The sequence below is a fragment of the Pristiophorus japonicus genome, chromosome 4 (assembly GCF_044704955.1).
Source record: "Pristiophorus japonicus isolate sPriJap1 chromosome 4, sPriJap1.hap1, whole genome shotgun sequence".
Taxonomy (NCBI): Eukaryota; Metazoa; Chordata; class Chondrichthyes; family Pristiophoridae; genus Pristiophorus; species Pristiophorus japonicus.
This window is the reverse complement of record NC_091980.1, coordinates 187,024,451-187,089,138: the sequence shown is the minus strand read 5'-3', so window position 1 is coordinate 187,089,138 and position 64,688 is coordinate 187,024,451. Positions and strand designations below refer to the sequence as shown.

General features: G+C 50.6%; 2 protein-coding genes across 4 annotated transcripts; both read left to right on the top strand.

The window, feature by feature from the left end:
• Positions 1-21,395: 21,395 nt before the first annotated feature.
• LOC139263197 (acyl-coenzyme A thioesterase 1-like) lies at positions 21,396-49,649 on the top strand. Of its 3 annotated transcripts, XR_011593061.1 has the most exons (4): positions 21,396-22,154; positions 24,411-24,613; positions 37,686-37,847; positions 49,325-49,649. XR_011593061.1 is itself a non-coding variant. In XM_070878924.1 (3 exons), the coding sequence occupies exons 1-3, from the start codon at positions 21,593-21,595 to the stop codon at positions 37,770-37,772; spliced, it is 852 nt and encodes a 283-aa protein (XP_070735025.1). In that variant the 5' UTR covers positions 21,396-21,592; the 3' UTR covers positions 37,773-37,974. The 3 variants fall into 3 exon arrangements, 2 of the variants coding, with proteins under 2 accessions (XP_070735025.1, XP_070735024.1); XM_070878924.1 differs by lacking the exon at positions 49,325-49,649 and having other exon boundaries at positions 37,686-37,974; XM_070878923.1 differs by lacking the exons at positions 37,686-37,847; positions 49,325-49,649 and adding an exon at positions 34,498-35,356 and having other exon boundaries at positions 21,520-22,154.
• On the top strand, positions 38,058-62,475 carry LOC139262734 (acyl-coenzyme A thioesterase 2, mitochondrial-like). Its single transcript, XM_070877886.1, has 4 exons — positions 38,058-38,071; positions 51,980-52,050; positions 59,125-59,327; positions 61,621-62,475. Exons 1-4 carry the CDS (start codon positions 38,058-38,060, stop codon positions 62,209-62,211), a joined length of 879 nt encoding a protein of 292 aa, XP_070733987.1. The 3' UTR covers positions 62,212-62,475.
• Positions 62,476-64,688: the final 2,213 nt, after the last annotated feature.

Genomic DNA, 64,688 nt, shown 5'->3' with positions numbered 1-64,688 from the left:
CTCGACCGCCCGCTGCCTGGACCGGCTGATGGCACCCTTGGCTGTGCCCAGGAGCAGTCCTACGAGGAGGCCCTCGGACCTACCCGCTCCCCTCCGCACAGGGTGCCCGAAGATCTGGAGTGTGGGACTGAAGTGCAGCCAGAATTTCAGGAGCAGCCCCTTTAGATAACAAAACAGGGGCTGCAACCTCGTGCACTCAATAAAAACATGGAACACGGACTCTTCCAGACCGCAGAAATTGCAGGCGGTCCTTGTGCATGAAACTCTTTTTGGAGTTTATCTGCAAAACAAAAAACATTAAACCGTGCCACCCGACCTGGGTGACACACCAGACATTTACAAGGCCCTTTTTTTCCTTTTTTTTGTGTGTTTTTTTTTGGGCACTAAAATCACAATTTTTCCCCAGTGCCCCCTATAAAAGGGAAGGGGACACTAAAAGCACCAGCAATTAAAACAAATTAAACTTTAAAACGTAAAATCAAATTAAAATTTGGTTGCCGGGCGTGATGATGCACTCCAGTCCCTCCGGTGCCCACCTCTCGCGGAAGGCCGCGAGCGTACCGGTGGACACCGCGTGCTCCATCTCCAAGGACACCCTGGACCGGATGTAAGAGCGGAAGAGAGGCAGGCAGTCAGGTTGAACGACCCCCTCGACCGCCCGCATCCTGGACCGGCTGATGGCACCATTGGCCGTGCCCAGGAGCAGTCCTACGAGGAGGCCCTCGGACCTACCCGCTCCCCTCCGCACAGGGTGCCCAAAGATCAGGAGAGTGGGACTGAAGTGCAGCCAGAATTTCAGGAGCAGCCCCTTCAAATAATGGAACAGGGGCTGCAACCTCGTGCACTCAATAAAAACATGGAACACGGACTCCTCCAGACCGCAGAAATTGCAGGCGGCCTGGGAGTCCGTGAACCGGCTTAAAAATTTGTTGCACGGCACTGCTCCGTGCACCACCCTCCAGGCCAAGTCCCCGATGAATAGTGGGAGGACCCCTGCGTAGAGTGCCCTCCATCGGGGACCCCCGCCTCCTCCGGACGGCAAGAGGGTACGCCATGGCGTGTCCGGACGGCAGGCGAGGATGGCAAAGTTGAGAGTGTGCAGGAGCAGCCCGTACAAGAAACCCCTCCGCGCGGAACTGAAAGGCACGGAGGGGATTTCCCCGAGGCGGCTCAAGTTGTGAGGCGCCGGCCCCCGAGGGAGGTTCCGGGGTTTGGCGCCGATGAGGAATTCCATCCGGACGGGGGTCAGTTCGGGCGGGATCTCCCCACGTGCTTGAGCCTCCTCGATGCACCTAACGGAGTCAGGGCCCAGAGCTGCTTTTAGCGACTCGATGGCATCGGCCGCGTGGCGGACGTTGGCAGAATTTAGGCGCCGCGCCAGCGTGTCTGGCGCCATCCAGCCCGCTCCTCCGCCATCGAGCAGGTCCCTGACCCTGGTCACCTCACCAGCCACAGCCCTCTCTTCCGACCGCCACATAAAACCTCGGTCGTGGAGGTACGGATTCCCGAGCAGCGGCTCCTGCAGGACAGCCGCCACTCCAGCCGGCGGAGAGCTGCGCTTGGTGGAGACTTTGTTCCAGACCCTGATGAGTTCCCTGTAAAAGACAGGCAGCTCCCGGAGGGCGGTCCTGACACCCCCCAAGTTCACAAACAGGAGCTGCGTGTCGTAGTTGAGGTCGCGCTGCTGGCGGAAGAAATACGTCGCCAGAGCGCACCACCTAGGAGGGGGCTCGACGTAAAGGTATCTCTGCAGGGTCTGAGGACGGAAAGTCGCGAGCTAGGCGCTGACGCACACCAACGACTGACCGCCCTCATCAAGCGGGAGACTCAAGACCGAGGCAGAGACCCAGTGCTTCCTGTTGTTCCAGAAGAAGTCCACCAGCTTCTTCTGTATCTTGGCGACAAACGCAGGGGGAGGGGTCAAAGTGACCAGCCGGTATCACAACATTGCGGCCACCAGCTGGTTTATGACTAGCGCTCGACCCCTGTTGGACAGCACTCGGAGCAGTCCTGTCCAGCGTCCTAGGCGAGCGGCGACCTTGGCCTCCAGCTCATGCCAGTTCGCCGGCCAGGCTCCCTCGTCGGGGCTAAGGTAGACTCCCAGATAGAGGAGATGGGTCGTGCTCCAGGCAAAAGGCCTGAGCTCCTCCGGCAGGGAGTCCACCCGCCACTGACCCACCAGGAGTCCGGAACATTTCTCCCAGTTGATCCTGGCGGAGGACGCGGCCGAGTAAATCTCCTGGCACTCACGCATCCTCCGCAGGTCAGCGGGATCCTCTACCGCGAGGAGCACGTCATCGGCGTAAGCCGAGAGGACGACCTCCACGCCCGGCCCTTGCAGAGCCAGTCCCGTCAACCTCGTCCGCAAGAGGCGCAGGAAAGGCTCCACGCAAACGGCGTATAACTGGCCGGACATGGGGCATCCCTGGCGCACCCCTCTCCTAAAGCGAAGGGGCGCCGTCAAGGACCCGTTAACCTTAATCAGACACTCCGCGGCGGCGTACAAAAGTCGGATCCGAGCGACGAAATGCGTCCCGAACCCGAAAGCGCGCAGAGTTCCGAGCAGATAGTCGTGATCCACCCTGTCGAACGCCTTCTCTTGGTCGAGGGATAGGAAGGCGACCGACAGACCAGCCTCCTGGGAACAATGGATGAGGTCCCGGACCAGATGGATGTTATCGTGGATTGTCCGGCCCCGGACCGTGTAGGACTGGTCGGGGTGGATCATGTGGTCCAGCACGGCACCAAGGCGAGCAGACATCGCCCTGGCGAAGATTTTGTAGTCCGTGCTGAGGAGGGAGACCGGGCGCCAGTTTTTAAGGAGGCGGAGATCGCCCTTCTTAGGCAGCAGGACGATGACTGCCCTGCGCCAAGAGAGGGGCATCTCCCCGGTCGCCAGACTTTCCCCCAGGACCCGCGCGTAGTCGCTCCCCAGGACGTCCCAGAACGCCCTGTGGAACTCCACGGTCAGCCCGTCCAGCCCCGGGGATTTTCCCCTCGAGAGCCGGGCGAGGGCACCGGTTAGCCCCGCCAGGCTTAGCGGAGCTTCCAGATTTTCGGCGCCCTCCGGGCTGACCTTCGGCAGGTCCTCCCACAAAACTCTACGCGCTTCCTCACTGGACGGATCCGGAGAGAACAGAGCCCCGTAATATTCACGGGCCCTGTTGTTGACGCCCTCCGGATCCGAGACGAGAGAGCCGTCGTCGGCCAGCAGCGTCAAGAGCTGCTTACGGACACTCTGCCTTTTTTCCAGCGAGTAGAAGAAGGGGGAGCCGCGGTCCAGATCCCGCAGGAACTGGATCCGCGACCTCACGAACGCGCCTCGGGACCCGACGAGCTGCAGGTCCTTCAGAGCGGCCTTCTTCGCTTCGTACACCGTCCGCAGGGCCGGGTCCTGGACGACTTGACCGAGACGGGCTTCCAGGTCGAGCACCTCTTTTTCTAGGCGCCCGACTCTGGCCGCCCGCCTCTTGGTCGACCCCCTCGCGTACTCTTGACAGAAGACGCGGACGTGAGCCTTGCCCACGTCCCACCATAGCCTCAAGGAGGGGAAGCCCTCTTGCTTCCTTCTCCAGTCGGACCAGAATCGACGTAACGAGTCCTGGAACCGCACATCCTCCAGCAGCCGGTTGTTAAAGTGCCAGTACGCGGACCCCGTCCTCGCGCGGAGCGAAGCGAGCTCCGCCCACACCAGGTGGTGGTCCGAACACGGCACCGGCCGCATGGAGGCCGCCGGGACGCAGGAAACGTACGCCTGAGACACGTAAAGGCGGTCGACTCTAGACCATCCAACTCCAGGCCTCACCCAAGTAAAGGCGCTGGAGTCGGGGTGGAGATTTCGCCAGACGTCCACCAAGTCGAAGGACCCGACCAGGTCCCTCAACTTCTCCATCGCCGTCATGCACTGCGGGGCACCGGAGCGGTCCCTCGCCTCGAGGGTGCAGTTAAAATCCCCCCCGAGGACAATGCAGTCGCCGACGTCGACGGAGCCAAGAAGAGCGGACACCTCTTCAAAGAAGCGCGTCTGCTGCGGGCCGGGCTGAGGGGCGTACACGTTCACGAGATGGAGCGGCACGTCCCCCAGGCGAACCGTTACGTGCAGCAAACGGCCTGGCACTGGCTCCTCGACCCCCAAGATCTCCGGCTGAAAATGCGGGCCCAGCAAGATGGCCACCCCACTAGAAATGGTGGTGAGGTGGCTCATGCGGACCTCTCCTTGCCATTCCAGGAGCCACGTGGCTTCGTCTCCCGGAACGGTGTGGGTTTCTTGCAGGAAGCACACCGCATATTTCCCCTCCCGCAGGAGCGAAAAATTGTCAAATCTACGGCGTGCCCCTCTGCCGCCGTTGATGTTGAGGCTGGCTATGGTTATCTTCATGGCAAAAGCATAGTGCAACCTCTACCTTAACCTATTGTGGGGGAGGGAGCGGAGTCTTTTGTTGAACTCCGCTCCCTCCGCAGCCCAGCGAGGAGTCCCTCGAGCTTGCGCAGCTCAAGGTGTTGCTCCTTTGTTAAAAGCCCGCCCGCGGCCAAGGTTTTAACGGCGGCGCGGACGGACCCCTTGATCAGCTCTGGCTCGGACCATTTTTCCAGGGCCAGTCGGGCTTGGTTGCGGCGACCCCGGCACTGGACCAAAAAGTCCCGGAGTTCCTCTGCGGGAATGAGGAGGGTCTCAGTGGCGGCCGCGAGCAGATCCACCGCCTCACTGGCGATGGACTCGAGATCTTCACCCGCGTCCTCCACCGAGTCCCCGTCCCCCTCCGGGAGGTTGCCGCTAGCAGCCGGCCCGTCGACCGCATGAGGTACGATAACGGCCCGGCCGCTCCATCGAGCCCTGGCTCTGCCCCAATCCCACCCCCAGGATCGTCGGCAGAGGAGTCCCCACTGGGCTCTTTTAAAATTGGTGCTGGGTCGGGAAGCGACAGCGGAAGGGCTTTCCCCTCCGCCCCAGGAACCGGGGAACAGGGAGAGACCTGGTCAAAGTAATGTTCCAGGTCCTCCAATTCCCCCAGCTCCACAGTAGGGGGCGAGGGTTGTTGTTCTTCTCCCTCCCCGCCGCCACCCCCCAGCCCAGCGTGTACGGATTCAATAAAATTGGCATTTTCAGAGTCGGCAAATCCCGGGGGAAGTTGGGTATTGGCTGGGCGGGCTCAGGTTCGGCCTTTTCGGCCGCGCCCGCCTCAGTCCCCAGGACGCTCGACCCGGCGGCTACGCATTCTTCCGCTGGCCCCACGCCCCCCACGACAGGCAGATCTTCCACGCCCTCCCCAGGAGGCAGCGGCTGGGCAGCCTCGACTTCCTCACCCTCCCCGGGGACAGATTCCTCGCGCCTACAGCGCAATTTGGGGGCGCTGGTGGGGGACGCGGGACACGCGGCGGGCACCGCCTCCTCCGCGGAGGGATGTTGTTCCCCCTCCGCCTCATTGGGGCGGTGCCTCCTTTTGTTCCTGGGGGTGCGCGGAGGCAGGGAGACCTCCATGTCTGCCAAGGCCTCCCGCTCCGCCCCCCCCCCCCCTTTCCTTATCTTGCCCTCGCCCCTCTGCGGTATTGTTCAAGGGCTCGGGCACGGGCTCAGGGCACCCCGCGCTCGTCGGTGACTGGGTTGGGCTGAGCGCGGTGGTCAAACTTTCTGGCGCACTGAGGGGACCCGCCTCTAGATGTCTCGTCTTCTTCCGCGCCTTCTTTTCGATCGGACGCTCTCCCTCCCCCCCGCCGGAGGCCGTGAAAACAAAGGCCCCCGACGATGCCCGCGCACCTACGGCTCCCGGCACGCGGACGCAACTAGGGGGAGGGGTGGCGGCGGCGCCAGCCTTGGCCGCCTTCGGTGGTTTGGCGGCCTTGGAGGCATGGCACCGCACGCCGTCCGACGTCCAGAAGACGCGGTAGGCAGTCCCCTCGTGCACCACATTAAAATACCCCTCTGTCGTCTCCTCCCGCGCCAGCCGGACAAAGAGCTGGCGGCGGAAGGAGAACACGTGGCGCAGGCTGTTCTCCCTGAGGCCAAGCGGTATGGGGTTGATCCCCGACCTTACCTCCCCCAGTTGGTGTAGGTGAGGGAGGAGCTCAGCGGGAACAAAGGGCGGGACGTTTGAAATGATGACCCTCTGCGCGGTGGCCTCGAGAGGGTCCACCGGCAGGAACGTCCCGCCCACCGTGAGCCCCTTTTCAAGGGCCAGGAACACCGCCCGCTCCGACCCCAGGAAGAACACGGCCTTCCCAGACATCTTGGAGGCTGCGACAATGGCCGAGGGGCTGACTACCCCAGCCATCGCCCGCACGCACTCCTCGATGCTCATTGTGGGGTGAGTGTAGCTCTTGACCCCGTGTTTTTTTGTAATTAATCTGAAAGGTGGCAGGGCAGCGGGTGGCGCAGGAGGTGCCGTGGAAGCGGTTGCCACCTGCGCATATGTCTTCGCTGGCCCTGCCACCGGCGTGGATGGGGTCGCCATCACGGGGTCCGTTTAAGGGCTACACCCACCCCAAAGTCACAGGCCTTAATGGTCTTAATTGGCCTCTTATAGTAAGACTGAGCAGAGGAGCTCTTAACGAGGCACACCTCTCCCCTAGTTGACAATTGGGGAGGGGCCTTGCTCCCTCTGCTCAGTTGTCTTAATTGTTTTATCTTTTATTTTTTTTTCTAAATTAGGAGGAAGGGGTCTCAGAGAGGGGAGAAACAGAGAAAGAGAGAGGGGGGTGGGAACTGCGAGGGCAGGTCTCCCCTCGCAGCTGTGGGTGGGTGCAATCCCCAGATGGTAAAACACAAAATAGTCTTTGGGATGGTCTTCGGGTGAGGGGAGAAGATGTCTTCACCTGGGGCAGCCAGAGCCACCAGGCACACACTCCTAATGATGTTGAATAAGTGGTAAATAAAATCTTCAGCCTGGTAGCTCCAGCTCTATCCCAGGCTAGGCAATTGGGGGGGGGGGGGGTTCAATTGTGTGTGGGGCCTAGTTGTAAGCAAGGCCCCCACACACACTTCCACACACACACACCCCCCGCGATGTTCTGGCCCTCAGTGGTCTTCTTTCCTCCCCCCACCGATATAACAAAGTCTTTTTGGGAAATGCACCCACACCCACCTGTAGAACGGTAGAGTCTCCCTCCTTCCACACTGGATGTTGTTTTGGTCTTTCCCCCTCTCTCCAACTCTTTGTAGAAAAGGTAAAGATGTTAAAAGTTTTCTCTCTTCCTCCTCTCCCTCTGGGTGAAAGTTGGTGGTGAAGCCCCTTCCTTCCTTCTCTTCCTGGGCTGTTCTCAGGGCTCTCCAGGCAGGAGCAAAAGTTGGTAGCTGCTCCTCTCTCAGCAGCTCAGGTCCAACTGTGCAGGACACGCCTCCACTGCTCCACAATTGGTCCTTGTGCATGAAACTCTTTTGAGTTTACCTGCAAAAACATAAACATTAAAACCATGCCACCCGACCTGGGTGACACAGCAGACATTTTCAAGGCCCCTTTTTTTTTTTAATTTTTTTTTTTTTTGGTTTTTTTGGGGCGCTAAAATCAAATTTTTCCAGTGCCCCCTATAAAAGGGGAGGGGGACACTAAAAGCACCGGCAATGAAAACAAATTAAACTTTAAAACGTAAAATCAAATTAAAATTTGGTTGCCGGGCGTGATGATGCACTCCAGTCCCTCCGGTGCCCACCTCTCGCGGAAGGCCGCGAGCGTACCGGTGGACACCGCGTGCTCCATCTCCAAGGACACCCTGGACCGGATGTAAGAGCGGAAGAGAGGCAGGCAGTCAGGTTGAACGACCCCCTCGACCGCCCGCTGCCTGGACCGGCTGATGGCACCCTTGGCCGTGCCCAGGAGCAGTCCTACGAAGAGGCCCTCGGACCTACCCGCTCCCCTCCGCACAGGGTGCCCAAAGATCAGGAGAGTGGGACTGAAGTGCAGCCAGAATTTCAGGAGCAGCCCCTTCAAATAATGGAACAGGGGCTGCAACCTTGTGCACTCAATAAAAACATGGAACACGGACTCCTCCAGACCGCAGAAATTGCAGGTGGCCTGGGAGTCCGTGAACCGGCTTAAAAATTTGTTGCACGGCACTGCTCCGTGCACCACCCTCCAGGCCAAGTCCCCGATGAATAGTGGGAGGACCCCTCCGTAGAGTGCCCTCCATCGGGGACCCCCGCCTCCTCCGGACGGCAAGATGGTACGCCATGGCGTGTCCGGACGGCCGGCGAGGATGGCAAAGTTGAGGGTGTGCAGGAGCAGCCCGTACAGGAAACCCCTCCGCGCGGAACTGAAAGGCACGGAGGGGATTTCCCCGAGGCGGCTCAAGTTGTGAGGCGCCGGCCCCCGAGGGAGGTTCCGGGGTTTGGCGCCGATGAGGAATTCCGTCCGGACGGGGGTCAGTTCGGATGGGATCTCCCCACGTGTTTGAGCCTCCTCGATGCACCTAACGGAGTCAGGGCCCAGAGCTGTTTTTAGCGACTCGATGGCATCGGCCGCGTGGCGGACGTTGGCAGAATTTAGGCGCCGCGCCAGCGTGTCTGGCGCCATCCAGCCCGCTCCTCCGCCATCGAGCAGGTCCCTGACCCTGGTCACCTCACCAGCCACAGCCCTCTCTTCCGACCGCCACATAAAACCTCGGCCGTGGAGGTACGGATTCCCGAGCAGCGGTTCCTGCAGGACGGCCGCCACTCCAGCTGGCGGAGAGCTGCGCTTGGTGGAGACTTTGTTCCAGACCCTGATGAGGTCCCTGTAAAAGACAGGCAGCTCCCGGAGGGCGGTCCTGGCACCCCCCAAGTTCACAAACAGGAGCTGCGTGTCATAATTGAGGTCGCGCTGCTGGCGGAAGAAATACCTCGCCAGAGCACACCACCTAGGAGGGGGCTCGACGTAAAGGTATCTCTGCAGGGTCTGAAGACGGAAAGTCGCGAGCTGGGCGCTGACGCACACCAACGACTGACCGCCCTCCTCAAGCGGGAGACTCAAGACCGCGGCAGAGACCCAGTGCTTCCTGTTGTTCCAGAAGAAGTCCACCAGCTTCTTCTGTATCTTGGCGACAAACGCAGGGGGAGGGGTCAAAGTGACCAGCCGGTACCACAGCATTGCGGCCACCAGCTGGTTTATGACTAGCGCTCGACCCCTGTAGGACAGCACTCGGAGCAGTCCTGTCCAGCGCCCTAGGCGAGCGGCGACCTTGGCCTCCAGCTCCTGCCAGTTCGCCGGCCAGGCTCCCTCGTCGGGGCTAAGGTAGACTTCCAGATAGAGGAGATGGGTCGTGCTCCAGGCAAAAGGCCTGAGCTCCTCCGGCAGGGAGTCCACCCGCCACTGACCCACCAGGAGTCCGGAACATTTCTCCCAGTTGATCCTGGCGGAGGACGCGGCCGAGTAAATCTCCTGGCACTCACGCATCCTCCGCAGGTCAGCGGGATCCTCTATCGCGAGGAGCACGTCATCGGCGTAAGCCGAGAGGACGACCTCCATGCCCGGCCCTTGCAGAGCCAGTCCCGTCAACCTCGTCCGCAAGAGGCGCAGGAAAGGCTCCACGCAAACGGCGTATAACTGGCCGGACATGGGGCATCCCTGGCGCACCCCTCTCCTAAAGCGAAGGGGTGCCGTCAAGGACCCGTTAACCTTAATCAGACACTCCGCGGCGGCGTACAAAAGTCGGATCCGGGCGACGAAATGCGTCCCGAACCCGAAAGCGCGCAGAGTTCCGAGCAGATAGTCGTGATCCACCCTGTCGAACGCCTTCTCTTGGTCGAGGGATAGGAAGGCGACCGACAGACCAGCCTCCTGGGAACAATGGATGAGGTCCCGGACCAGATGGATGTTATCGTGGATTGTCCGGCCCCGGACCGTGTAGGACTGGTCGGGGTGGATCATGTGGTCCAGCACGGCACCAAGGCGAGCAGACATCGCCCTGGCGAAGATTTTGTAGTCCGTGCTGAGGAGGGAGACCGGGCGCCAGTTTTTAAGGAGGCGGAGATCGCCCTTCTTAGGCAGCAGGACGATGACTGCCCTGCGCCAAGAGAGGGGCATCTCCCCGGTCGCCAGACTTTCCCCCAGGACCCGCGCGTAGTCGCTCCCCAGGACGTCCCAGAACGCCCTGTGGAACTCCACGGTCAGCCCGTCCAGCCCCGGGGATTTTCCCCTCGAGAGCCGGGCGAGGGCACCGGTTAGCCCCGCCAGGCTTAGCGGAGCTTCCAGATTTTCGGCGCCCTCCGGGCTGACCTTCGGCAGGTCCTCCCACAAAACTCTACGCGCTTCCTCACTGGACGGATCCGGAGAGAACAGAGCCCCGTAATATTCACGGGCCCTGTTGTTGACGCCCTCCGGATCCGAGACGAGAGAGCCGTCGTCGGCCAGCAGCGTCAAGAGCTGCTTACGGACACTCTGCCTTTTTTCCAGCGAGTAGAAGAAGGGGGAGCCGCGGTCCAGATCCCGCAGGAACCGGATCCGCGACCTCACGAACGCGCCTCGGGACCCGATGAGCTGCAGGTCCTTCAGCGCGGCCTTCTTCGCTTCGTACACCGTCCGCAGGGCCGGGTCCTGGACGACTTGACCGAGACGGGCTTCCAGGTCGAGCACCTCTTTTTCTAGGCGCCCGACTCTGGCCGCCCGCCTCTTGGTCGACCCCCTCGCGTACTCTTGACAGAAGACGCGGACGTGAGCCTTGCCCACGTCCCACCATAGCCTCAAGGAGGGGAAGCCCCCCTGCTTCCTTCTCCAGTCGGACCAGAATCGACGGAACGAGTCCTGGAACCGCACGTCCTCCAGCAGCCGGTTGTTAAAGTGCCAGTACGTGGACCCCGTCCTCGCGCGGAGCGAAGCGAGCTCCGCCCACACCAGGTGGTGGTCCGAACACGGCACCGGCCGCATGGAGGCCGCCGGGACGCAGGAAACGTACGCCCGAGACACGTAAAGGCGGTCGACTCTAGACCATCCTACTCCAGGCCTCACCCAAGTAAAGGCGCTGGAGTCGGGGTGGAGATTTCGCCAGACGTCCACCAAGTCGAAGGACCCGACCAGGTCCCTCAACTTCTCCATCGCCGTCATGCACTGCGGGGCACCGGAGCGGTCCCTCGCCTCGAGGGTGCAGTTAAAATCCCCCCCGAGGACAATGCAGTTGCCGACGTCGACGGAGCCAAGAAGAGCGGACACCTCTTCAAAGAAGCGCGTCTGCTGCGGGCCGGGCTGAGGGGCGTACACGTTCACGAGATGGAGCGGCACGTCCCCCAGGCGAACCATTACGTGCAGCAAGCGGCCTGGCACGGGCTCCTCGACCCCCAAGATCTCCGGCTGAAAATGCGGGCCCAGCAAGATGGCCACCCCACTAGAAATGGCGGTGAGGTGGCTCATGCGGACCTCTCCTTGCCATTCCAGGAGCCACGTGGCTTCGTCTCCCGGAACGGTGTGGGTTTCTTGCAGGAAGCACACCGCATACTCCCCTCCCGCAGGAGCGAAAAATTGTCAAATCTACGGCGTGCCCCTCTGCCGCCGTTGATGTTGAGGCTGGCTATGGTTATCTTCATGGCAAAAGCATAGTGCAACCTCTACCTTAACCTATTGTGGGGGAGGGAGCGGAGTCTTTTGTTGAACTCCGCTCCCTCCGCAGCCCAGCGAGGAGTCCCTCGAGCTCGCGCAGCTCAAGGTGTTGCGCCTTTGTCAAGGGCCCGCCCGCGGCCAAGGTTTTGACGGCGGCGCGGACGGACCCCTTGATCAGCTCTGGCTCGGACCATTTTTCCAGGGCCAGTCGGGCTTGGTTACAGCGACCCCGGCTCTGGGCCAAAAAGTCCCGGAGTTCCTTTGCAGGAATGAGGATGGTCTCGGCGGCGGCCGCGAGCAGATCCACCGCCTCGCTGGCGGTGGTCTCTAGGTCTTCACCCGCGTCCCCCACCGAGTCCCCGTCCTCCTCCGGGAGGTGGCCGCCAGCAGCCGGCCCATCGACCGCACAAGGTACGGCAAATGAACCGGCCGCTCCAACCGGCCCTGGCTCTGCCCCGATCCCACCCCCAGGATCGTCGGCAGAGGAGTCCCCACTGGGCTCTTTTAAAAATGGTGCTGGGTCGGGAAATAACAGCGGAAGGGGTTCCCCCTCCGCCCCAGGAACCGGGGAACAAGGAGAGACCCGGCCATAGGAAATCCCCAGGCTCTCCAAGTGCTCCAGCCCCACAGCAAGAGGCGAGGGTGGGTGTTCCTCCCCCTCCCCGCTGCCACCCCCCGGCCCAGCATTTACAGTGTCATAATAAGCATTAATTTGTGTTTCTGCCGGGTCGAGCGACTCCCGGGGGAAGTTGGGTATTGGCTGGGCGGGCTCAGGTTCGGCCTCTTCGGCCCCGCCCGCCTCAGTCCCCGGGACGCCCGACCCGGCGGCAATGCATTCCTCCGCGATCCCCACGCCCCCCACGACAGGCAGATCTTCCACGCCATCCCCGGGAGGCAGAGGCTGGGCAGCCTCGACTGTCTCACCCTCCCCGGGGACAGACTCCTCTCGCCTACAGCGCAGCTTGGGGGCGCTGGTTGGGGACGCGGGACACGCGGCGGGCACCGACTCCTCCGCGGAGGGATGTTGTTCCCCCTCCGCCTCATCGGAGCCGTGCCTCCTTTTGTTCCTGGGGGCGCGCGGAGTCAGGGAGACCTCCATGTCTGCCGAGGCCTCCCGCTCCGCCCCCCCCTTTTCCTTTTCTTGCCCGCGCCCGGGCCCCTCTGTGGTGTTGTTCAAGAGCTCGGGCACGGGCTCGGGGCACCCCGCGCTCGCCGGTGACGGGGTTGGGCTGAGCGCGGTGGTCAAATTATCTGGCGCACCGAGGGGACCCGCCTCTTGATGTTTTGCCTTCTTCCGCGCCTTCTTTCCGGTCGGACGCTCTCCCTCCCCCCCCGCCGGAGGCCCTGAAAACAAAGGCCTCCGACGATGCCCGCGCACCTACGGCTCCCGGCACGCGGACGCAACTAGGGGGAGGGGTGGCGGCGGCACCAGCCTTGGCCGCCTTCGGTGGTTTGGCGGCCTTGGAGGCGGGGCAGTTCTTACGAACGTGCCCCACCTCCCTGCAGGCATGACACCGCACGCCGTCCGACGTCCAAAAGACGCGGTAGGCAGTCCCCTCGTGCACCACATTAAAGTTCCCCTCCGTCGTCTCCTCCCGCGCCAGCCGGACAAAGAGCTGGCGGCGGAAGGAGAACACGTGGCGCAGGCTGCTCTCCCTGAGGCCGAGCGGTATGGGGTTGATCCCCGACCTTACCTCCCCCAGTTGGTGTAGGTGAGGGAGGAGGAGCTCAGCGGGAACAAAGGGCGGGACGTTCGATATGATGAACCTCTGCGCGGTGGCCTCGAGAGGGTCCACCGGCAGGAACGTCCCGCCCACCGTGAGCCCCTTTTCGAGGGCCAGGGACACCGCCCGCTCCGACCCCAGGAAGAACACGGTCTTCCCAGACATCTTGGAGGCTGCGACAATGGCCGAGGGGCCGACTACCCCAGCCATCGCCCGCACGCACTCCTCAATGCTCATTGTGGGGTGAGTGTAGCTCTTGACCCCGTGTTTTTTAGTGATTAATCTGAAAGGTGGCAGGGCAGCGGGTGGCGCAGGAGGTGCCGTGGAAGCGGTTGCCACCTGCGCATATGTCCTCGCTGGCCCTGCCACCGGCGTGGATGGGGTCGCCATCACGGGGTCCCTTTAAGGGCTACACCCACCCCAAAGTCACAGGCCTTAATGGTCTTAATTGGCCTCGTTTGATTAGACTGAGCAGAGGAGCCCAAATGAGGTACCTCTCCCCTAATTGGCAATTGGGGAGGGGCCTTGCTCCCTCTGCTCAGTTATCTCAATTGTTTGTTTGTTGTTTTTTTAATTGATTTGGGAGGAAAAGGGCTCTCAGAGAGAGAGGGGAGAATCAGAGTAACAGGGAAAGAGAGAGGGGTGTGGGAAGGGGGGGGGGGAACTGCGAGGGCAGGTCTCCCCTCGCAGCTGTGGGTGGGTGCACTCCCCAGATGGCAAAACACACAAGCACAGTCTTTGGGTTGGTCTTCAGGTGGGGGGAGAAGATGTCTTCACCTGGGGTAGCTAGAGCTACCAGGCACACACTCCTAACGATGTTAATTGGGTAAATGAGAAAAATCTTCAGCCTGGTAGCTCCAGCTATCCCAGGCTAGGCAAATGTGGGGGGTGGGGGGGGTTCCAATTGTTGGGGGGGGCCTAGTTGTAAGCACGGCCCCCACGCACACTACCACACACACACACACCCCCCGCGATGTTCCGGCCCTCAGTGGTCTTCTTTCCTCCCCCCACCGATATAACAAAGTCTTTTGGGAAATGCACCCACACCCACCTGTAGAAAGTGTAGAGTCTCCCTCCTTCCACACTGGATGTTGTTGGTTTTTCCCCCTCTCTCCAACTCCTTGCAGAAATGGTAAAGTTGTTAAAAGTTTTCTGTTCTCCTCCTCTCCCTCTGGGTAAAAGTTGGTGGTGAAGCCCCTTCCTTCCTTCTCTTCCTGGGCTGTTCTCAGGGCTCTCCAGGCAGGAGCAAAAGTTGGTAGCTGCTCCTCTCTCAGCAGCTCAGCTCCAACTGTGCAGGACACGCCTCCACTGCTCCACAATTGGTCCTTGTGCATGAAACTCTTTTGAGTTTACCTGCGAAAACATAAAACATTAAACGGTGCCACCCGACCTGGGTGACACTCCAGACATTTACAAGGCCCTTTTTTTTTTTTTCCCCCCTTTTTTTGTTTTTTTTTGTGTTTTTCTTTTTTTGGTTTTTTTTTGGGCACTAAAATCACAATTTTTCCCCAGTGCCCCCTATAAAAGGGAAGGGGACACTAAAAGCACCGGCAATTAAAACAAATTAACTTTAAAACGTAAAATCAAATTAAAATTTGGTTGCCGGGCGTGATGATGCACTCCAGTCCCTCCGGTGCCCACCTCTCGCGGAAAGCTGCGAGCGTACCGGTGGACACCGCGTGCTCCATCTCCAAGGACACCCTGGACCGGATGTAAGAGCGGAAGAGAGGCAGGCAGTCAGGTTGAACGACCCCCTCGACCGCCCGCTGCCTGGACCGGCTGATGGCACCCTTGGCCGTGCCCAGGAGCAGTCCTACGAGGAGGCCTTCGGACCTACCCGCTCCCCTCCGCACAGGGTGCCCAAAGATCAGGAGAGTGGGACTGAAGTGCAGCCAGAATTTCAGGAGCAGCCCCTTCAAATAGTGGAACAGGGGCTGCAACCTTGTGCATTCAATAAAAACATGGAACACGGACTCCTCCAGACCGCAGAAATTGCAGGCGGCCTGGGAGTCCGTGAACCGGCTTAAAAATTTGTTGCACGGCACTGCTCCGTGCACCACCCTCCAGGCCAAGTCCCCGATGAATAGTGGGAGGACCCCTGCGTAGAGTGCCCTCCATCGGGGACCCCCGCCTCCTCCGGACGGCAAGATGGTACGCCATGGCGTGTCCGGACGGCCGGCGAGGATGGCAAAGTTGAGGGTGTGCAGGAGCAGCTCGTACAGGAAACCCCTCCGCGCGGAACTGAAAGGCACGGAGGGGATTTCCCCGAGGCGGCTCAAGTTGTGAGGCGCCGGCCCCCGAGGGAGGTTCCGGGGTTTGGCGCCGATGAGGAATTCCGTCCGGACGGGGGTCAGTTCGGACGGGATCTCCCCACGTGCTTGAGCCTCCTCGATGCACCTAACGGAGTCAGGGCCCAGAGCTGTTTTTAGCGACTCGATGGCATCGGCCGCGTGGCGGACGTTGGCAGAATTTAGGCGCCGCGCCAGCGTGTCTGGCGCCATCCAGCCCGCTCCTTCGCCATCGAGCAGGTCCCTGACCCTGGTCACCTCACCAGCCACAGCCCTCTCTTCCGACCGCCACATAAAACCTCGGCCGTGGAGGTACGGATTCCCGAGCAGCGGTTCCTGCAGGACGGCCGCCACTCCAGCCGGCGGAGAGCTGCGCTTGGTGGAGACTTTGTTCCAGACCCTGATGAGTTCCCTGTAAAAGACAGGCAGCTCCCGGAGGGCGGTCCTGGCACCCCCCAAGTTCACAAACAGGAGCTGCGTGTCATAATTGAGGTCGAGCTGCTGGCGGAAGAAATACCTCGCCAGAGCACACCACCTAGGAGGGGGCTCGACGTAAAGGTATCTCTGCAGGGTCTGAAGACGGAAAGTCGCGAGCTGGGCGCTGACGCACACCAACGACTGACCGCCCTCCTCAAGCGGGAGACTCAGGACCGCGGCAGAGACCCAGTGCTTCCTGTTGTTCCAGAAGAAGTCCACCAGCTTCTTCTGTATCTTGGCGACAAACGCAGGGGGAGGGGTCAAAGTGACCAGCCGGTACCACAACATTGCGGCCACCAGCTGGTTTATGACTAGCGCTCGACCCCTGTAGGACAGCACTCGGAGCAGTCCTGTCCAGCGCCCTAGGCGAGCGGCGACCTTGGCCTCCAGCTCCTGCCAGTTCGCCGGCCAGGCTCCCTCGTCGGGGCTAAGGTAGACTCCCAGATAGAGGAGATGGGTCGTGCTCCAGGCAAAAGGCCTGAGCTCCTCCGGCAGGGAGTCCACCCGCCACTGACCCACCAGGAGTCCGGAACATTTCTCCCAGTTGATCCTGGCGGAGGACGCGGCCGAGTAAATCTCTTGGCACTCACGCATCCTCCGCAGGTCAGCGGGATCCTCTACCGCGAGGAGCACGTCATCGGCGTAAGCCGAGAGGACGACCTCCACACCCGGCCCTTGCAGAGCCAGTCCCGTCAACCTCGTCCGCAAGAGGCGCAGGAAAGGCTCCACGCAAACAGCATATAACTGGCCGGACATGGGGCATCCCTGGCGCACCCCTCTCCTAAAGCGAAGGGGCGCCGTCAAGGACCCGTTAACCTTAATCAGACACTCCGCGGCGGCGTACAGAAGTCGGATCCGGGCGACGAAATGCGTCCCGAACCCGAAAGCGCGCAGAGTTCCGAGCAGATAGTCGTGATCCACCCTGTCGAACGCCTTCTCTTGGTCGAGGGATAGGAAGGCGACCGATAGACCAGCCTCCTGGGAACAATGGATGAGGTCCCGGACCAGATGGATGTTATCGTGGATTGTCCGGCCCTCCAGGGACATGAATTCAAATCCCACCACAGCAGCTGGGGAATTTAAATTCAGCTAATTAAATAAATCTGGAATAAAAAGCTAATATCAGTAATGGTCACCATGAAACTGCTGGATTGTTGTAAAAACTGACCTGGTTCACTAATGTACTCTAGGGAAGGAAATCTGCCACCCTTTACTGGTCTGGCCTATATATGTGACTCCAAACCCATAACAACGTGGTTGATTCTGAAATGGCCTTGCAAGCCACTCAGTTGTACACAACCGCTATGAAAAATAATAACAAGAAGGCAGCTCACCACCATCTTCTCAAGGGCAACTAGGAATGGGCAATAAATGCTGGCCTTGCCAGCGACACCCACATCCCAGGAACGAATATTTTTTTTAACTACTCACCGATGTTCAGTTTGGGTTCCGCCTGGACCACTCGGCTCCTGACCTCATTACAGACTTGGTTCAAACATGGATCAAACAGCTGAATTTCAGAGGTGAGGCGAGACTGACTGCCCTTGAAGTCAACACAAGAAATAGGAGCAGGAGTCGGCCAATTGACCCCTCGAGGCAGCATTTGACTGAGTGTGGCATCAAAGAGCCCTATTCAACTTGAAGTCAATGAGAATCAGGAGGAAAACTCTCCTCTGACTGGAGTCATACCTAGCACAAAGGAAGATGGTTGTGATTGTTGGAAGTCAATCATTTCAGCCCAAGGATAGCGCTCCAAGAGTTCCTCAGGGCAGTTCTTCAGCTGCTTTATCAATAACCTTCCTCCATCATAAGGTCAGAAGTGAGGATGTTCGCTGATGAATACAGAGTGTTAAGTTGCATTTGCAACTCCCCAGCTAATGAAGCAGTCCATCCCTGCATGCAGTAAGACCTGGACAAAATTCAGGCTCGGGCTGTTAAGTGGCGAGTAATGTTCTCGCCACATAAGTGCCAGGCAATGACTAACTCCAACAAGAGAGATTCTAAATGCCTTCCCATGACATTCAACAGCATTACCATCGCTGAATCCCCCATCATCAACATCCTGGGGTTAGCATTGACCAGAAACTTAACAGGACCAGCCACATAAATACAGTGGCTACAAGAGCAGGTCAGAGGCTGGATATTCTGTGATGAGTGTCTCACCTCCTGACTCCTCAAAGCCTTTCCACCATCTACAAGGCACAAGTCAAGAGTGTGATGGAATACTCTCCATTTGCCTGGATGAGTACAGCTCCAAAAACACTCAAGAAGCTCAACACCATCCAGGACAAAGCAGCCCGCTTGATTGGCAACCTATCCACCACATTAACCATTCATTCCCTCCATAAGCAGCACACCATGGCTGCAGTGAGTACCATCTACAAGATGCACTGCAGCAACTCAACAAGACTTCTTCAACAACACCTCCCAAACCCGTGACCTCTACCAAGAAGTACAAGGACAGCAAGTGCATGGGAACACCATCACCTTCAAGTTTCCCTCCAAGTTACACAACATCCTGACTTGGAAATATATCGCTGTTCCTTCATCGTCGCTGGGACAAAGTCTTGAACTCCCTCCTGAACAGCACTGTGGGAATACTGCAGTGGTTCAAGAAGGCAGTTCACCAGCACCTTCTCTAGAACAATTAGGGATGGGCAATAAACATGGAAAACATAGAAACATAGAAAGTAGGTGCAGGAGTAGGCCATTCAGCCCTTCGAGCCTGCACCACCATTCAATATGATCATGGCTAATCATGCAACTTCAGTAATCCATTCCTGCTTTCTCTCCATACCCCTTGATCCCTTTAGCCGTAAGGGCCACATCTAACTCCCTTTAAATATAGCTAACGAACTGGCCTCAACAACTTTCTGTGGTAGAGAATTCCACAGGTTCACAATTCTCTGAGTGAAGAAGTTTCTCCTCATCTCGGTCCTAAATGGTTTACCCCTTATTCTTAGACTGTGACCCCTGGTTCTGGATTTCCCCAACATCAGGAACATTCTTCCTGCATCTAACCTGTCCAATCCCGTCAGAATTTTATATGTTTCTATGAGATCCCCTATCATTCTTCTAAATTCCAGTGAATATAAGCCTAGTCGATTCAGTCTTTCTTCATATGTCAGTCCTGCCATCCCGGGAATCAATCTGGTGAACCTTCGCTGCACTCCCTCAATAGCAAGAATGTCCTTCCTCAGATTAGGGAGACCAAAACTGAACACAATACTTAAGGTGTGGTCTCACCAAGGCCCTGTACAACTGCAGTAAGACCTCCCTGCTCCTATATTCAAATCCCCTCGCTATGAAGGCCAGCATGCCATTTGCTTTCTTTACTGCCTGCTGTACCTGCATGTCTACCTTCAATGATTGATATACCATGACACCCAGGTCTCGTTGCACCTCCCCTTTTCCTAATCTGTCACCATTCAGATAATAATCTGCCTTCCTGTTTTTGCCACCAAAGTGGATAACCTCACTCTTATCCACATTATACTGCATCTGCCATGCATTTGCCCATTCAACTAACCAGTCCAAGCCCCCCTGCAGCCTCCGAGCATCCTCGTCACAGCTCGCACTGCCAGCCAGCTTAGTGTCATCTGCAAACTTGGAGATATTACACTCAATTCCTTCGTCTAAATCATTAATGTATATTGTAAATAGCTGAGGTCCCAGCACTGAACCCTGCAGCACCCCACTAGTCACTGCCTGCCATTCTGAAAAAGACCCATTTATTCCCACTCTGCCAACCAGTTCTCTATCCATGTCAATACATTACCCCCAATACCATGTGCCTTAATTTTGCACACCAATCTCTTGTGTGACCTTGTCAAAAGCCTTTTGAAAGTCCAAATACACCACTTCCATTGGTTCGCCCTTGTCCTCTCTAGTTACATCCTCAAAAAATTCCAGAAGATTTATCAAGCATGATTTCCTGTTCATAAATCCATGCTGACTTGGACCAATCCTGTCACTGCTTTCCAAATGCGCTGCTATTTCATCCTTAATAATTGATTCCAACATTTTCCCCATGACTGATGTCAGGCTAACTGGTCTATAATTACACGCTTTCTCTCTCCCTCCCTTTTTAAAAAGTGGTGTTACATTAGCTACCCTCCAGTCCATAGGAACTGATCCAGAATCGATAGACTGTTGGAAAATGATCACCAATGCATCCACTATTTCTAAGGCGACTTCTTTAAGTACTCTGGGATGCAGACTATCAAGGTTCGGGGATTTATCGGCCTTCAATCCCATCAATTTCCCGAACACAATTTCCCGCCTAATAAGGATATCCTTCAGTTCCTCCTTCTCACTAGACCCTCGGTCCCCTAGTATTTCCGGAAGGTTATTTGTGTCTTTCTTCGTGAAGACAGATCCAAAGTATTTGTTCAATTGGTCTGCCATTTCTTTGTTCCCCATTATAAATTCACCTGAATCCGACTGTAAGGGACCTATGTTTGTTTTCTCTAATCTTTTTCTCGTCACATATCTATAGAAGCTTTTGTAGTCAGTTTTTATGTTCCCGGCAAGCTTCTTCTCGTACTCTATTTCCCCCCTATAAATTAAACCTTTTGTCCTCCTCTGCTGAATGCTAAATTTTTCCCAGTCCTCAGGTTTGCTGCTTTTTCTGGCCAATTTATATGCCTCTTCCTTGGATTTAACACTATCCTTAATTTCCCTTGTTAACCACGGTTGAGCCACCTTCCCCGTTTTATTTTTTACTCCAGACAGGGATGTACAATTGTTGAAGTTCATCCATATGATCTTTAAATGTTTGTCATTGCCTATCCACCGTCAACACTTTTAATATCATTTGCCAGTCTATCCTCGCCAATTCACGCCTCAAACCATCAAAGTTACCTTTCCTTACGTTCAGGACCCTAGTTTCTGAATTAACTGTGACACTCTCCATCTTAATAAAGAATTCTACCATGTTATGGTCACTCTTCCCCAAGGAGTCTCGCACAACAAGATTGCTAATTAGTCCTTTCTCATTACACATTCAAATATTGGAAGAGGTGCTGCAACCTCGCACATTCAATAAAAACGTGGAACATGGACTCTTCCAGACCGCAGAAATTACAGGCAGCCTGGGAGTCCATGAACCGACTTAAAAACTCATTGCAAGGGACTGCTCTGTGCAACACCCTCCAGGCCAAGTCCCTAATAAATAAAGGGAGGACTCCCGAGTACAGAGCAGACATTGGGGACCCCACCTCCTCCGAACGGCAAGATGGTGCACCATGGCGAGTCCGGATGGCAGACGAGGATGGTAACCTTATCTACACGCCGCAGTCGTTGGGTGCTGTGCAACCACTCTCTCTGTTCTCTAAGACCTGGTGCCGCAGGCCCGCCTCTCCCTTGGTCTGTGTGTGTGTGGGCCGGGAATCAGTGCTTTGAAATGCTAGTCAGGCCCTGCGGGAAACCAAACCTCCGGGTTATCTTGAACCGCTTTCCTACCCGGCCGTGACCTCCATCCACCAACGCTGTGTGAGCTGCCGGCTGTTTCCAGCACTTACTGTTTATTTGTTGGGAAACGCTCGCGCCCAAGGTCGCCGCGCCTGCGCACAGCGGGCACCGACCGTTTGTTCACTCTCCCTCCATGTTGATGTGCAGCCTGCGCCGGCTGAGTGTGGCCGGGTCCCTCCTGAGACGGGGTTGGAGCGGCCGTGTCCTCCTGTGTCACCGAGCTGGGATGGCCGTGAGTGTCCAGGTTCACCCCAGCCCCGAGTGCCTCTTCGATGAGCCGGTCCAGGTGCGGGTGGGCGGCCTCTCCCCGCTCCAACAGGTCACCATGAAGGCTTCGCTCAGCGACGAGAAGGGGCAGGCTTTTCACTCCTTGGCTTTCTACAGGGCGGACGAGCAGGGGGAGCTGGACCTGAGTCAGTGCCCGTCCTTAGGTGGTCACTACACTGGCACCGAGCCCATGGGGCTTTTCTGGTCGCTCACCCCTGCCACTCCTTTCACTCGACTGGTGAAGAGAGACGTGGCCACTTCACCCCTCTGTGTCCACATTGAGGTGTTTGATGGACACGGGACCCTGGAGCGGCTCCCGGAGCAGCCTTTGGCCGCCTGTATCAATGAACGGTGGTTTATGAAAGAAGGGGTGAGGAGGATCCCAGTGAGAGAGGGCAGGGTCCGCGGGGTCCTCTTCGTCCCACCTGGTAAGAGAGCAGTCCTGTGCACACTCGAGATTTGCAGCTTATGTTCTGGGGATGTGTCTGGATCTGTCGGTCGTTATTTGCTTGCATTGATTTTTTTTGTTCTTTGCTAAAATTGTAACTTGAAGTTATTGCTTAACACAGAACAGTATTGACATTCATTTTGGTATTGATCTGTTTGCTACACTGTCTCTACTATAGATAAGGAATTTTCTGTGTGTGACTTGCAACGAAGTGCGAATGAATCCTAGAAACTTGCAGCACAGGAGGAGGCCATTGGGCCAGCTGTGTCTGCGCTGGCTCCTTGAACGAGTAGTCGTGCTTAGTGCTACATCACTGCTTTTTGTCTGTAAACCTGTAAGAAGTTTTTCCTCAAGTATCTGTTCAACTCCCCCTTTAAAATTATCTATGGAATCAGCTTCCACCACCTTTTCAGGTAGAGTGTTTCAGATCCGAACAGCTCTGAGTGAAATTATAGCCGGGTCTCTCACTTTTATCTGTTGTCCTCTCGCACTGTTTCGCCTTGAGCTCGCACTCGCCGCTCTCATAAATGAATGGCAACTAAGGCAATTTTGTGTTGTGAACCCCTGCCCGAGATGTCTACACTGCTCTAATTCTGCCCTCTTGAGCATCCCTGATTATAACTGCTCAACCATTGGTGGCCGTGCTTTCAGCTGCCTAGGCCCCGAGCTCTAGAACTCCCTCCCTAAACCTCTCCACCTCTCTTTCCTCCTTTAAGACGCTCCTTAAAACCTACCTCTTTGACCAAGCTTTTGGTCATCTGCCATCATTTCTTCTTATGTGGCTCGGTATCAAATTTATTTGTTTTGTCTTAAAACACTCCTGTGAAGCACCTTGGGATGTTTTACTACGTTAAAGGCGCTATATGAATACAAGTTGTTGTTTGAACCTGTGCTCAAGAAAAAATAGACGGAGATTGCTGAATCTCGGAACAATTGCAGCTGCACGATATGTAGAAACAGTTATCTCAACACAACTCACTCCATCTTGCCCTCCCTCACTTCTGAGCTTGCATGTATGTTTTCCCTCTATATAAACTCTCATATCCATATTCATGGCTATCTACACTCTGAGCTAATCTTATTCATGAGATGGTCATACTGCTTGCTCTCTCAACCCTATTCTCACTAAACTGATCACCCAACTTTCTTTCCTGGCTCCCATGCTAGCTGATATTGTAAACTGTTCCTTTTCCAAGTACACGATGTCAAGATCAACACGTACGAATGCTGACCACATCTACCACTATCTCACCACCACCTCTTTTGACCCATCCACTGCCTCTGTCAGACTGTTTGTCCGTCATTCAGCGCAGCATAAGCAGAAATTTCCTCCAATTAAACATTGGTAAGACCAAAACCATCGCCTTCGGCCTCTGCCACAAACTCCTTTCGGTCTCCACCCATTCTATCCTCGTCCCTGGCCACTGTCTCAGGCTGAACCAGATTGTTCATAACCTCCCCATCCAATTTAGCCCGAAGCTGAACTTCCTCTCCATCAGAAAAAAACGGCTATGTAACATCGCCATTCTCCGCTCCTGCCTCAGCTTATCTGCTGCTAAAATGCTTATCCAGGCTTTAGATACCACAAGATTCGACTATTCAATGCTCTCCTGGCCAGCCACCTGTCTTCCACCCTATGTTAACTTGAGTTCATCCAGAACTCTGTTGCCCATATTCTAACTCACATCAAACCCTATTCACCCATCACCCCCGTGCTCGCTAACTTATTTTGGATCCTGGACCCTAAACGCCTCAATTTTAAAATACTCATCCTCGTGTTCAAATCCCTCCATGGACATGCCCATCTCTATGTATGTAACCTCCTCAAGCCCTACAACCCTGGAGAACTGCATTCCTCCAACTTTGGCCTCTTGTCCAACACCCACTTCCTTCACCCACCATTGATGGCCATAAGCTCTGGAATTCCTTCCCAAAACTTAACCACCTCGCTCTCCTTTTAAGACACTCCTTAAAACCTACCTCTTTGACCAAGCTTTTAGTCACATATCTTAATATCTTTCTTTGGCTCGGTGTAAAATTCTGTCTTATTACACACCTGTGAAGCACCTTGGATCTTTTTCCTACGTTGAAGGCACTACATAAATGCAAGTTATATTATATTCTCGCTCGGCTTTCAATAATGAGAGTTTATAAGAATATTCAATTGCTTTAGAAATAATCTTAACTATATGGCACATTTCGGTAAAGAATCATTTGTAATGTTTCAATTTGACAGGTGATGGTCCATTTCCAGGGATTATTGATCTGTATGGGTCAGTTGGTGGAGTGGTTGAGCATCGAGCTAGTCTCTTGGCAAACCATGGATTTCTGACACTGACTTTAGGATATTTTGGGTATAATGACCTTCCAAAGGATTTTACTAACCTTGATCTGGAATATTTTGAAGAAGCTGTGAACCTCTTGAGACAGCATCCAAAGGTAGGATGCCTTTTGTTCCATTTAGAAAATAGTTTTACACATGAACGTATGAAAAAGTAGAGCAAAGACCACTTGGTCCATCAAGGCTATCCCATCCAGACACCTTGCAACCTTTATGCACCACTTCTCCCCTCTTTCCTCGTCCCGGTTTCCCCCCTCCCCCCCAAACAGTGAGAAGCAAAAAAAAACACCTTCAGACAATTCCCTGAAGGCAGTCAAGCAAGCTGCGGGAGATTGCAGTGATTGATATCATTAGGCTGCAGTGAACCCACCTGGCTTCTAAAACATGCAGAAACTCCTCCCTCCATTTTGAAGGCATGTTCATCACACATGCTTACAACCTACTGTAGAGGCTGTGGATGTTCTTTTTTTTAAAAAAGCAGCACTGGAGAAGATGCAGAATTGAGAGGTTATACTTATCAGAAAAGATTCAACAGGCTGACGCTCTTTTCTCTAGTAAAGAGAAGACTGAGCAATGACCCGATAGAGGTCTTCAAGATTATGAAAGGGCTTGATAGGGTAGAAGTAGAGAAGATTTTCCATTTGTGGGGGAGACCAGAACCAGGGGCAATGAATTCAGATAGTCACTGATAAATCCAATAGGGAACTCAGGAGAAACTTCTTTACCCAGAGAGTGGTTAGAATGTGGAAATTGCTACCACAAGGTGTAGTTGAGGTGACTAGCAGAGATGCATTTAAGGGGAAGCTTGATATGTACATAAGGGAGAAAGGAATAGAAGGATGTGTTGATGAGGTTTTCGGGGTACGGGTGAGAAGAGCCTCATGAGCATAAACCTGTTGGGCTGAATAACCTGTTTATATTATGCTTTAAATATTATGTAATACTATAACATAACTCGCTGCTTTGTCATTATTGTATATTTTTACCTTTTTTTTTATAAGCAATAGGTCATGATTTTCAATGTACAGATATTCTTTACTTAACAGGCAAAGGTTATCCAGTTAATACGGTTTATTGTATTTGGTAAAACTCCATAGTTGAGGCTTTTTCAAAATGGCATTGAAGCAATGGAGTAAGTTAAAGGAGGAGAGAGATAATTTAAAACTATACAGAGGCTCACAGAATTGAGTTTATTTTCATTGGAGAAAAGATGATTGAGCGGAATTTAAAATGTTTGATTAATGTAGATTTAAGCAGGTTCTTTAACTTGCATTGTGGTTGCAGACCTAGAGGGCACGAGAATAAAATTGCAACAAATCAAGCGAGACTAAAGAAAGAATTGAGGAGGAGTCCTATTTAGCATTCTTCTATCATTTTAGAAATTGTACATTTATTTTGCTTTCCTCGATTATGGCTGCGTTTGCACTACATCATCGTTGGCAGTCCCTCGGAATCAAGGAAGACTGCCTTCCACTCTAAAAATGAGTCCTTAGGTGGCTAAACAGTCCAATACGAGAACTACAGTCTCTGTCACAGGTGGGACAGATAGTCGTTGAGGGTAAGGGTGGGTGGGACAGGTTTGCCGCACGCTCTTTCCGCTGCCTGCGCTTGATTTCTGCATGCTGTCAGCGATGAGACTCGAGGTGCTCAGCGCCCTCCCAGATGTACTTCCTCCACTTAGGGTGGTCTTTGGCCAGACACTCCCAGGTGTCAGTGGGGATGTGGGGATGTTGCACTTTATCAGGGAGGCTTTGAGGGTGTCCTTGTAACGTTTCCTGTGCCTACCTTTGGCTCGATTGCCATGAAGGAGTTCCGAGTCGAACGCTTGCTTTCGGAGTCTCGTGTCTGTCATGTGGACAATGTGGCCTGCCGATCAAGTGTGGTCAGTGCTTCAATGCTGGGGATGTTGGCCTGGTGGAGGACGCTAATGTTGGTGCATCTGTCCTCCTAGGGGATTTGTATGACCTTGCGGAGACATCGTTGGTGATATTTCTCCAGCGACTTGGTGTCTACTGTACATGGTCCATGTATCTGAGCCATACAGGAGGACGGGTATTACTACAGCCCTGTTTGCACTACAGTTGTAATGTCAGAGCATTTTCTTTTATACCAGCGCTGCACTTATTATTTAAATCTGATGTCCGATGCAACTTGACAATGGAGTAAAGCAGAGGACAGGGAGTCTCGCACTTGGTTTTGGAGTTAGTTACATCGGGGCCTGAGTTGCTCCTGTTTTTTTTTTGGAGCAACCTGTTTAGAACGGAGTATCTTAGAAATTTGAATTCTCAGCATTTAGTTTGCTCCAGTTCTAGTCAGTTCGAACAGTTTCACATTGGAACAGAGTTTTTTTTTCAAAAGGGGGCATGTCTGGCCACTTACGCCTGTTTTCAAAGTTCAGGCAGTGAAAACTTACTCCAAACTAACTTAGAATGGAGTAAGTGAAGATTTTTGTACGTTCGATAAAACCTTGTCTACACTTTAGAAAATCAGGCATAGGTTACAAATTAGGCATAGGGAACGAGGGTGGGAGAGAGGGGCGGGGGGGGGAAGGGAAGTCATTAAATTCTACAATCAATCCTTAGTTATACTTATACAAATATTATACAAATAAATCCAACCTGAATAAAAATTTATAAGCAAAGAAAAGATTAAATAAACCATGTTCCTACCTGTGTGAAACAGCAGCAGCTTTCAAGCTGCTGTGCTTCAGGCAGGCCTTTCATGTTGGAGACAGGCAGGGGTGTGGCGTCAGTGTCTCGACGGCAGCCCCAACAGCGGCAGCAAGCAGCCTTCGAGCTGAGCTGCGCTGCTTCAGGCAGGCCGTCATTCTCTTAGTGGCTGGCCGCGAAGAATCAACACCGGACGGACTTGAGGCCATTCGGCCATGGGATAGCAGCGGTGTCAGTGGCTGGCCGGCAGCCGAAGAATCAACACCGGATGCACGCAGTTTTTTAAGGTGCATGAGGCCATTCGGCCACGCTTTAGGGGCGGTGTCAGTGGCTTGACGGCAGCCAAAGATACAGCAGCAGCCTTCGAGCTGTGAGGCCTGAGGCCATTTGGACAGGAAGAGGCAGCCACATAGACAGTTTTATACTTAAATTTGCAGAATGGGTGCTGCATTGTCAACACCACGTATTATGCAATGGTTTGCCATCAATTCACTGCATAGGAGAGAATTGATTAGAGCTCACTGCACTAGGAACGTCGTAGCCCGTAGATTGATGGGCAGGAGACCTTACCCTGGTCGACAATATCGAACCAGGCGCTCATACCTGGACGTGAGCGAGGCTGATTGTGTGAAAAGGCTGCGTTTTCGCAGAGAAGTTGTCACTGAGATTTGTGATGTGGTGAGAGCAGATTTGCAGCCCAGAAGCAGAACGCCAACTGCCCTGTCTGTTGCAGTGAAGGTAACAGCTGCACTTTCTTTCAATGCCTCGGGATCATTTCAGGCTACAACTGGAGATGTGTGTGCCATCTCTCAACGTGCAATACATGCGTGCATTTACCAGGTCACGGCTGCACTGTATGCGCGAAGGAATGACTTAATCAATTTCCCAATGACTGCACAAGCGATCCATGAGAGGGCTGTGGGCTTCTTCAGGATTACCGGCTTCCCAAAGGTACAGGGCTGCATTGATTGTACCCACATAGCCTTGCGAGCACCTGTGGAGGATTCTGAGCAGTACCGAAATAGGAAAGGTTTCCACTCTATCAATGTGTGACGACAAGCAGCTCATCATGTCAGTCGATGAGAGATACCCTGGCAGCACCCACGATGCGTTCATCCTACGTGACAGCGTTATATCTGACATGTTTCAGCAGCAGCCAGAAGGGCAGAGTTGGCTACTGGGAGACAAATGGTACGGCGTGACCATCTGGCTCATGGCGCCCTTACGTGTGACATGGACAGAAGCTGACCGTCAATACAACATGGCGCACATTGCGACGCGCAGCATCATTTGAGAGGACCATTGGCATATTGAAACAGCGATTCCGATGCCTGGACCATTCCGGAGGACAATTGCTATACTCTCCTCAGATTGTCGGTCACTTCACTGTTGTGTGCTGCATGCTTCATAACTTAGCCATCATGAGGCAGCAGGAGCTGGTAGTAGAACCAGAAGACCTACGTGAGGGTCCAGTGCATGATGATAGTATTACGGAAGAGCAGGATGTGGATGATAACGACGATCAGGAAAGCATGCAAGTGCCTGATGCCGGAGCACGAGGTCGGAGGGCCGTCCATTGTGCCCCTTTAACGATTGCTCAAACCTTGCGCCAGCAGCTCATCCGTGAACGCTTCAACTACTGATGCCTGAGGGCTCTGCGACCACTTTTGCGTATGGACATGTTTATTCTTTGCAGTTGTTCCTACGTTGTGTTGTGTTAATGGCACATGAAACAGTTTTAATGAAAAAATATTTTATTGAAAAGTTAATGTCACTGTAATAAAATATTTGTTGTATCAAACTATACTTTTTAATATGACTCTTGAAGATCACTTATAAACTTGTAAAGTTACAAAACAATTTCTATGTGAAAAATTTTACACTCTAAGATCACTTACACTTCAAGATCACTTTTTAGATGCAAAATTAAATAAGTTACAGAATGTGAGAGCATTTACACTAAGATCACTTGAAAACCCTGAGATCACTTGTATGTTGTAAAGTTACAAAACTTACAAACAGTTTCAATGTGAAAAATCTTACACTCTAAAGAGCACTTAAACTCCAGGATCACTTTTTCGGAGCAAAATTAAATAAGATACAAAAAAATGTGAGCATTTACACTATAAGATCACTTAAAAACCATAAGATTCCTTATAAGTTGTAAAGTTACAAAACTTACAAAACAATTTCAATTTGAAAAACGCTACTACAGCTACATCAAGAACAAGAACAAAAGCAGCAAAGAAAGGCTGCAATCATGTCTCATCCGTATCTCAGTGAATGTTCACTTCCTCATGGGGGTGACATTTGATTGGCTGGGCTGTGAGCCTTTATTGCAGCAGCTACCTCAACCAGGGCCCTCCCTGATGGCCTGTGTCGACACTTACATGCCCTCCCTGACGGCCTGTGCCGTCGATTGCACTCCCTCGGACATTCCCTCCCTAAGTTCCCGTGTCATTACTGCTATTTCTCCCGTCAGGACCGTCAACTCTTCGCCTACTGCACTGACGCCACCGATGAGATATCGGGTAAGCTCATTGGTCTCCATACCTAATGCCACAACCTGAGTCGCATCTATTGCACGCTGCATCTCAGGAGAGCGTGTCTCCAATCTCCTCCTCTGCCTGGGTCTGCCTCGTGGCACCACCACACTGGGAGGCGTGGGCACGGACGGTGGGACGCTCGGTGTTGCAAGCAGCACCACTACACAGGGAGGATCAGGCTGGGACTGTGGTACGCTCTGTGTTCCAGACGGCTGAACTGGAGGGAGAGGCTCGGGCTGGAACGGTGGGATGCTCTGTGTTGCAGACGGCAGAACTAGAGGGAGAGGCTCGGGTTGGAACGGTGGGATGCTCTGTGTTGCAGACGGCAGAACTCGAGGGAGAGGCTCGGGCTGGAACGGTAGGACGCTCGGTGTTCCAGACGACAGCACTCGAGTGCGAGCCGTGGGCTGGGATGTTGGACGAATGGGTGTAAACTGCTCCATGATATCAGCAGCAACACTGAGACCCGCAGCGTTGGAATCAAAACCATAGTAGGTGGAATCAGAACCTATGCGAGAGGGAGGCGCAGGCTCGGACGGTCGTGCACTGACTGTAGAATGCTGCATTATACCAGCAGCACCACTGGGACCCGCAACATCGGAAACGAAACCATGGAAGGTGGAACCAAGACCTATGCTAGGGGTTGAAACTCTGATGCCCCTTGATGGGGGCTCATAAACATTAATTTGGAAGCTCTCCCCTGCAGACATTTCAGTCATCACTGCCATCATCCAGTCTGGTTCGTCCGCAGCTGGTTGTACTGGTTCTTGTTCTGTACCCTCAGGATCCTCGGGGTTGGCAGCAGCATCGTCATCGTCGTCGTTGTAATCATCATCATGTTCTGCAAAATCTTCTGCAACTTGGTTCCATCGTTGTTTTCTTTTGGTGGCACTTTTATGCGACCTCTGTTGCTGGTATCTAGCTCCTGCCATCTCTGCTCAATTACGTTGACTAATATCTCTATTTCCTCATGCAAGAAATTCTTTGTTCTTGGTGGACGTTGATCCATTGCAAAGTTGAATTGGCACTCTTATTTCTCAAAACACACAGTCCTTAATTTGCATGCACCAATGCAGCACCGGTTCTGCAAGTTTAGCAGTGAAAAGCTGAACTCACTGATTTCAGCAGGTGATTTATTCAACAGTGCTGCTAAAAGCACTCCCTCACACGCAAAAATATCACAAAAATTAAATTACAAGCCTTTCCAGGGGTCCAAGAGACAAATCTTCACATTTTCTCCAGTCCTTTTAAAAATGGGCGATTGCCAATGTTTGTTTGACACTGCGCATGCGCGCACGCTCCAACGCGCAAGCGCAGGGTTGCCGGTACGACGTTGGCTCAATTAAATTAGACCCGCCCCCCACTGCTGACAGAATCGGCGCGAGTGTTTGGCTCTGTCCCCCGCTGTGAAGAGCGCGCCGCGCCAAACAGTGATCGAGCTCCGAGGAGCCAGAGAATGTCGCAGTTTCTTTTCATGCGCACTTTTAGGCGCGAAGAACAAGCGTGCAGCTCGGGGCTTTTTCGGCGCAGCCGGAAACTTGGGGCCATCGGAACAGGAGTAGGCTATTCAGCTCCTCAAGCCTGTTGCGCTATTCTTGCTAAGAACATAAGAATATAAAAATTAGGAACAGGAGTAGGCCATCTAGCCCCTCGAGCCTGCTCCGCCATTCAACAAGATCATGGCTGATCTGGCCGTGAACTCAGCTCCACTTACCTGCCCGCTCCCCGTAACCCTTAATTCCCTTTATTGGTTAAAAATCTATCTATCTGTGATTTGAATACATTCAATGAGCTAGCCTCAACTGCTTCCTTGGACAGAGAATTCCACAGATTCACAACCCTCTGGAGAAGAAATTTCTTCTCAACTCGGTTTTAAATTGGCTCCCCTGTATTTTGAGGCTGTGCCCCCTAGTTCTAGTCTCCCCGACCAGTGGAAACAACCTCTCTGCCTCGATCTTGTCTATCCCTTTCATTATTTTAAATGTTTTTATAAGATCACACCTCATCCTTCTGAACTCCAATGAGGAGAGACCCAGTCTGCTCAATCTATCATCATAATGTAACCCTCTCATCTCCGGAATCAGCCTAGTGAATCGTCTCTATATCCCCTCCAAAGCTAGTATATCCTTCCTTAAGTAAGGTGACCAAAACTGTTCGCAGTACTCCAGGTGCGGCCTCACTAATACCCGATACAGTTGCAGCAGGACCTCCCTGCTTTTGTACTCCATCCCTCTCGCAATGAAGGCCAACATTCCATTCACCTTCCTGATTACCTGCTGCACCTGCAAACTAACTTTTTGGGATTCATGCACAAGGAGCCGGCGCCTCACAACTTGAGCCGCCTCGGGGAAATCCCCTCCGTGCCTTTCAGTTCCGCGCGGAGGGGTTTCCTGTACGGGCTGCTCCTGCACACCCTCAACTTTGCCATCCTCGCCGGCCGTCCGGACACGCCATGGCGTACCCTCTTGCCGTCCGGAGGAGGCGGGGGTCCCCGATGGAGGGCACTCTACGCAGGGGTCCTCCCACTATTCATCGGGGACCTGGCCTGGAGGGTGGTGCACGGAGCAGTGCCGTGCAATAAATTTTTAAGCCGGTTCACGGACTCCCAGGCCGCCTGCAATTTCTGCGGTCTGGAGGAGTCCGTGTTCCATGTTTTTATTGAATGCACAAGGTTGCAGCCCCTGTTCCACTATTTGAAGGGGCTGCTCCTGAAATTCTGGCTGCACTTCAGTCCCACTCTCCTGATCTTTGGGCACCCTGTGCGGAGGGGAGCGGGTAGGTCCGAAGGCCTCCTCGTAGGACTGCTCCTGGGCACGGCCAAGGGTGCCATCAGCCGGTCCAGGCAGCGGGCGGTCGAGGGGGTCGTTCAACCTGACTGCCTGCCTCTCTTCCGCTCTTACATCCGGTCCAGGGTGTCCTTGGAGATGGAGCACGCGGTGTCCACCGGTACGCTCGCGGCCTTCCGCGAGAGGTGGGCACCGGAGGGACTGGAGTGCATCATCACGCCCGGCAACCAAATTTTAATTTGATTTTACGTTTTTTAAGTTTAATTTGTTTTAATTGCCGGTGCTTTTAGTGTCCCCCTTCCCTTTTATAGGGGGCACTGGAAAAATTTGATTTTAGCGCCCCAAAAAAAAACCAAAAAAAAAAAAAGGGGCCTTGAAAATGTCTGGAGTGTCACCCAGGTCGGGTGGCAGCGTTTAATGTTTTTATGTTTTGCAGGTAAACTAAAAAGAGTTTCATGCACAAGGACCCCCAGGTCCCTCTGCACCGCAGCATGTTGTAATTTCTCCCCATTCAAATAATATTCCCTTTTACTGTGTTTTTTCCAAGGTGGATGACCTCACAATTTCCGACATTGTATTCCATCTGCCAAACCTTAGCCCATTCGCTTAACCTATCTAAATCTCTTTGCAGCCTCTCTGTGTCCTCTACACAACCCGCTTTCCCACTAATCTTTGTGTCATCTGCAAATTTTGTTACACTACACTCTGTCCCCTCTTCCAGGTCATCTATGTATATTGTAAACAGTTGTGGTCCCAGCACCGATCCCTGTGGCACACCACTAACCACCGATTTCCAACCCGAAAAGGACCCATTTATCCCGACTCTCTGCTTTCTGTTCGCCAGCCAATTCTCTATCCATGCTAATACATTTCCTCTGACTCCGCGTACCTTTATCTTCTGCAGTAACCTTTTGTGTGGCACCTTATCGAATGCCTTTTGGAAATCTAAATACACCACATCCATCGGTACACCTCTATCCACCATGCTCGTTATATCCTGAAAGAATTCCAGTAAATTAGTTAAACATGATTTCCCCTTCATGAATCCATGTTGCGTCTGCTTGATTGCACTATTCCTATCTAGATGTCCCGTTATTTCTTCCTTGATGATAGCTTCAAGCATTTTCCCCACTAAGATGTTAAACTAACCGGCCTATAGTTACCTGCCTTTTGTCTGCCCCCTTTTTTAAACAGAGGCGTTACATTAGCTGCTTTTCAATCCGCTGGTACCTCCCCAGAGTCCAGAGAATTTTGGTGGATTATAACGAATGCATCTGCTATAACTTCCGCCATCTCTTTTAATACCCTGGGATGCATTTCATCAGGACCAGGGGACTTGTCTACCTTGAGTCCCATTAGCCTGTCCAGCATTACCCCCCTAGTGATAGTGATTGTCTCAAGGTCCTCCCTTCCCACATTCCTGTGACCAGCAATTTTTGGCATGGTTTTTGTGTCTTCCACTGTGAAGACCGAAGCAAAATAATTGTTTAAGGTCTCAGCCATTTCCACATTTCCCATTATTAAATCCCCCTTCTCATCTTCTAAGGGACCAACATTTACTTTAGTCACTCTTTTCCGTTTTATATATCGGTAAAAGCTTTTACTATCTGTTTTTATGTTTTGCGCAAGTTTACTTTCGTAATCTATCTTTCCTTTCTTAGTCATTCTTTGCTGTCGTTTAAAATTTTCCCAATCTTCTAGTTTCCCACTAACCTTGGCCATCTTATACGCATTGGTTTTTCATTTGATACTCTCCCTTATTTCCTTGGTTATCCACGGCTGGTTATCCGTTCTCTTACCGCCCTTCTTTTTCACTGGAATATATTTTTGTTGAGCACTATGAAAGAGCTCCTTAAAAGTCCGAGGGAATGGAAAGAAAATATTAAATGCCAACCAAACATTTATTCTTGCTTAATTTCACAGAAACATATCCAGTACAGTTGATGATTTTTACATGTGTGCATTAATTTTTTTTTTAAAGGTTATAGGTCCTGGAGTCGGAGCAATAGGAATATCAAAGGGAGCTGATCTAGTCCTATCGATGATCACATTTTTACCACATGTGATAGCAGCCGTTAGTATTGGTGGGTGCAATGCAAACACTTTAGGTAATTTGCATTACAAGAACATCACTCTTCCTGGCCTGGGATTTTCAATAGACAAAGTCAAAATTCTAGAATCAAAGTTGATTGATATCTCTGAGGTGACAGGTAACCCAATGGATGAAGCTAACAAAGATTGCATCATCCCAATTGAAAAGGCTGAGGGGCATTTTTTGTTTGTGGTTGGAGAAGACGACAAGAATTGGAATACACCACTCTATGCTCGGCAAGCTGTTCAACAACTGAAAGAAAATGGCAAAGAGAACTATGAACTTATCGTTTACCCTGAGGCTGGACATCTGCTGGAGCCCTCATATTTTCCATTCTGCTATGCCTCATTTCATCGGTTGGTGGGACACCCTGTGGTATGGGGAGGGAAAATGAAGCCACATTCATTAGCCCAGTTAGACCTTTGGCCAAAGATCCAGACATTTCTACAGAAACATCTCGCAAAACAGAGCAAGTTGTGAAACTATCCAATGTTTGTTTGGTAAAATTAAGGGATAAATTACATTATCTCAGATGTGCCTTAATCTAAGTTAATTTGTTATAATCTATCATGTAACAGTCACCCCCCCTTGTCTATAATTGTATTTTATTCAGAATATGATTGTGTAAACCTAATTTCAATGTAAAAACTTGTAATTTGTTGCTTATTCTCTTCCATATCCATGTAATTTTTACCTGCCAATTACATTTTAGCATTAAGGCTTTGCATGTACAATATTTTAATTGGGGAGGGGAAACATTTTATATTATATAAATTGTTCTACATGAATATCTTCATTTTTGATTGCTTCAGGATCAACTGAAATTTAGTTGAGAATATTTGAGAATGGAGGAGCTAAAGGATATAGATTTGGGGTTGGCTAAAGCCATGGCTTTTAGTCTATTAAAGTGAAGGAATGGAAAATCACAAGCTGGGCAACTATGATGGTGTAGCTATCCAATGGGAGCCTCAGAGGGCGTCTCTTTATCGTCCTCTTCCTCCTGAGGAGGGCATGCAATCCCCATTGGCAATGCCTGGCCCCTCATGATGGCCAAGTAGTGCAACATCCAGCACACCACAATGAATTCGGATACCTGTTGAGGGGAGTATTGAAGGCTGCCTCCAGAGTAGTCCAGGAATTTGTCTGCCTGTAGGAGATGGCATATCTCTGTCAGCACTTCTGTTCGGAAGCGCAGCCTTCTCACACACTGCTCATCAGAGAGCTGAAGGTATGTTCATTGGTGCCTGTAAACCTGTGTGGGGTAAGCCCTCCTTCCCAGACATCTTTGGCCTCTCCTCATCCGTGGGCCGACATGGCCAAGAGCCCTTCCAGCTTGACGCCGCCTGGCAATAGCTTGGAGCACGATACACTGGAGAACTAGTAATGCCTCCATTAAATTTTCTCACTCAGCTTGTAAGAGCACTGTAATGGCAGATAAAGTGAAGTTTGCAAGTCGGAACTTCACACAGCGTGCATAAGCATTGCAGTCAATGTGACCTGTGATGTAGGATCCTCATCCCTCGATTTAAAAATGCTGTCAATACTGCCTGCTGTACCCTGGCAATTCCTGTTTTTTCCAGATGGTTCATGGGACGGGCGTTAAATGAGGCGTTGGGGCCGAATTTTGCATCCAGGGCTCAAGTGGAGCATTGCACGATGGTTGGACATGATCTCAGTGAAACTGGAGGACGGGGCAATAAGTTTTTGCAGTGCTGCAAACCATGAGCCGAATTTACCAACTGGGCGCTAAAACCTGGACACCCGACGTAACGCCCAAAAGCAGCATTTACAGCCCCACCACAGGGGCACAAAAGACACAAAAATCCAGCCCTAGATTCTACGGGGAATTGACAGGGGTAGATGCTGAGGTTGTTTCCCCTGGCTGGAGAGCGTAGAACTACGGGGCGTAGTCTCGGGTTAAGGGGTCGAACTTGTAGGACTGAGATGAAGAGGAATTCCTTGTGTCAGAGAGTTGTGAATCTTTGGAATTCTCTGCCCAAAAGTGCTGTGGATGCTCAGTCGTTGAGTATATTCAAGGCTGAGATAGATAGATTTTTGGACTTGAGGAATTAAGGGATATGGGAATAGGGCAGGAAAGTGAGATCGAAGGTCAGACATGATCTTATTAAATGGCAAAGAAGGCTCGAGAGACCGCCTGGCCTACCCCTGCTCCTAATTCTTACGTTTTTATGTTCCGTCATGCCCAACAGTGTGGTTCCAAGGACATGGATCCAGTGCCAAAAAAAGTTAAATGACCTCACATGGCTGGTCAAGGTGAGTGCAGGCTGCAGCAAATTCCATATCTCATCACTTGCACCACAAGTTTCTCACACTGCTCAATATCTCTATTATCTCACACTGCTCAATATCTCCATATCTCTATTACTTATCTACCAACAATCTCTACCTATCAACACTCATACCTCACAAACATGGCTTCACTTCACCCTCATAGCCTTACCACTGCTGCAACACTCACACCCACATCTCAATCCTTGCACACACTGACAGGTATTACATTAGGGCAGACACATCACCCAAACACATTGCACTACACTCACTGACACAATTCACTTTCCCTTGCAGGCAAAGTGGCACAGAACAGGAGGGAGCAGTGGCAGACGGAAGGCAGCCAGCTGCTATACAGAACCTCATCATCCTGGAGGAATTTATCCTTGCCATAATTAGAGGGGCAGTGATGGAGGCTGTGGTAACAGGGGAAGTTAAAGCCATTTCTGATAATGACAGTATGGTCATACCTAATCCTTCTCACATCCCACTTCCCCCTCATCCGACAATCTCTTCCCACTTACAACTCTTTTGCTGAAACAAAATAAACATTAACTCAAGTGCCCCCTTATTAAAGGGGGGAGACACTCCAAATGCTTTTTAAGTGCCCTTTTTTTTCTGTTTTTCTGTTTTTTTGTGTTTTTATTTAGGGCACCGAGAGGCAAATTATACAAATGCCCCCTGACTGCTCTTCCCACTTACAAGCTGCTGATGGTGTATGCATGGATATCTTGCCTGCCCCCACGCCACCCTCACTCAACCTAACCCTTGTGCCTTTCTGCTTTCAGAAACCCAAGAACTGCCAGCAGGCCAGCCTGTCACTGAATTTGTGGAGGAGAGTGCTGGAGAAGAAGACGTACCATCACTGCTTCTGACACTGGCAGACACCAGCTGAGAAAATGGCACTGCGTGAAATTTGGAGGGTAGTATAGAGGCAGGATCTACACATGGTGAGGCACCAGGCACGAGTGGGCGGCAGTAAGGCCAGGGGGAAAGGGTAGATTGGGTGCCAGCTCCCCGGAAGGTGAGTTCATGTATGTGTTCTGCTGCACACAACTCAGATGATGAAATTGATGGGATGGCTTTCAGAAGGGTGATGGGCATGCACACAGAAATGCTAGGTAAGCTTGCCAGAGAGCCTCTTGTCAATGTCAAGAAGCATGGAGCTGTCCAGGTGAGATCTTGTGGACCCAGCCATGATGCTGCGTGTGACAGTCGATGTCGCGGCTTCCATTGTAGCACAGTTGGAAGGGACCCAGTGTCTCAGTGCTGCAGTGGAAATGCAGACTACTCTCCTCGCTCAGCTTGGGTTTATGAGTATCAAAAGGGACATGCAGTTTGGCACAGAAAGCCGGCAGTCTGTCCTCCAACTGATTGCCAGGAATGCTTAGGCACCACCCCAGGGTAGTGGCAATGGGTCTGTGGAGCAAGAACCTGCTGTCCTCTCTCAGGATGACAACAGTCATACTCCCAGTATGGCCACTCCGTCTTTGCCCTTACCGCTGTCTGTCAGCCAGTCTGCCCAGACTGCTGCCGCCCATGCCGAGGTGGTGCCGTCTACAGGCGGGCCTTCTAGGTCCACATCAGGTTAAGATCATCCTGCAAGGCCACCTGTACACTACAACTAAAATTTAGCAGCCTTCCATCAGCCATACTGCAGCCACTGGGGTTGCACTGTGTAGGAGCACTAGAGTAGGTAAAGGTACACAAACAACAGGTACTAAAGGAATACACAAGGGTGATCAGCTGATATTGTAATGTTTTTTTGTTTGGAATCTCAGTTTTATGTTTGCTCTCAATTCAGCTTTGTGTCCAGGACGCTGTGATGTTCTTTGACAGAGGGATGGTGTTATGTATTTAACCCTTGGTGCTGTATATCACCACCACCAGAGGCTCTATCCCTTGGGAGCACTGTATATAAGCAGACCACTCACGAGGTAACTGCACTCTGGAGTGTTATTAAAGGAGCTAAGGTCACATTTACTCATTGCTCACAGTACTCAGTTTCATCCTTTATGAGCATATCTATTGGCGATGAGATAACGAACAACCACGCAAAAAAGCAAAGAACAGTTGGTATCCTGTAGAAGTTCTCAGAAGGGGACGATTGGGAGGCCTTCATGGAGAGACTCGACCAATACTTCGTGGCCAATGAGCTGGAAGGGGATGAGAACGCTGTGAAACAAAGGGCGATCCTCCTTACCGTCTGTGGGGCAACGACCTATGGCCTCATGAAGAATTTTCTAGCTCCGGTAAAACCAACAACTAAATCCTGTGAAGAATTGTGTACGCTGGTCCGGGAGCACTTAGATCCTAAAGAAAGCGTTTTGATGGCAAGGTATCGCTTCTACTTACCAATCACCAGCCAATCACTTACCCCCTTGGCTGTGACGTCACCTTTCGATTTCTTTCTACTTTTTTGCCTCCCTGCTGCAGCTGCACTGGCTGGCCTTTTGTGGGCCGCTCGCCTCCCGAACTCCCGCCTCTCGATGCTCCCCGGACTGTTCACTGACCGGCGTTTTGTAGGCCGCTCACCTCCCGAAATGCTGCCTCTCCCCGGACTGCTCGCTGATGGGCCTTTTGAAGGCCGCTCGCCTCCCAAACTGCCGGCTCTTGAAGCTCCCCGGAATGTTCGCTGATGGGCGTTTTGTAGGCCGCTCGCCTCCCGAACTCCCGCCTCTCGAGGCCCCCCGGACTGCTCGCTGACGGGCCTTTTGTAGGCCGCTCGCCTCCCGAACTCTCGACGCTCCCCGGACTTCTCGCTGACGGGCCTTTTGTCAGCTGCTCGCCTCCCGCCTCTCGACGCTCCCCCGGACTGCTCGCTGACGGGCCTTTTGTAGGCCACTCGCCTCCCGAACTCCCGCCTCTCTCTCTTCTCCGCCGCCCCCCCCCCCCGTCTCAGCCCATCTCTCTCTCATCCCCCCGCAGCCTCTCTCTCTCTCTCTCCCCCAGTCTCTCTTCCCTCTCCCACTCTCTTCCACCCAACTCTCGGCCCCCCGCCGCTTCTCTCGGCTGCCCGTGGGTGCTCTCGGCCTACTGATGCCATTCTCAGCTGCCCGCGGGCCCTCTCGGCCCCCCGCTGAGTTCAGGTCGGCAGTCTCTGGCCTCAGGTCCTGCTCCTCGGCACCATGTGGAGTAAATGATTTGGGGCCCCGGGGCGGGTGGGGTGGGGGTTGGAGCTTGACAGGCGCCGCATGTGACGGGCGGGCGGGGTGGGGGGGAGAGAGGGGCGGAGCTCGACAGACGCATGCGCAAAAAAACGCAATACAAAAATAGTTACATCGTTTAGTAAATCTGGAATAGCATCAGTAATGGGGGCCATGAAACTACCAGATTGTCGTAAAAATCTATCTGGTTCACTAATATTATTTAGGGAAGGAAATCTGCTGTCGCTACCCAGTTTGGACTATATGTGACTCCACACCCACACCCATGTGGTTGAATGTTAATTGGTCGAGCAAGCCATTCAGTTTTACCAAACTGCTACAAAGAAGTATACTAAGAATAAAACCGACGGACCACCCGACATTAACCTCGGCACTGGGCACGACAAAGGCACACCCAGCCCAGTCGACCCTGCAAAGTCCTCCTCATGAACATCTGGGGACCTGTGCCAAAATTTGGAGAGCTGCCCCACAGTTCCCATCAAGATGCATGACTGTGCATCGATCTGGAGCTCCTGCGCAGGCCGCTCGCCAGCTTTTCAATTGGAATAACCATGCAGGCATGAAAATTTTAATTTGTCGCACAGCCACTTAAAGGGGCCATGCACCCCAAAAAAAGTTACAGGGAACATTGCCACAGATTAGTCAAGCAACAGCCTGACATAGTCATGCTCACAGAATCATAGAATAAGAGTAAGCCATTCAGCCCCTTGAGTCTGTTCTGCCATTTAATTAGATCATGGCTGATCTGTATCTTAACTCCATTTACCTGTCTTGGTTCTACATCCCTTAATATTCTTGCCTAACAAAAACCTATCAATCTCAATTTTGATTATAAGATATAAAAACAACTAAATACGATAATGGGAGACGGTGGGGTGTTTTTAGATGGATGAACTAATATGGGACAAATTATCTTCCTCATTCATCATTATCTTGTGAATACTGAGCCCCACGGCAGCTCACCAAATGCTCCTCACTCACCCCGATATGACCCCTTGTTTTCTACCCTTTGGGCAGTCTCTCACCCACCCGTGTTATGCCCTGAATCCACTGAGCTTTGACCTTTACCACACACTCTGTGATATGTCCTTATTATACAGTATAAATGCACACAAGGCCCATACTTGAGAGAAGGTCACTCTGTGACCAGTTACCTTTATTACCAAGACCTCAAGTGATGAAGGTGAGTTTAGCTTCCCCTTTTATACCTGAAAGTCAAGGTTAGGAGTGTCTCCCACAAGTTTGCCCCTTGTGGTCAATGTTCTCAAGTTGTACAACTAAGGTCAGCTTATAGAAACATAGAAAGAAACATAGAAAATAGGTGCAGGAGTAGGCCATTCAGCCCTTCGAGCCTGCACTGCCATTCAATGAGTTCATGGCTGAACATGCAACTTCAGTACCCCTTTCCTGCTTTCTCGCCATACCCCTTGATCCCCCTAGTAGTAAGGACTTCATCTAACTCCTTTTTGAATATATTTAGTGAATTGGCCTCAACAACTTTCTGTGGTAGAGAATTCCACAGGTTCACCACTCTCTGTGTGAAGAAGTTTCTCCTCATCTCGGTCCTAAATGGCTTACCTTTGATTAGACTTTAATCTGATGGGGTGTCACAGGTGACCCTTCGCTTTCAAAAACTTCAACAGCCATGACTATCAGCATCATGCTCAGTTGCCCCCTCAGTGGTGGCTAGTGGGAGCCTGCTGAGTGCATCGGCGCAGTTTTCAGTGACTGATCTGTGCCGAATTGTGTAGTCATAGGCGGCTAACGTGAGTGCCCACCTCTGTATGCGGGCCGATGCATTCGCAGTTATAGCCTTGTTGTCGGCCAAAAGGGACGTTAGGGGTTTGTGATCTGTCTCCATCTCAAATTTCCTGCCAAACATTTAATGGTGCATTTTTTTTTTACTGCATATACACCTGCTAGCGCTTCATTTTCTACCATCCCATAGCCCCTTTCTGCTTGGGACAGACTTCTGGGCAGAAGCTGTCATGTATTCAACTATCATTGTAACCCATGTATAAGCTGACCTAAGTTGTACACCTTGAGAACATTGAGGGGGTGAACTTGTGGGAGACACTCCTAACCTGGACTTTCAGGTATAAAAGGGGAATCTCCGCCCACCTTCATCACTTGAGATCTTGGTAATAAAGGTAACTGGTCACAGACTGACCTCTCAAGTATGGGCCTCGTGTGTATTTATACTGTATAGTAAGGACATATCATTGCCGATGAGAAACTGGGACTTAAACCATGCGAGCATGGCCACTAGCAGCAAAGAAAAGAAGTACTGTGTTGGTGATGATTGGGATGACTTTATTGAGAGATTACAGCAAAGTTTTGTCACTAAGGAATGGTTGAGACAGGATTCGGCCGACAAACGCAGGGCTCATCTGACGATTTGTGGATCCAGGACGTACTCCCTGATGAAGTACCTTCTGGCGCCAGAGAAGCCGGCCGACAAGACGTTCGAAGAGCTCAGTAAGTTGATCGGGGAACACCTTAAACCGACGAGCAGCATGCACATGGCGAGACACCGGTTTTACACGCACCGGCGGCGAGAAGGGCAAAGCGTTCCAGACTTCGAGGCAGATCTCCGGCGACTGGCGAGCCTATATAAGTTCCCAGATGCATGCAGAACGGAGATGCTGCGAGACTTTTTTATTGAGGGCATCGGGCACGCTGGGGTTTTCAGGAAACTGATTGAGACCAAAGACTTGACCTTGGAAGCGGTGGCTCTGATAGCCCAGACTTTTATCTCATGGGAGGAAGAGACCAGAATGATGTATGACAAAAATCTTGGCTCAAATGTGGCAAACGACCAGGGAGTCAACATTGTTAACGTGGCACACAGTTCTCTAGGCAGACAAGGGCAATCGGACATGCCCCAGCATGCAGTCAAACCCAAAGGGGGAATTCAACCGAGACAATGACTAGCTTAACGGCAATTCATGCCATCGCAATGGACAATGCGGCCAGTAATGGGGCCATCAACATCTGTTAATGATGCGCCTAAGGACAGTTACAGAGACAGTCAGAGATGATCGACCGGTAATGGACATTTTGTTTCCAACAACGGGACCTCCAACTCATGCTGGAGGTGTGCAGGCAAACACCCAGCCAGAGCATGCAGGTATCAGCAATATACCTGCAGAAACTGCAACGTCAGCGGTCACTTGACACATATGTGCAGGAAGCCTGCAGCCAAATTGATGTATGAGGATGATGGGCCCGATGTAAGCCCTACGAGGCGAAATGAATACTGGGGGAAATCGCTGGAAGCTGAAGTCCAGCAAGTTCATGTGGAGCACATATACAGTTCAGATACCAGGACACCACCGATAATGATGAAAGTGCTCCTCAATGGCATCCCAGTATTAATGGAGCTGGACACGGGGGCCAGCCAGTCCCTGCTAAGTATCAAACAGTTCGAAATGTTGTGGGTGTCTAAGGCCAGGAGGCCAAAATTATTGCCAATTGACGCACAGCTACGGACATATACAAAGGAGATCATTCCAGTGCTAGGCAGTGCCACGGTAGTCGTGACCCACAAAGATTCGGAGAACAGGTTGCCACTCTGGATTGTCCTGGGGGATGGTCCTGCACTACTGGGGAGGAGTTGGCTTGCTGTCATGAACTGGAAATGGGGCGATGTCAATGCAATTTCTTCTGTGGAGCGAATATCATGCTCACAGGTCCTGGACTAATTTGACTCATTATTTCACCCCGGCATCGGCACTTTCATGGGGGCCAAGGCAGTGATTCACATAAACTCGGACGCCAGGCCAGTACACCACAAGGCCAGAGTGGTGCCGCGCGTGATGTGGGAAAAGATAGAATGCAAATTGGACCGCTTGCTGAGGGAAGCCATAATCTCGCCAGTCGAATTCAGTGACTGGGTGAGCCTGATCGTGCCGGTGCTCAAGGTGGATGGGTCGGTCAGGATATGCGGCGATTACAAGGCCACCATCAATCGGGTGTCACTCCAAGAGAGCGGAGGACCTCTTTGCGAAGCTATCCGGTGGCAAAATTTTTTCAAATTTGGACCTGACCTCAGCTTACATGACCCAGGAGCTGGCGAGTGAGTCGAAGAAGCTGATCACCATCACGACACACAAGGGGTTGTTTGAGTATAATAGATGTCCGTTCGGGATTCGTTCGGCCGCCGAGATCTTTCAGCAAAATATGGAAAGCCTCATCAAGTCGATTCCAAGGACGGTGGTTTTTCAAGACGACATCCCCATCAAGGGTCGCGATACTGAAGAACATCTCCACAACCTGGAGGAGGTGCTACGCAGACTGGACCGGGTAGGGCTGTGACTGAAAAAGACGAAGTGCGTCTTCTTAGCTCCAGAGGTAGAATTCCTGGGGAGGAGGGTAGCAGCAGACGGGATTGGACCGACTGCGTCCAAAACGGAAGCGATCCAGCGAGCAGCCAGATCCCGTAACACAATGGAGCTGAGTTCATTCCTGAGGCTCCTGAACTATTTTGGTAACTTTCTTCCCAAATTGAGCACGCTGTTAGAGCCACTACACGTGCTCTGACGCAAAGGTCATGATTGAGTCTGGGGGGACAGCCAGGAAAGGGCTTTTGATAGAGCATCCAATTTGTTATGCTCCAACAAACTGTTAACGTTATATGACCCATGTAAGAAACTTGTTTTAACGTGCGATGCGTCGTCCTATGGGGTCGGGTGTGTGTTGCAGCATGTGAATGCCAATGGTCAGTTGCAGCCGGTAGCTTATGCCTCCAGAAGTCTGTCCCAGGCAGAAAGGGGCTACGGGATGGTAGAAAAGGAAGCGCTAGCAGGTGTATATGCAGTAAAAAAAAATGCACCAGTACCTGTTTGGCAAGAAATTTGAGCTGGAGACAGATCACAAACCCCTAACGTCCCTTTTGGCCGAAAACAAGGCCATCAATGCGAATGCATCGGCCTGCATACAGAGGTTGGCACTCACGTTAGCTGCCTATGACTACACAATTCGGCACAGACCGGGCACTGAAAACTGCGGCGATGCGCTCAGCAGGGTCCCACTAGCCACCACTGAGGGGGCAACTGAGCATGATGCTGAGATGGTCATGGCTGTTGAAGCTTTCGAAAGCGAAGGCTCACCTGTGACAGCCCGTCAGATTAAAGTCTGGACAAATAAAGACCCGCTATTGTCTTTAGTTAAGAAATGTGTCCTGAATGGGGACTGGGCAGCCACGTACAGGGCATGCCCTGAGGAATTTAAACCGTTTCATAGGCGCAAAGATGAACTCTCGATTCAGGCCGATTGCCTACTGTGGGGAAACTGAGTAGTTATGCCCCAGATGGGCAGAGAGGTGTTTATCAGGGAACTTCACAATGAGCACCCGTGCATTGTCATGATAAAGGCAATTGCCAGGTCACACGATTGATGGCCAGGGATAGATGCAGACCTGGAACTTTGTGTTCGCAGGTGCAACACGTATGCTCAGCTGGGCAATGCACCCAGGGAAGCCCCCCTTAACCCCTGGTCCTGGCCCGCCAAGCCATGGTCACGCATCCATGTGGACCACGCGGGTCCTTTCATGGGAAAAATGATTTTGGTTGTAGTAGATGCCTATTCCAAATGGATTGAGTGTGCCATTTTAAATTCAAGCACATTTCTGCCACGGTAGAAAGTCTACGGGCAATGTTCGCCGCCCATGGTCTACCGTATGTCTTGATCAGCGACAAATGCCCCTGCTTCACAAGCACTGAATTCAACGACTTCATGGCAGGCAATGGAATCAACCATGTCAGAACGGCACCGTTCAAGCCGGCCTCAAACGGCCAGGCGGAACGAGCAGTGCAGATAATCAAACAGGGGATGCTCAGAATCCAAGGGGGTTCCCTCCAAAGCCGCTTATCACGCCTCCTGTTGGCCAATAAATCTCGACCACACTCGCTCACAGGGGTTCCACCCGCAGAGCTGCTAAGGGTCAAAGTGTAATAAAAAGGCAAGCCTGAAAGCTCTGTGCCTCAATGCGAGGAGTATTCGGAACCCAGGAGAGGGCTCTGAGCTAGTTAGAGTGGCTGAGAGCTCAGATGAACAGGACCCCAAGAAAGAATGCAAAAGGCAGGAGGCAATAGAGCAGAGTAGCACTGGGGTAAGGGTAAACCACAAGGTGATAGGAAGGGACAATATGTATGAATATAAGGGGGCTGCAGGAGGGGTCAAAACTAAAAATCATGGTATAAAAACGAGTATTAAAACACTCTACCTAAATGCACGCAGCATTCGAAATAAAGTAAATGAGTTAACGGCACAAATCATTACAAATGGGTATGATTTGGTGGCCATTACAGAAACGTGGTTGCAGGGTGGCCAAGACTGGGAATTAAACATGCAGGGATATCTGACAATTCGGAAGGGTAGACAAGAAGGGAAAGGAAGTGGGGTAGCTCTGTTAATAAAGTATGATATCAGGGCAGTGGTGAGAGATGATATTGGCTCCAATGAACAAAATGTTGAATCATTGTGGGTGGAGATTAGAGATAGTAAGGGGAAAAAGTCACTGGTGGGCGTAGTTTATAGGCCCCCAAATAATAACTTCACGGTGGGGCGGACAATAATCAAGGGAATAATGGAGGCATGTGAAAAAGAAACGGCAGTAATCATGGGGGATTTTAACCTACATATCAATTAGTCAAATCAAATCGCACGGGGTAGCCTGGAGGAGGAATTCATAGAATGCATACGGGATTGTTTCTTAGAACAGTATGTTATAGAACCTACAAAGGAGCAAGCTATCTTAGATCTGGTCCTGTGAAATGAGACAAGAATAATAAATGATCTCCTCGTAAAAGATCTTCTCGGAATGAGTGATCACAGTATGGTTGAATTTGTAATACAGATTGAGGGTGAGGAAGTAGTGTCTCAAACGAGCGTACTATGCTTAAACAAAGGGGACTACAGTGGGATGAGGGCAGAGTTGGCTAAAGTAGACTGGGAACACAGACTAAACAGTGGCACAATTGAGGAACAGTGGAGGACTTTTAAGGAGCTCTTTCATAGTGCTCAACAAAAATATATTCCAGTGAAAAAGGGCGGTAAGAGAAGGGATAACCAGCCGTGGATAACCAAGGAAATAAAGGAGAGTATCAAATTAAAAACCAATGCGTATAAGGTGGCCAAGGTTAGTGAGAAAGTAGATGATTGGGAAAATTTTAAACGACAGCAAAGAATGACTAAGAAAGCAATAAAGAAAGGAAAGATAGATTACGAAAGTAAACTTGCGCAAAACATAAATACAGATAGTAAAAGCTTTTATCGATATATAAAACGGAAGAGAGTGACTAAAGTAAATGTCGGTCCCTTAGAAGATGAGAAGGGGCAATTTAATAATGGGAAATGTGGAAATGGCTGAGACCTTAAACAATTATTTTGCTTCGGTCTTCACAGTGGAAGACACAAAAACCATGCCAAAAATTGCTGGTCACGGGAATGTGGGAAGGGAGGACCTTGAGATAATCACTATCACTAGGGGGGTAGTGCTGGATAGGCTAATGGGACTCAAGGTAGACAAGTCCCCTGGTCCTGATGAAATGAATCCCAGAGTATTAAAAGAGATGGCGGAAGTTATAGCAGATGCATTCGTTATAATCTACCAAAATTCTCTGGACTCTGGGGAGGTACCAGCGGATTGGAAAGCAGCTAATGTAACGCCTCTGTTTTAAAAAGGGGGCAGACAAAAGGCAGGTAACCATAGGCCGGTTAGTTTAACATCTGTAGTGGGGAAAATGCTTGACGTTATCATTAAGGAAGAAATAGCGGGACATCTAGATAGGAATAGTGCAATCAAGCAGATACAACATGGATTCATGAAGGGGAAATCATGTTTAACTAATTTACTGGAATTCTTTCAGGATATAACGAGCATGGTGGATAGAGGTGCACTGATGGATGTGGTGTATTTAGATTTCTAAAAGGCATTCGATAAGGTGCCACACAAAAGGTTATGCAGAAGATAAAGGTACGCGGAGTCAGAGGAAATGTATTAGCATGGATAGAGAATTGGCTGGCGAATAGAAAGCAGAGAGTCGGGATAAATGGGTCCTTTTCGGGTTGGAAATCGGTGGTTAGTGATGTGCCACAGGGATCGGTGCTGGGACCACAACTGTTTACAATATACATAGATGACCTGGAAGAGGGGACAGAGTGTTGTGTAACAAAATTTGCAGATGACACAAAGATTAGTGGGAAAGCGGGTTGTGTAGAGGACACAGAGAGGCTGCAAAGAGATTTAGATAGGTTAAGCGAATGGGCTAAGGTTTGGCAGATGAAATACAATGTCGGAAAATGTGAGGTCATCCACCTTGGAACAAAAACAGTAAAAGGGAATATTATTTGAATGGGGAGTAATTACAACATGCTACGGTGCAGAGGGACCTGTGGGTCCTTGTGCATGAATCCCAAAAAGTTAGTTTGCAGGTACAGCAGGTAATCAGGAAGGCGAATGGAATATTGGCCTTCATTGTGAGAGGGATGGAGTACAAAAGCAGGGAGATCCTGCTGCAACTGTACAGGGTATCGGTGAGGCCGCACCTGGCGTCCTGCGTGCAGTTTTGGTCACCTATACTAGCTTTGGAGGGAGTACAGAGACGATTCACTCGGCTGATTCCGGAGATGAGGGTGTTACCTTATGATGATAGATTGAGTAGACTGGGTCTTTACTCGTTGGAGTTCAGATGGATGAGGGGTGATCTTGCAGAAACATTTAAAATAATGAAAGGGATAGACAAGATAGAGGCAGAGAGGTTGTTTCCACTGGTCGTGGAGACTAGAACTAGGGGGCACAGCCTCAAAATACGGGGGAGCCAATTTAAAACCGAGTTGAGAAGGAATTTTTCTCCCAGAGGGTTGTGAATCTGTGGAATTCTCTGCCCAAAGAAGCAGTTGAGCCTAGCTCATTGTATGTATTCAAATCACAGATAGATAGATTTTTAACCAATCAGGGAATTAAGGGTTATGGGGAGCGGGTGCGTTAAGTGGAGCTGAGTCCACGGCCAGATCAGCCATGATCTTTTTGAATGGCGGAGCAGGCTCGAGGGGCTAGATGGCCTACTCCTGTTCCTAATTCTTATGTTCTTATGTAATGAAAAGGATGCTCAAAACCAGGTTATCCCTTATACACCCTACTATGAAAGGAATTGTTGAGAACAGGCATCAGTCACAATGTGACGACAATGACAAGGATGCGAGGGCGCAATGTATTGATGTTAATGATCCTGTTTTTGTCCTTAATTACGCTGCAGGGCCCAAATGGCTTGCAGGCACTGTGATTGCCAAAGAGGGGAATAGGGTATTGGTAGTTAAACTTACCAATGGACAAATCTGCCACAAACACGTGGATCAACCTAAAAGGATGTTCAGCAACCCCTTAGAAGAAGCAGAGGACGAACACAACGTAGAGTTTACTCCACCACAGTGACCGGACACTGGAACCATGTGGAGGAGAGCCCGGTCACTAGGCAATCCAGACAGGCACCGCAAACAGCTGACACTCAGGACAGCGCCCAACAACCGGAACCCCAACTCAGGCGCTCTACAAGATGCGTATACCACCAGAGAGACTTAACCTGTGATCGCAATAAAACTTTGGGGGGGGTGGCGGGGGGAAGGTGATGTCATGTATTCAACTATCATTGTAACCCATGTACAAGCTGACCTCAGTTGTACACCTTGAGAACATTGACCAAAGCGGGGTGAACTTGTGGGTATAAAAGGGGAAGCTCCGCCCACCTTCATCACTTGAGGTCTTGGTAATAAAGGTAACTGGTCACAGAGTGACCTTCTCTCAAGTATCGGCCTCGTGTGCATTTATACTGTATAGTAAGGACATATCATAAGCTACCGGCTGTAACTGTCCATTGGCATTCACATGCTGCAACACACACCTGACCCCATAGGACAACGCATCGCACGTTAAAACAAGTTTCTTACACGGGTCATATAACGTTAACAGTTTGTTGGAGCATAACAAATTGGGTGCTCTCTCAAAAGCCTTTTCCTGGCTGTCCCCCCAGACCCAATCGCGACCTTTGCGTAGGAGCATGAGTAGCGGCTCGAACAGCGTGCTCAATTTGGGAAGAAAGTTACCAAAATAACTCAGGAGCCCCAGGAATGAATGCAGCTCCGTCGTGTTACGGGGTCTGGGTGCTCTCTGGATCGTTTCCGTTTTGGACACAGTAGGTCTGCTGCTACCCTCCTCCCCAGGAATTCTACCTCTGGAGCTAAGAAGATGCACTTTGCCTTTTTCAGTCACAGCCCTACACGGTCCAGTCTGCGTAGCACCTCCTCCAGGTTGTGGAGGTGTTCTTCAGTATCGTGACCCGTGATGGGGATGTCGTCTTGAAAAACCACCATCGCTGGAATCGACTTGAGGAGGCTTTCCGTATTTCGCTGAAAGATCGCGGCGGCCGAACGAATCCCGAATGGACATCTAGTATACTCAAACAACCCCTTGTGTGTCGGGATGGTGGTCAGCTTCTTCGACTCACTTGCCAGCTCCTGGGTCATGTAAGCTGAGGTCAGATCCAATTTTGAAAAAAGTTTACCACCGGATAGCGTCGCAAAGAGGTCCTCCGCTCTCGGTAGCGGGTACTGCTCTTGGAGTGACACCCGATTGATGGGGGCCTTGTAATCGCCACATATCCTGACCGACCCATCTGTCTTGAGCACCGGCATTATCGGGCTCGCCCAGTCACTGAATTCGACTGGCGAGATGATGGCTTCCCTCAGCAAGCGGTCCAATTCGCCTTCTATCTTTTCCCACATCACGTGCGGCACCGCTCTGGCCTTGTGGTGTACTGGCCTGGCGTCCGGGTTGATGTGAATCATTAGCTTAGCCTCCATGAACGTGCCGATGCCGGGTTGAAATAATGAGTCAAATTCGTCCAGAACCTGTGAGCATGATACTCGCTCCACAGAAGAAATTGCATTGACATCGCCCCATTTCCAGTTCATGACACCAAGCCAACTCCTCCCCAGTCGTGCAGGACCGACCCCTGGGACAATCCAGAGTGGCAACCTGTTCTCCGAATCTTTGTGGGTCACAACTACCGTGGCGCTGCCTAGCACCGGAATGATCTCCTTTGTATATGTCCGTAGCTATGCGTCAATTGGCAATAATTCTGGCCTCCTGGCCTTGGACACCCACAACTTTTTGAACTGTTTGATACTCATCAGGGACTGGCTGGCCCTTGTGTCCAGCTCCATTAATACTGGAATGCCATTGAGGAGCACTTTCATCATTATCAGTGGCATCCTAGTATATGAACTGTATATGTGCTCCACATGAACTCGCTGAACTTCAGCTTCCAGCGATTTCCCCCAGTATTCATTTGGCCTCGTAGGGCTTACATCGGGCCCGCCCTCCTCGTACATCAACCTGGCTGCAGGCTTCCTGCACATATGCACTAAGTGACTGCTGATGCTGCAGGTATATCGCCGTTTCTTTATGGTCACTGGGTCAAAATTCTGGATCTCCCTCCTTAATAGCAGTGGGAGTACCTTCACCACATGGACTGCACAGGTTCAAGAAGGCTCACCACCACTTTCTCAAAGGCAACAACAGATGGGCCATAAATGCTAGCCTTGCTTCTATAGGAAGGATCACTGAGCAGGTCACTTTAAAGGGTGAAGGGCAAAAATTTGCACGTTAGTGCATAATTTTTACATCGCGAGGCAGAATCAAATGTCAAAAGCTCTGCTTGATGCCTTCTGTGACCCGTGGGTACCATACGGACTGGAATGTGTAACAGATACAGGGAATAACTATTATTTAATTTGTTAAGATTCCTTTGTCTTTTTTTAATTTCAGTTTCATTCGTTGTCCCCCTCTAAAGCGGGTGCCCTTTTCTTTTATTTGGTTCTGGATTAACAGAAAAGGCAAAAGCTGCTTGACGAAGCAGCACTTGCTCGCCACGTCGCCAGGTGCCGGTGGGCTCCGAGTTCAGATCCTTGGTAAATCCCGCTTCCTGTAAGGACTTTATTCTATTCTCCCAGTTTCTCCGTCACATCTGTTCTGGCGATGCCACCTTCCATACCAGAGCTTCCGACATGTCTTCCTTTTTCCTCAGCTGTAGATTCCCCTGCACCATGGCTGACAAGGCGCTCGACCTAGTCCATTCCATTTCCACACTTCTGCTCTCACCTCTTCCCCTCCCCCCCAGAACCACAATAGGTCCTCACCTTCCACCCGACCAGCCTCCACATTCAACAGATCATCCTCCACTATTCACGCTCCTTCTCTCTCCTCCCTCTCTTCCCGCTCCGATCCCCTCTCCCCCATCCTCCGATCCACTCTCTCTCCCTCCCTCTCTGATCCCGATCCCGTTCTCTTTCCCCCTCCTATCCCCTTCCTCCGATCCCCCCTCTCTCTCTTCCCCCCCCTCCGATCCCCTCTCTCCCCTCCTGCGATCCCTTCTGTTTTCTCCGCCCGCCACCAACGGATCCAGTGACCTTCTCTACAATTATTTTAAGTTGAACCTATAAATCAAGTGCCCCCTTATTTTTTTTTATTAAGAACTAGTTAGTTTATTAACAAAGATTTAACAATCACAATACACATTACCAGTTCATGCACCAGACTCACAACCACCTGCCTCATCGTAGATCCTCCGAACCCAACTGGCTGGGGTTTTATTGAGTCTTGTGAACATCACGCGATTGTCAAAGCCACTCCCAACTCAACAGCTCAACAACTATTTTAGTTGTACCTGTAAAGCAATATATCATTAAATCAACCGCCCCCCGATTAAAGGGGGGAGTGCCCTCTTATTAAAGTGGCATTAAGACCGACAAATAAATAAATTAAACTTTTAACATTAAACGGATCAAATTAAAATTTGGTTGCCGGGGGCGATGATGCACTCCAGTCCCTCCGGCGCCCACCTCTCACGGAAGGCCGCGAGCGTACCGGTGGACACCGCGTGCTCCATCTCCAGAGACACCCTGGCTCAGATGTAACTGCGGAAGAGAGGCAGGCAGTCGGGCTGAACAACTCCCTCGCCCACCCGCTGCCTGGACCGGCTGATGGCCCCCTTGGCCGTGCCCAGGAGCAGTCCTACAAGGAGGCCTTCCGACCTGCCCGCTCCCCTCCGCACAGGATGCCTAAAGATCAGGAGCGCGGGACTAAAGTGCAACCAGAATTTGAGGAGCATAGAAACATAGAAAATAGGTGCAAGAGTAGGCCATTCCGCCTTTCGAGCCTGCACCACCATTCAATAAGATCATGGCTGATCATTCCCTCAGTACCCCTTTCCTGCTTTCGCTCCATATCCCTTGATCCCCTTAGCCGTAAGGGCCATATCTAACTCCCTCTTGAATATATCCAATGAACTGGCATCAACAACTCTCTGCGGCAGGGAATTCCGCAGGTTAGCAACTCTCTGAGTGAAGAAGTTTCTCCTCATCTCAGTCCTAAATGTCCTACCACTTATCCTAAGACTGTGTCCCCTGGTTGTGGAAATCCCCAACATCGGGAACATTCTACCTGCAACTAACCTGTCCCGTCCTGTCAGAATCCTGTATGTTTCTATGAGATCCCCTCTCATCCTTCTAAACTCCAATGTATAAAGGCCCAGTTGATCCAGTCTCTCCCTATATGTCAGCCCAGCCATCCTGGGAATCAGTCTGGTGAACCTTCAATAGCAAGAATGTCCTTCCTCAGATTAGGAGACCAAAACTGAACACAATATTCCAGGTGAGGCCTCACCAAGGCACTGTACAACTGCAGTAAGACTTCCCTGCTCCTATACTCAACTCCCCTAGCTGTGAAGGCCAACATACCATTTGCCTTCTTCACCGCCTGCTGTACATGTCAACTTTCAATGACTGATGAACCATGGCACCCAGGTCTCGTTGCACCTCCCCTTTTCCTAATCTGCCGCCATTCAGATAATATTCTGTCTTCGCGTTTTTGCCCCCAAAGTGGATAAGCTCACATTTATCCACATAATACTGCATCTGCCATGCATTTGCCCACTCACCTAACCTGTCCAAGTCACCCTGCAGCCTCTTAGCGTCCCCCTCACAGCTCACACCGCCATCCAGTTTAGTGTCATCTGCAAACTTGGAGATAATACACTCAATTCCTTCATCTGAATCATTGATGTATATTGTAAAGAGCTGAGGTCCCAGCACTGAGCCCTGCGGCACTCCACTAGTCACTGCCTGCCATTCTGAAAAGGACCCGTTTATCCCGACTCTCTGCTTCCTGTCTGCCAACCAGTTCTCTATCCACGTCAGTATATTACCCCCAATACCATGTGCTTTGATTTTGCACACCAATCTCTTGTGTGACCTTGTCAAAAGCCTTTTGAAAGTCCAAATACACCACTTCCATTGGTTCGCCCTTGTCCTCTCTACTAGTTACATCCTCAAAAAATTCCAGAAGATTTATCAAGCATGATTTCCTGTTCATAAATCCATGCTGACTTGGACCAATCCTGTCACTGCTTTCCAAATGCGCTGCTATTTCATCCTTAATAATTGATTCCAACATTTTCCCCATGACTGATGTCAGGCTAACTGGTCTATAATTACACGCTTTCTCTCTCCCTCCCTTTTTAAAAAGTGGTGTTACATTAGCTACCCTCCAGTCCATAGGAACTGATCCAGAATCGATAGACTGTTGGAAAATGATCACCAATGCATCCACTATTTCTAAGGCGACTTCTTTAAGTACTCTGGGATGCAGACTATCAAGGTTCGGGGATTTATCGGCCTTCAATCCCATCAATTTCCCGAACACAATTTCCCGCCTAATAAGGATATCCTTCAGTTCCTCCTTCTCACTAGACCCTCGGTCCCCTAGTATTTCCGGAAGGTTATTTGTGTCTTTCTTCGTGAAGACAGATCCAAGTATTTGTTCAATTGGTCTGCCATTTCTTTGTTCCCCATTATAAATTCACCTGAATCCGACTGTAAGGGACCTATGTTTGTCTTCACTAATCTTTTTCTCGTCACATATCTATAGAAGCTTTTGCAGTCAGTTTTTATGTTCCTGGCAAGCTTCTTCTCGTACTCTATTGCCCCCCTATAAATTAAACCTTTTGTCCTCCTCCGCTGAATTCTAAATTTTTTCCAGTCCTCAGGTTTGCTGCTTTTTCTGACAATTTATATGCCTCTTCCTTGTGTGGGTGGGCAGCCTCTCCCCGCTCCAACAGGTCACCATGAAGGCTTCGTTCAGCGACGAGAAGGGGCAGGCTTTTCACTCCTTGGCTTTCTACAGGGTGGACGAGCAGGGGGAGCTGGACCTGAGTCAGTGCCCATCCTTGGGTGGTCACTACACTGGCACTATCCTTAATTTCCCTTGTTAGCCACGGTTGAGCCACCTTCCCCATTTTATTTTTACTCCAGACAGGGATGTACAATTGTTGAAGTTCATCCATATGATCTTTAAATGTTTGCCATTGCTTATCCACCGTCAACACTTTAAATATCATTTGCCAGTCTATCCTAGCCAATTCACGCCTCAAACCATCAAAGTTACCTTTCCTTACGTTCAGGACCCTAGTTTCTGAATTAACTGTGACACTCTCCATCTTAATAAAGAATTCTACCATGTTATGGTCACTCTTCCCCAAGGGGTCTCGCACAACAAGATTTCTAATTAGTCCTTTCTCATTACACATTCAAATATTGGAAGAGGGGCTGCAACCTCGCACATTCAATAAAAACATGGAACATGGACTCTTGCCGACCACAGAAATTACAGGCGGCCTGGGAGTCTATGAACCGACTTAAAAACTCATTCCAAGGGACTGCTCCGTGCAACACCCTCCAGGCCAAGTCCCAAATAAATAAAGGGGGGACTCCCGAGTACGGAGCTTTTCATTGGGGACCCCGCCTCCTCCGGACGGCAAGATGGTGCACCATGGCGAGTCCGGATGGCAGACGAGGATGGTGACCTTATCTACACGCCGCAGTCGTTGGGTGCTGTGCAACCACTCTCTCTGTTCTCTAAGACCTGGTGCCGCAGGCCCGCCTCTCCCTTGGTCTGTGTGTGTGTGGGCCGGGAATCAGTGCTTTGAAATGCTAGTCAGGCCCTGCGGGAAACCAAACCTCCGGGTTATCTTGAACCGCTTTCCTACCCGGCCGTGACCTCTATCCACCAACGCTGTGTGAGTTGCCGGCTGTTTCCAGCACTTACTGTTTATTTGTTGGGAAACGCTCGCGCCCAAGGTCGCCGCGCCTGCACACAGCGGGCACCGACCGTTTGTTCACTCTCCCTCCATGTTGATGTGCAGCCTGCGCCGGCTGAGTGTGGCCGGGTCCCTCCTGAGGCGGGGTTGGAGCGGCCGTGTCCTCCTGTGTCACCGAGCTGGGATGGCCGTGAGTGTCCGGGTTCACCCCAGCCCCAAGTGCCTCTTCGATGAGCCGGTCCAGGTGCGGGTGGGCGGCCTCTCCCCACTCCAACAGGTCACCATGAAGGCTTCGCTCAGCGACGAGAAGGGGCAGGCTTTTCACTCCTTGGCTTTCTACAGGGCGGACGAACAGGGGGAGCTGGACCTGAGTCAGTGCCCGTCCTTAGGTGGTCACTACACTGGCACCGAGCCCATGGGGCTGTTCTGGGTCGCTCACCCCTGCCACTCCTTTCACTCGACTGGTGAAGAGAGACGTGGCTACTTCACCCCTCTGTGTCCACATTGAGGTGTTTGATGGACACGGGACCCTGGAGCGGCTCCCAGAGCAGCCGTTGGCCGCCTGTATCAATGAAAGGTGGTTTATGAAAGAAGGGGTGAGGAGGATCCCAGTGAGGGAGGGCAGGGTCCGCGGGGTCCTCTTCATCCCACCTGGTAAGAGAGCAGTCCTGTGCACACTCGAGATTTGCAGCTTATGTTCTGGGGATGTGTCTGAATCTGTCGGTCATTATTTGCTTGCATTGATTTTTTTTGTTCTTTGCTAAAATTGTAACTTGAAGTTATTGCTTAACACAAAACAGTATTGACATTCACTTTGGTATTGATCTGTTTGCTACACTGTCTCTACTATAGATAAGGAATTTTCTGTGTGTGACTTCCAATGAAGTGAGAATGAATCCTAGAAACTTGCAGCACAGGAGGAGGTCATTGGGCCAGCTGTGTCTGCGCTGTCTCCTTGAACGAGTAGTCGTGCTTAGTGCTACATCACTGCTTTTTGTCTGTAAACCTGTAAGTTCCTCATCCTCAAGTATCTATTCAACTGCCCCTTTAAAATTATCTATGGAATCAGCTTCCACCACCTATTCAGGGAGAGTGTTTCAGATCCGAACAGCTCTGAGTGAAATTATAGCCGGGTCTCTCACTTTTATCTGTTGTCCTCTCGCACTGTTTCGCCTTGAGCTCGCACTCTCCGCTCTCATAAATGAATGGCAACTAAGGCAATTTTGTGTTGTGAACCCCTGCCCGAGATGTCTGCACTGCTCTAATTCTGCCCTCTTGAGCATCCCTGATTATAGCTGTTCAACCATTGGTGGCCGTGCTTTCAGCTGCCTAGGCCCCGAGCTCTAGAACTCCCTCCCTAAACCTCTTTACCTCTCTTTCCTCCTTTAAGACGCTCCTTAAAACCTACCTCTTTGACCAAGCTTTTGGTCATCTGCCATAATTTCTTCTTATGTGGCTCGGTATCAAATTTATTTGTTTTTTCTTAAAACACTCCTGCGAAGCACCTTGGGATGTTTTACTACGTTAAAGGCGCTATATAAATACAAGTTGTTGTTTGAACCTGTGCTCAAGAAAAAATAGACGGAGATTGCTGAATCTCGGAACAATTGCAGCTGCACGATATGTAGAAACGGTTATCTCAACACAACTCCATCTTGCCCTCACTTCTCTGAGCTTGCATGCAAGTTTTCCCTCTATATAAACTCTCCAATCCATATTCACGGCAATCTACACTCTGAGCTAATCTTATTCATGAGATGGTAATACTGCTTGCTCTCTCGACCCTATTCTCACTAAACTGATCACCCAACTTTCTTTCCTGGCTCCCATGCTAGCTGATATTGTAAACTGTTCCTTTTCCAAGTACACGATGTCACGATCAACACGTACGAATGCTGACCACATCTACCACTACCTCACCACCACCTCTTTTGACCCATCCACTGCCTCTATCAGACTGTTTGTCCGTCATCCAGCGCAGCATAAGCAGAAATTTCCTCTAATTAAACATTGGTAAGACCAAAACCATCGCCTTTGGCCTCCGCCACAAACTCCTTTCGGTCTCCACCCATTCTATCCTCGTCCCTGGCCACTGTCTCAGGCTGAACCAGACTGTTCATAATCTCCCCATCCAATTTAGCCCGAAGCTGAACTTCCTCTCCATCAGAAAAAAACGCCTATGTAACATCGCCATTCTCCGCTCCTGCCTCAGCTTATCTGCTGCTAAAATGCTTATCCAGGCTTTAGATACCACAAGATTTGATTATTCAATGCTCTCCTGGCCAGCCACCTGTCTTCCACCCTATGTTAACTTGAGTTCATCCAGAACTCTGTTGCCCATATTCTAACTCGCATCAAGTCCTATTCACCCATCACCCCCGTGCTCGCTAACTTATTTTGGATCCTGGACCCTAAGCGCCTCAATTTTAAAATGCTCATTCTCGTGTTCAAATCCCTCCATGGACATGCCCATCTCTATGTATGTAACCTCCTCAAGCCCTACAACCCTGGAGAACTCTGCATTCCTCCAACTTTGGCCTCTTGTCCAACACCCACTTCCTTCACCCACCATTGATGGCCATAAGCTCTGGAATTCCTTCCCAAAACCTAACCACCTCGCTCTCCTTTTAAGACACTCCTTAAAACCTACCTCTTTGACCAAGCTTTTAGTCACATATCTTAATATCTTTCTTTGGCTCAGTGTAAAATTCTGTCTTATTACACACCTGTGAAGCACCTTGGATCTTTTTCCTACGTTAAAGGCACTACATAAATGCAAGTTTTATTATATTCTCGCTCGGCTTTCAATAATGAGAGTTTATAAGAATATTCAATTGCTTTAGAAATAGTCTTAACTATGTGGCACATTTCGGTAAAAAATCATTTGTAATGTTTCAATTTGACAGGTGATGGTTCATTTCCAGGGATTATTGATCTGTATGGGTCAGTTGGTGGAGTGGTTGAGCATCGAGCTAGTCTCTTGGCAAACCATGGATTTCTGACACTGACTTTAGGATATTTTGGGTATGATGACCTTCCAAAGGATTTTACTAACCTTGATCTGGAATATTTTGAAGAAGCTGTGAACCTCTTGAGTCAGCATCCAAAGGTAGGATGCCTTTTATTCCATTTAGCAAATAGTTTTACACATGAACGTATGAAAAAGTAGAGCAAAGACCACTTGGTCCATCAAGGATATCCCATCCAGACACCTTGTAACCTTTATGCACCACTTCTCCCCTCTTTCCTTGTCCCGTTTCCCACCCCCCCCCCCCCCACCCCCCCAACAGTGAGAAGAAAAAAAACACATTCGGACAATTCCCTGAAGGCAGTCAAGCAAGTTGCGGGAGACTGCAGTGATTGATATCATTCGGCCGCAGTGAACCCACCTGGCTTCTAAAACATGCAGAAACTCCTCCCTCCATTTTGAAGGCATGTTCATCACACATGCTTACAACCTATTGCAGAGGCTGTGGATGTTCTTTTTTTAAAAGAGGCACTGGAGAAGGTGCAACCAGAATTGAGAGGTTATACTTATCAGAAAAGATTCAACAGGCTGTCGCTCTTTTCTCTAGTAAAGAGAAGACTGAGTAATGACCCGATAGAGGTCTTCAAGATTATGAAAGGGCTTGATAGGGTAGACGTAGAGAAGATTTTCCATTCGTGGAGGAGACCAGAACTAGGGGCAATGAATTAAGATAGTCACTGATAAATCCAATAGGGAACTCAGGAGAAACTTCTTTACCCAGAGAGTGGTTAGAATGTGGAACTTGCTACCACAAGGTGTAGTTGAGGTGACTAGTAGAGATGCATTTAAGGGGAAGCTTGATATGTACATGAGGGAGAAAGGAATAGAAGGATGTGTTGATGAGGTTTTCGGAGTACGGGTGAGAAGAGCCTCATGAGCATAAACCTGTTGGGCTGAATAACCTGTTTATATTATGCTGTAAATATTATGCAATACTATAACATAACTCGCTGCTTTGTCATTATTGTATATTTTTACCTCTTTTTATAAGCAATAGGTCATGATTTTCAATCTACAGACATTCTTTCCTTAACAGGCAAAGGTTATCCAGTTAATACGGTTTATTGTATTTGGTAAAACTCCATAGCTGAGGCTTTTTTCAAAATGGCATTGAAGCAATGGAGTAAGTTAAAGGAGGAGAGAGATAATTTAAAACTACACCGAGGCTTACAGAATTGAGTTTATTTTCATTGGAGAAAAGATGATTGAGCGGAATTTAAAATGTTTGATTAATGTAGATTTAAGCAGGTTCTTTAACTTGCATTGTGGTTGCAGACCGAGAGGGCACGAGAATAAAATTGCAACAAATCAAGCGAGACTAAAGAAAGAATTGAGGAGGAGTGCTATTTAGCATTCTTCTATCATTTTAGAAATTGTACATTTATTTTGCTTTCCTCGATTATGGCTGCATTTGCAGTACATCATCATCGGCAGTCCCTCGGAATCGAGGAAGACTTCCTTCCACTCTTAATATGAGTCCTTAGGTGGCTGAACAGTCCAATACGAGAACCACAGTCCCTGTCACAGGTGGGGCAGATAGTCGTTGAGGGTAAGGGAGGGTGGGACAGGTTTGCTGCATGCTCTTTCCGCTGCCTGCGCTTGATTTCTGCATGCTCTCGGCGATGAGACTCGAGGTGCTCAGCGCCCTCCCGGATGCACTTCCTCCACTTAGGGCAGTCTTTGGCCAGGTACTCCCAGGTGTCAGTGGGGATGTTGCACTTTATCAGGGAGGCTTTGAGGGCGTCCTTGTAACATTTCCTCTGCCCACCTTTGGCTCGTTTGCTGTGAAGGAATTCTGAGTAGAGCACTTGTTTTGGGAGTCTCGTGTCTGTCATGCGGGCAATGTGGCTTGCCCAGCGGAGCTGATCAAGTGTGGTCAGTGCTTCAATGCTCGGGATGTTGGCCTGATCGAAGACGCTAATGTTGGTGCGTCTGTCCTCCTAGGGGATTTATAGGACCTTGCGGAGACATCGTTGATGGTATTTCTCCAGTGACTTGGTGTCTACTGTACATGGTCCATGTATCTGAGCCATACAGGAGGGCGGATATTAGGACAGCCCTGTTTGCACTACAGTTGTAATGTCAGAGCATTTTCTTTTATGCCAGTGCAGCACTTATTATTTAAATCTGATGTCCGATGCAACTTAACAATGAGTAAAGCAGAGGATAGGGAGTCTCGCACTTGGTTTTGGAGTTAGTTACATCGGAACAGGAGTAGGCTATTCAGCTCCTCAAGCATGTTACACTATTCTTGCCCAGGGAATGGAAAGAAAATATTAAATGCCAACCAAACATTTATTCTTGCTTAATTTAGTAGAAACATATCCAGTACAGTTGATGATTTTTACATGTGTGCATTAATTTTTTTTTAAAGGTTATAGGTCCTGGAGTCGGAGCAATAGGAATATCAAAGGGAGCTGATCTAGTTCTATCGATGATCACATTTTTACCACATGTGGTAGCAGCCGTTAGTATTGGTGGGTGCAATGCAAACACTTTAGGTAATTTGCATTACAAGAACATCACTCTTCCTGGCCTGGGATTTTCAATAGACAAAGTCAAAATTCTAGAATCAAAGTTGATTGATATCTCTGAGGTGACAGGTAACCCAATAGATGAAGCTAACAAAGATTGCATCATCCCAATAGAAAAGGCTGAGGGGCATTTTTTGTTTGTGGTTGGAGAAGATGACAAGAATTGGAATACACCACTCTATGCTCGGCAAGCTGTTCAACAACTGAAAGAAAATGGCAAAGAGAACTATGAACTTATCGTTTACCCTGAGGCTGGACATCTGCTGGAGCCCTCATATTTTCCATTCTGCTATGCCTCATTTCATCGGTTGGTGGGACACCCTGTGGTATGGGGAGGGAAAATGAAGCCACATTCATTAGCCCAGTTAGACCTTTGGCCAAAGATCCAGACATTTCTACAGAAACATCTCGCAAAACAGAGCAAGTTGTGAAACTATCCAATGTTTGTTTGGTAAAATTAGGGGATAAATTGCATTATCTCAGATGTGCCTTAATCTAAGTTAATTTGTTATAATCTATCATGTAACAGTCACCCCCCCTTTGTCTATAATTGTATTTTATTCAGAATATGATTGTGTAAACCTAATTTCAATGTAAAAACTTGTAATTTGTTGCTTATTCTCTTCCATATCCATGTAATTTTTACCTGCCAATTACATTTTAGCATTAAGACTTTGCATGTACAATATTTTAATTGGGGAGGGGAAACATTTTATATTAAATTAAATATAAATTGTTCTACATGAATATCTTCATTTTTGATTGCTTCAGGATCAACTGAAATTTAGTTGCGAATATTTGAGAATGGAGGAGCTAAAGGATATAGATTTGGGGTTGGCAAAAGCCATGGCTTTTAGTCTATTAAAATGAAGGAATGGAAAATCACAAGCTGGGGAACACAGAAGCAGAAAATATCAGCTATGGACCTGGAAAATCCCAATTGAAAAGCATTCACTGTAAAAAGTTGACAATTCCAGTGCATTTATAGTAGTTGAAGGGTATCAGATGAATCTTCCCTATCCCTCTCCTCCTTTTACATACAATATCATTTAAAAGTCTTACGTCTACATGTGCTTTCCTGCCTTACTTTCTGTTATGTTTGTCATTTTTGTGAACTTTCCCCATTATAAAAACCTATAATGCAAACTGCCTTTGTAAATATCATCATCCCAAGCAGTCCCTCGAAATCGAGGAAGACTTGCTTCCACTCAAAGTGAATTCTTGAGTGACTACAATCCAATACGGGAATTACAGTCTTTGTCACAGGTGGGACAGACATTGGTTGAAGGAAAGGGTGGGTAGGGAGTCTGGTTTGCCAGACGCTCCTTCCGCTGTCTGCATTTGGTTTCTGCATGCTCTTGGCGACGAGACTCGAGGTGCTCAGCGCCCTCCCGGATGCTCTTCACTTAGGGCGGTCTTGGCCCAGGGATTCCCAGGTGTCAGTGGGAATGTTGTACTGTATCAAGGAGTCTTTGAGAGTGTCCTTGAAACATTTCCTCTGCCCACCTGGGGCTCGCTTGCCTTGTAGGAGTTCTGATTCGAGCGCTTGCTTTGGGAGTCTCGTGTCGGGCATGCGGATGATGTGGTCTGCGCAACGGAGCTGGTCGAGTGTGGTCAGTGGTTCGATGCTGGGGTTGTTGGTCTGATCGAGAACACTGACGTGGCCGATCCCACAACCATGCCTGCTCACTTTTAATGCTGATCGTCAGACTTACCTTCCAGGTCGACCGTCCTGTTGCCAAGCCTTTCGCTCCCCACTGGACGTGGCCGACTCAGCTGCTTAATCCGATCCCCGACGGCGTCTGGTGAGCCTCTGACCATAGGCCCTATCTTCTCTTTGCCTTCACGTTTGGGCCTCCATCCCTCTGGCGACGTCCTTCCTTCCTCTAGCAATGTTCGGGCCTTTGTAAATATATCACTGTGCACACCCTCCCACCAGTGGTGGTGCTGTAGCATCTCAGTTTAACACTTCTGTTCCTCAACTTGTACTGTAGAGAAGCTCTGCTTCCTGAATTGTCATAAGTTTTACTATTATCCATCTTGACGTTAAAGAAACAAAAACAATGAATGGATCACAGTATTCATTGTCAAAATGCGCTGAATATTCCTATATCAGACTCGGTCTATGGGGAAAATCCATTTTAAATGTCAGTATTTGGATGCAGCACTAATTGAACATGTAAGAGATCGTGAGATGGAGTTGTGCCATGTTAAATGCTCACGTTTGGTCACAGAAGAAATTTTTCTGATTGATTAAGACAGCTTAATTCTATACCCAAGACTCTGGCTGTACTACAGAATTATTTTTTTCCTTTTGGCCTGAGGTAATGTTTATGATGTATAGTAATATAAATTTTGAGAGTTAGGAAGGAATGAGCTTAGTGTTTTTATACTTGGCATCATTCCGGCTCTGACAGTCCCCTCTGGACTTTGGTATGTTTTCATTTTCTGGCTGATTCTGTTTAAAATCTTATGGAGCATCCCACAATCTTAAAACAATTTGATATGCCTATTATCCCCTGTTTGCAACACATCTGACAGACTTGGATGTCTGTGTGCAGACCCTACTAACTAAAATGTCAGTAGTCAAATTCTGCGCTGAATGACAAATAGCTTATGTCTGGTTCTATTCCCCCTGCCAGCAAAGAAAAAATTGCAGACTATAGAATGCTCCATTCCTGCGGTGGCGGGAGGACAAAATCTGCTTGCAGATAAGTTGATTTGTGAGGCTGGCTGGAAAGAAGATGGATGATTTTTCTAGCTTTTCACTACCCACCTGCTTTGAAAAATCTAAGCTTGCAGAATGAAAGGGGTGGTCCTTGCATTCCTTCTCCTCTTCACATAACAACATAAGAAATAGGAACAGGAGTAGGCCATACGGCCCCTCGAGCCTGCTCCGCCATTCAAT

Excerpts from the sequence above, each read along its gene's own strand:
- LOC139263197 (XM_070878923.1), top strand. The coding sequence starts at position 21,593 with ATGTTGATGTGCAGCCTGCGCCGGCTGAGTGTGGCCGGGTCCCTCCTG. Across the intron at positions 22,155-24,410 it reads GGTCCTCTTCGTCCCACCTG|GTGATGGTCCATTTCCAGGG; the intron begins GTAAGAGAGCAG and ends TCAATTTGACAG. Across the intron at positions 24,614-34,497 it reads TCTTGAGACAGCATCCAAAG|GTTATAGGTCCTGGAGTCGG; the intron begins GTAGGATGCCTT and ends TTTTTTTTAAAG.
- LOC139262734 (XM_070877886.1), top strand. Across the intron at positions 52,051-59,124 it reads CTTGGTAAATCCCGCTTCCT|GTGATGGTTCATTTCCAGGG; the intron begins GTAAGGACTTTA and ends TCAATTTGACAG. Across the intron at positions 59,328-61,620 it reads TCTTGAGTCAGCATCCAAAG|GTTATAGGTCCTGGAGTCGG; the intron begins GTAGGATGCCTT and ends TTTTTTTTAAAG.